A 72,089-nucleotide genomic window follows, 5' to 3' on the forward strand; every position below is an offset into this window, starting at 1 on the left:
GTATGTGGGAGGAGTTCGGGCCAATAGTTGTCCCTGGGTGCTTGCCTATGACATATCCGACTGTGCCAAATTCTGTAACGGAAACTTGGTGCCAGAGAAGTAAAATGTTAAAGTATGCGCGTTTTGGGGGTCTTTTCTGTTATACGGCCCCAAACTGATATTTTTCTTGTTTTGAAAACTGCACTAATCCGCTCGAATCTGATTGGCTAAAATTACTTTCAAGGTATTCTCCCACACCAAAGCTACAATTTTTCCGATTTAACGGTTTTTTGTAGCTTTGATGCATGAGTTTTCGATGTTTTTTCTCGGGACGATTTAACCCCCAAAAATCTTCTAAATTTCAACCAACAATTTTTGATGGGACTTGTCATACAGGTGGAAGGTACGCACAAAGGTGAAAGATGCATCGCGCTCAACATTAAAAGAATATTTCACCTGTGATTGATTTTCAAGGTGAAATATCCGCTGGTCTTTTCTTAATTCACGCCGCCTGTCTTACGGCGCCTGTAATATGGCGGCGCGACTTAAGAAGAGACTGACGGCGCGACTTGAAAAACCCTTGCGGCACGACTTAAAGAAAAGTCTGAAGGCGCGACTTAATAAAAAATCGGATGCGCGTCATATAAAGAAACTGGTGGCGCGACTTAGAAAGAGACTGTACGTCGTGTTTTAAACATGCGCCGGACCGCGAATTTTACTATACAATGGGTATGCGGCGCGATTTACAAAGTCTTTTCATGGATTCGACAAGGGATACAATTGGAACCTGATCTAAACTACATTTTATGATTGGATAAATTAAATGTTTTACCAATGTAAAGTATTTAATATTAACCAATCATGATCCATCTAACTAACAACCCACTTATTTGTAAGTGCTGAAGTTACTTGTAATTTCAGCACCAGAGAGATTTGAATTTAACTTAGAAATTAGTTGGACTCTCCCGAGCACTTCAGCAGCCGCAATAAACCAGTATACCCTAGATCTATTGAGCCTAGCAGAGACTAGTTAAACAACCTGAGACTAGATAGTATAAGAGTAAGATTAGGATCGGTATTAGACTAAGAAGTTGCACGAATCTATCCGGCCGAAAATAAGATAGCGTGACGAGCAGACGGTGTACCCTATCCGAAATTACTCTATGAGTTACACTTCGGTCCTAACTCATCTGGTGCGACCATAAGTCTCGAACAAGACCTTACTAGATTAGAATTAACCAAAATTAGATTAGAAATTAGACAAAAACATTTACAAAATGTTATACGACAATAATTTAATTGAAATGTCTCTCCGACTCAATAGATCAGAGCCAATATTCCGAACCATAATAGAACTACCCGGAATTGGAAGAAGACATCGAACCAAAGACGACATACGACAAAGTAGAAACTTGCCGTATAGTTATATGATAGTTCGGCAAAAGCCAGAACAAACTTTTATATTTCGAATACTACTTGCAATGAATTTAGATTTCCATTTGCAAACATAAAACCTTGAAGTTAATCTTCAAAATCATTTCAGGCGCTAAACAAAATTAATATTATACAATAACGATTGATAAAAAGATCTAAGATCGTTTTCCTAAAACTCTGCAGTATTATACAAAACATGTTTGAAAAATATTTATTGGAAAATAAAAATAAAAATTAGTAGCATGACAATAAATGGTTAGTAATCATAAATCATCTTGTTGTTCCAGCTTCATCACCTAAAACATAACAGCAATCATCAACTCACTAATATCATCAAAACACTAAATCTTTCCTTTACACACATCTAAAATTTTATTAAAACTTAAAGTCACTTAATTTTAAAACCAGATCATCAAGGCTTATCCTTGGATCTTAAATCATTTTCTACTTAATTAAATTTCAAATTTGATCATCAAGGCTTATCCTTGGATCAAACAGAACAACTTTGTTCTCCCCCACCCACTTAATTAGTGTCTAACGACCTCAAACGTCGATTCACTACCCAACCCTTTCTAAAGACCCAAGACTAATAGAAATTTTTAAACAAAACTAATCATTCAAATTAGGATAAACAGTGAAGAACTTCGGTTAATCATCCTTCACTTGACCCCCCCTCTTACCAGACCCAGGATAAATCTTAGACTTAGTAAGTTTAAAATAGTATCTAACGAACTACTCGCGTTCTAATTATACCTGAACCTTGTGGATCGATTTACTATTCTCCAACCCTTGAACACAATCACTACCCCTAAGTAAGATTGAGTAAGTTAACACCTTAGCTTATACTAGTCACGAGAAAGTAAAAATCATTCTTCGGAATCGATATACTTTTCTCTCCAACCCTGAACAAATAGACCCAGGTTAAGCTAACCAAAAAATCGTAAGAACTAACAGTTTAGGAAAATAGAAATCATTTAACAACCTTTTGCATCCGTCATCCTAAACCTTATGTCATTTAAAAACCTAGGAAATAAACAAACAATCATTTTACACAATTGTGAAATAGATAACAAAAAATACGACCTTGTAATCACACCTCATACACAAACAGTTGGATACATTCGAACAAAACGACAAACACTAAAGAGAAAAATAATAACTAAACAAACACAAATAACACAAGACGAATTCGAAAAATTAGCCAAACAGCTAATTAAATATTCATCAGTCTATGCAACATCAAAATTCGATGTTGGAAAAATCAGTTCATCACTACATCTCCCGTTAAAACCAGACGCAGTTTTCAAAAAACAGAGAGCAAGTAAAGTACCAATTCACTTACATGATAAAGTAAACAGATTACTCGATATTTTAGAACAGTACAATATTATATCACCAGTTAATAAAGAAGAACAACCAAAAGGCAACACATTCATCAACCCCGTTATCATTCTAGCTAAAGGAGAATCATTAAAAATCGTTCTCGACGCTAGATACCTTAATTCACTCATAGATGAATCAAAATGCAATTGGCCCATCGAACCAATACAAGTTATTTTAACAAAAATAAACGGCAAATACTTTACAACCGCCGATATGAATAGTGCATACAATCAAATGCCACTAGATGAACAATCACGACGTTTAACACAATTTGTTATCGGAAACCAACAATATGAATTCAACCGCTTATTCTATGGAATATCCATAGGACCAGCAGCATTTTCAGCTTTTATGAGCAAAATTTTTAGACCACTAATACTCAAGAAAAACGCAATCACCTATCTAGACGATGTTTTTATGCAATCACAAACAAAAGACGAAATGTTCAACGTTTTAGAAAAATATCACCAAATACTTCAGAACGAAAATCTGAAGGCCGCCCCCGATAAATCACACTTCTTTTTGACAAGAGTTAAATTCTTAGGACATAACATAGAAAGAAAAACAATCACTCCACTGAAATCACGCATTGACGCTATTCAAAAACTTCAACCACCAACAAATAAAAAGAAAATCCAAGAATTCCTTGGAATGTTAAACTTTTTAAGTAAATATGTTTATAAAATGCAATTATATCTACGACCATTTTATAACATTCTTAGACAACAAAATAACTTTGAATGGAATACAGAACATCAAGCACGATTCGAAGAAATAAAGAAACTTTTAACTGAACAAATTTCAAATACAATTCCAGACCCTGATCAACCATTTTATGCAATGTGCGATGCTTCGAACTTTGGCATCGGCGCAGCATTATTACAATCACATAATGGTACAAACAAAATGAACCTTATATCAGCAAACTCCCGATTATTCACTCAAGCAGAGCTACGACTCTCAACCCTAATGAGAGAATGTACAGCCATAATATATACACTGACAGAATATGAATTTCTGATACTTGGATCAAAACATCCCACAGTTTTATTCACAGACCACAAACCAATCATTTTTCTTTTTACACAAAAATCAAACCCAAACCACCGAGTTTACAGATTTCAATTAATTCTAATGAAGTTTCCAAACTTACATATAGTTTGGACTGCAGGAAAAAATCTTGCATTACCAGACACCTTAAGTCGAAATACACCACCTGAATTACTTACACGAAAAACAACAGTTGAAATACCCAAAAACATAAAATTCTACCTTGCAGAAAACGAAACATCACCTCGATTAGAATGCAAATATGCAGTAAAAACTGATATTGAACAATCACAAATAAATAATTTACAACATTTCCCACTTTATTTAGATTGTCAAAATAATCATTATGAAGTTGATCTACTCGGAACATCAACTTTCAAACCAATCCCATATTCTCAATGGATAAAAAGTAACACCCAACAAAAACGAACAAAACAACACCTACCTAAGAAAGACCATTTTCCACTAATCGAAAAAGAAGATTTAACTGATAAAATAAATTTATCAGGACCACAAACAAATGATTCAAAATACACAATAAATCAAGTTTTTGACCTCCATGACCCACTTGATACAATACCCTTATCTAAATTAGAAATCGAAAACATTTTCCTCCCCCCAACAGAAACAATTACAATTTCAACACTGAAACAATATCAAAATCTTGACCCAATAATTCGACAACTGAAATCATGGCACAAATATAAAACTAAACCTATCAAAGCAGATTCAACCATTCTAGGAAACAAAACACTCCTCCGATACTTTCGCAAATTTAACAACACAACAATTAACGAAAAAACAGACCTTTTAGAGTATAACCTAAATGAATCTACAGTTCCCTGTCTCCCTATAAGTATGATTCTTATAGCTTTTAATATTTCACATACACAAAATATTAAAGGACACTCTGGATCAGAAAAAACATATTCAAATTTTATACAAAATTTTTACTTCCCAAATGCACCAATTTGGATAAAAGTACTATGCAATGATTGTATAGTATGTCAACTAAATAAACCTTACCCAAATCAAAAACAAATAGCACAAAAACAAGATTTTAAAGGACAAAGTTTGTACTTTAATCATCGTATCTCATTTGATACTAAAGGACCAATTTCACCCTCATCAGAAGGAAACTCCTACATTATGGTAATTGTTGACGCATTTACACATTATGTAGCACTTAACCCAGTACCACATTGTAACGCTTATTACGCTTACACAACACTCTATGAACACTGGATAGCAAAATTCGGACTACCAGAAATTTTAGTTACAGACAACGGTACAGAATTCATAAATAATGAAATAATAACACTATGTCATTTATACAACATTAAACACAAACCACGTACATCTCATGCACCTTGGACAAACGGTTTAGTCGAAGGTATGAACCGTTCACTACAAGAATATCTTAGATGTATCATCAACGGAAATGATACAAAATATACCGAATGGTCAGCAGATGTAAAATTATTTCCCTTAGCATATAATTCACAAATCACGACAACTTTAGGAATGTCACCATATGAAATGGTTTTCAACCAAAAGCCACGCAAACCAATAATGTTTACAGCAAATTCCCATAAAAACGCACAAGGTTATTGTCAACCAACTAAAGACTCAATTTGTTATAACCTACCTTTACATACACACGATGAAGATCATTTTCATCACCCACAAATTCTTAAATTAGCCTCCGGTACACACACCGAATGGATTTTAAATAGAGATAAGAAACACAATGAAATTTACCAAAAAATAACGAAAAAGTTATTACAAAGACAGAACATAAATGAACAAATCAATTCACGTTTTACACCAGCTTCCGATTTAAAAATTGGAACATTTGTTTTAATACCTAATTTTAATACTCAAAAAGGAATTTCTAAAAAATTACAACCCCTCCGAAAAGGACCCTACCAAATAATTGCAAAACCCACTGATGTCACATATAAAATTACCGACTCAAACAAAAAAGAAATCGTTCAACATCGAAACAACCTATTACCTTATTACCCAAAAGAATACGCACTCCGCGAATTAACCCAATTATATTCTTTCACAGGATTAAAAATCATTCAAAATGAACCACATCTGAAAAACACAGAACAAAATGATAACCCCACCGAAAATCAAAACACAAAACCAACCGCCACCAAAAACAATACACAAAACCATAAAGAATCTCCAAAACAAAGAAAAAATAGAAAAATGACCGAACAAATAATACCCCAAGAAGAAATAGACAAATCAGAACATAGAAAAACAACAAGACTCCGAAATCAACCACGTAAAAACTACAAAATGTTCATCCCTCAATCTAAAATATTAAAGAAAGTAGAATTTAAAAAGTAATTTTAAGATTTTATACTTCACAATCTTGAAACCTCCGTAACAATTTTCATTTCATTTTTTCAAAATAACAACCTCACAAGTACGCAATAATTCTAGTTCAAAATAGACCAATAGGATTCATCCAATCCGCCACTTTCTCTAACTCAAACTAAGACCAATTAGACGAATAATCTAGAACTCCAGGCACATCTCTAACTATAACTTTACAACCTCCAGGTCAAAAATAAGCAAACCACTCCAACTTGACAGCTAAAATAAACATCACCATAATACCGTACCCCTCCCTTATCTAATAACCCAAAGATCAACAATATTTCCCCAACTCAGACCACGAATACCCCCAAAACAAATTTGATAACTTAGCCTAAAGTAACAAAATGAAGATTTTAATTAGCCTAAAGTATAAAAATCTCACCATACCCCGGATCATTTGACAAACAAAAATAAAGAAAAAGACGACCTCCCAGTCACCATGAAAATTGCCCCCAACAAATTTTTACAAAACTCAACCCACTTGTCAAAAAACTAATAAATAATTCGACCACACTAGAAAATCGCCTCAAACAGCAAAAAATATTCGACCAAGAGATCATTTCTTAAATGCTTTTCTCTCAAACAGTCGCTCAAATACTTATAAATTTTAAACATTTTTTTTCAATACTTGAAGCTTTTATAATATTTCTTTTTGATCTACTTGAATCTTTTCTAATAATCTTAATCATTTTTTGTAACATTTTTTTAATTTTCTACACAATACTCGAACTATTCCTCCAACTTTCCAAAACCCTTGAATATATCCACAGGTACGATTTTAACAACTTGTCTAAATGATACGAACAATTTTCAGTAGAACTGATATTTTTTTATTGTTTGTAATTTTCATAACATTTCTATCATCCCTCATTTTGACCATATGTAAATGCATAAAGAAAGCAATCATCACATTTGCCCTAGCAACAATTTTTCTAATTATTTTTTTGGAAGAATATTATAATAAACATAAACCTTCCCACTAAAAGTAACAATTCAAAAATCCATCAAAAATTGCTACCCAACAGTCACAGAATCAGTCTTCACCGACATCATCCCAAGATAACCAAACACCACCTTCAACTACTCAAAATCCTCCAACATCTACACGAATTTCTTTTCAAGACAATCCATACACTTTTGAAGAACGGCACGCTCGTTTATCTGAACCACTAGAACCAGTTCAACGACAAGCATCCCTAAGTGAACCAACATATAATCTTTACCCAACACTACCACAAGAACTAAGTAGAATACGAAACCTTAGTCAAAACCAAAACACAACAGAAATAGATAGACAAATTATACATCCTCGACGAAACAGAAATTTTCAAACTCCCCGAGTTCATTTTGATATACCTCAATCCCCATCACAAACCACTCCAGAAAACACCACTGGTATCACACCAGAAACTCCTACACTTTTTTCACAACGAAGCACTTCAAGTCTCCCCTCAGACTACTTAGGTTCAACACCAACATCTGAACAAATACGTGAAAATCCTTTTAACCCCCCAAACCAAACATCACGATTTCCATATTGGACTACACATTCATTTACACAAGGTGAACCAAATTTAGTCAATGACCCCATAGATATTTCTACGGATACAACAACATCCTCATCACTACCAGAAACATTATCACTACCATCAACACCATCAATAAGCCAATTTTCACCACTACCCTTTAACTTAAATTTTCCAAATAATCTCGACGCCAGATATCGAGAACAATCATCAATAAATATTCCTTTAAGATTAGATTGGAATACATTCACAGCACCTCCACCATTATTTGGACAACATCAAGAAAGTAACCGCCTTCATAACTGGGCACTTAATAGGTTACAATATCGCCAAGATATTCACAACGATATCCGTGATCACAATATTCAAATACTCCAACAAAACAGTTTACAATTAAAATTTGAAATCACAGTTAAGTTAAATAACATTACCCAACATCCCTACCCATTAAATCCACCTAACATAACAGCTCAATCACTACCACCACCGTTTATAACTACTGAAGTAATATATAAATACGACAGATACACCAAAAACACAATTGGTTACATTACATTTTATAACCCATACTCAGGATTATCATACACATGTATATTCTAAAATTATTAATTTTTCTCCAACTCCTTTTTCTAGTAACCTCAAATCAAAACATAAACCCTTCCCCTCGTACAGGACCACAAGATTTATTAGTAACACATTACGATTGCGAAGAAAATGAACAAAAAACACTACACAAATATGCAATAAATCAAGTATCACAATGTGAAACAGAACCACAAGCTATAGAAACCACAGATATAATAGCAACACTCTATTCAAAAGCCCGAGCAACAACAGTTACAGGTTATAAATTCACAGCAACATTTTCCGAAAAGAAAGTACATTGTTCACAAGTCTCGAACGGAAACAAAAACCGACTTGACCATGAATCATTCTATCAAAGTAATATAGAACGTCTTTTACATCTCAATCCCGACGATTGTAAAAATGAATTACTTAGACTAAACATCACACGAAATAAAAACTCCCAAAGAAAGTTAGTAAATTTTCAAGTTTTTTCAGACTCTGTACATCAATCACAACTTGAAAGACACCAAGGACATATAAAACTAGACGAAAAATACCCGTATAACGGCGCACACGGACGATTAACCTATGACCTACATGATAAACATTGGATACCACACATTGGTATAAATAACCCATCAAACTGCAAAGCAGACACGAAAAATAAAGGATACCAAGAAATAATGTTTTTCGATTGGAAAATACAACTCGAAAAAATACAACTCACACGAGATTTATCTGATAATACAATGATCTATCAAGGAATCCGACTACCTTGTAAAAATGATCAAGGATATTGCGACCCTACAACGAGAACACAAGCAACAATTGTTTGGTTCCCCGAAGATACATGTACAACATTTCAAGTAGCAAAAATACACGCTCGTATGATAAAATTTCACGAAAAATATTTTATACAATCAATTCCATATGAACAAGTCCATCCATCACGCAAACTAAGTTCCGATTTTAGAAACATAGATAATATAGAAAATAAATTGACACGTTTTCAAATATATCAAGAAACAGAACTTGCATGTAAATACAGGAATCCACTTCACAGAACACAATACTCTGAAATATTAGTTGAATACGAAAAAGGATTCGACATGACCACTGGAAAAGTGAAAATCGACCCATATGCCACAGGTCATCCTCTAAACGAAGGAACATCCTATATACCAGTTAATTTTGAAAAAAGCAACGGACAACCTGGTGGACATCTAAAACCTTATGACACCAGAAGCACACGCTTACAAGAATTATCACTAATGAATACTACATATTTCGGTAATATCCACTATGATATTCATTTGGATATGAAACTAGACTATACAATTAGCCGCATTTTTCAAGAAATGTCACTCTCCGAATTAGAAACACTACACCAACTATGCGAATTAGAACGAACACAAATATTACAATCACTTGCACTAGCAGTATTAAAAATACCCTACGCAGGATACCTATTATCTGGAAATAGATCAAATTTTTTAGACTACGAAGGAAACATCTTATGGTTTTATACTTGTACTAAAAAAGTATCACCACTATACGTTTTTGAAGATAAACGATGTTATAAAAGAATCCCTATCTTTTATAAGAATAAAGTACATTTCGTGGATACACTTTCACGAAGAACCTATTTCTGGGATACCGCAGTCCCATGTGGATCAGAAAATAGCCACAATGTAGTACAACTAAACCCTGATGAAAATAAATATTACCTTCTCACTCCATATCCCACATTAATGCAATCACTCAAAAAATTTTCACCAGAAAGCATTCGCGCTATTGCTCGAAACCCAAATATAGACTTACAATCAATAGGAATCTATTCAAAATCAGATATTCAACATCACATTAGAACACAACAATTCCAGGAATTATTAACACAAATGGACACAATACAAAGACAATCAATAGACCAAAATTTACGCAAACTTGCAGAAACCGCAGGATTTGCCGATATCTACACGCAAGACTATAGCGGATATTTTAAAGACATTAAAGATTATATATATCTAAACGGCGGAAAATACCGTCCCCAAGATATATCACCAATTAACATTTTTAGCTTTGTTACACTCAAGAATGAAATCCTTGATTTTCTAGGATGGCCCTACTACATCTTAGAAAAATTGACTATTTTATACGCAATGTTTAACTTTATTGGATTTCTTTTCTCACTCTTAAAAGGAATCTACAATACATGTGCTATACACACACAAGTAAACAGACAAGCAAGCGTAGCACGCATACTCTTTGCTGGATTTTTTGGAATTTTTTCGACATCTATAAACAAAATTCTTTTAGACGCACAAATAAAAGAATATAACACAAAAATAACAACACGACAAAATACATACGACGAAGAACATAACAATGTCGACACACAGCCAACGGCACCACAATTACCACCCCTACCAAATAACCATCCACTATCCCTAGTCCCACGAAATTTTCGAAATTTAGCCATCACACATAATCCAAATTTTAGACTCACCACATCGCAAAGTCCCGTCCAACATATAATAACACATCAATCACAAGATGATAATACTTATGAACAAATTATTGAACAACCCCATACCACCGCTTTTCAATCTCAAAATAATAATTTTTTTAGCCCACGATGAGCCGCCAACTTGGATCACTCCATCGATCAAATTCCCATCCAACCAACCTTCCTTCTTCAATCCCAATAATACCACTTTTTGCTTTTCCGCCACCCGATTTTCCACCTAGCAATGTAACATCAGGCATGAATTCCGACACTAACTCACAAATTTCAGTTTTATACTCCATTTCACAGCTAAATAATCCGAATATTGAAACCCCCGATGAATTTGCCGACTCAGAACCATCTCCATCCAATAATTTTCATAACCCTTCTCATTTTTCTCAACCTCCTTTTCAACCCATTTTGTCAAATAACCCTGACCCAATCACTCCCACACCCTCTTATGCTTCCCAAGTTACCCCAACCTATTCCTCATACCATTCTGACCAATCATCTCCAGACACCCCCCGAATCTCCCCAGAGCTAGACAATTTTATTACCCTCCAACAACAACCCTACCACCTTAACACCCCGACCATAAACCAAATCTCCTCCACTACAAATTCATCCAACCCCCCTACACCCTCTTCAAATTATACTGAATCATTAGCACCATCATCCACATCAACTGAATCCTCACTCAACACTAATAGAGCTTACCGCACTTTTAAAAGAAAGTTCCCCAACCATCCCTTCCCAGCAAAACCAGGAACAGCCCGTGAATACATCAACCACCCCCAACATACTAACACCAAAGAATTTTTAGCTATCACTTTACCCTCATTTCCACAATACACCTTAAACACCCCTCATGACGCTAACGAAACACGCAACTTTGTAGACGAATACGTTTTAATGCCCACTCTCTCTTGGACCTCATACTATCATTTCACTAACCCTCTTTGCTTACCTTTAACCAACACTTCCATCGATACAGACCGAAACAAAGATATGCTATATCGACTAACTACACCACTCACCGCTAGACAGTTTACTTACGTAGGATATAAAAAATAACTAAAAATACACACTGCACCTAGAGCTAATGAATATACACTAGAATACTACGATCACAACATCATCAGAGCTAACCAAGATCAATTCTTAGACGACGATCGCTTCGCTAATCCACAAATCACCGAGAAATTTTTCATCAAGACACCATATGTATTTACACTAAACATTTTCGACCGAAAGTTTGATCACATTATTTCAGAAGCACTAACAAACACACAAGCATACGAAAGTTTTAAAGAACGCTTCCAAATCTTTTCACTAACCTTTCATTTCCTTGCACCACACGAAAGAGATTTACACTGCTCACACGATATTATGTTGCGCACTAAACAAACACATACATACAGTTACTATCGTTTCATCCAAAATCACTTTGACCTCCACACACCCTCTAGACAACCACACCATCGTTTCCAATTCATCAATTCAAAATACACTTCACCGTATTTCCTAAATTTCACATATTGTATTAAAGACACTAACCTCCATGGTATTCTTCGTAATTATGACCCCATAACCCAAATGTATATTTTCTGCCCCATCACCAAGACCTTCAACGCCGAAGAATCCCGACCCTTCCTTATCCCGCACGAGTTTGTACAGCCTATAGAAATCCCAATTTTAGAATTCATCCACAACACTAAATTTAACCACAAATTATATAACTTAATCCAAAACACACCTTATGAGTTTGCAGTAGGCACTGAAGAATTAACCACTATTAAGGCACTTCAATTGCTTTGGCCACTGCTTCAAACTAAAAATATCATCCGCATTCTAGCTAAACTACTCACAACTTCAGAACTAATTCACGACATCTTCCCCCACGGTTTTTTCCCCGACGACTAACAGGTAAGTATGAATTAAGTAAATATTACTAACTAATTAAAATATTGAAAAAACTCACCATTCTTTATTCATGTTTTCTTTAGATTTTTAGCCTTCATCCTCGATCATCTGAAAAATTCACAAAAGAAAAATAAAAAATAGCAAACTTCTTCAAAACTGTTAAAAACCCTATTAAACTTGTGCACCAACAATTAAATAAATATAATACCAATGCAGTAAATTAATTTATAAAATTTTCCCCCAAAGCAGTAAATCTAATTATGATGAAAATTTGTATCTTAAAATTCCCCCATAACTAGCAGTAAATTTCCAAATTCTATGCAGTAAATTAATAAAATGCAATTGCAGTACTAACCTTTTGATATTTTCATTCATTCGCACAGAAATTCTATCCACACTCGCACAGCTCGCCCACGAAGAATTGTTTAAAATAATGAATTTCAGTTTCAAGTTTTCACACTCAACAACTCTAACATATAATAACATGTTTCAAACTTTCCTTTAACCCGGTTGGAAAGGAATCATATACTAAACAAAACTAACCAACGCAGCTTACTAAATACCACAAATCATAGAATAACAGCATGACTAAGAAAAGGAAACCAACGGTACCCAAACCGGATTAACCCAGTTTAAAACTGGATAATTTATTCTTTTGAAGACTATTACAAAGTCTTAGAAAGAAATAATAAAACACAAAAAAGTCAAAAGACAAACCCATACCACAAACAATTTGCTTTTTAGAAAAAGTACATAACCAACAAGACATAAGTAAAACCACAACAAACCCAACATAAAACGTTGTCACATAACAGGACCCCTCACAAACACCGCATGAAATTATACTCCCACACCTGGCCTAACCCACCAGGAAAGGACGTCCTGAGCATGCTCTATAGCCGGCCTAACCCACCGCGCTACATCCACGCTTTGTGACCACACCTTTATTTTTAATAAGAGCTACTCAAGGGTGAGTAACTCTTCAAAATAACCGAACTAAAACAAAAAGCTTTTGTGAAAACAACTAACTAAAATCATAATTAAAAAATACTAAACTAATAAAAGTTTTATAAAATGTAAAATCACATGATGCAATATATAGATCAGAATACAACACCAAGGACGAACATCAAAAGACAAGACGACCTCACTACACTCGAGAGAGAATGACCAACTACAATCGATATGCCGCTCACAATCACAACTCAAAGGATTTAGAGTACGACTTGACTTCGCAGAAAAGGACTTCATTGAACTAGACCAATGACCACCTCGATGTTCAAGTATACGTAGAGATCCGAGTAACCAGGCATCCCCTCCACGCACAATCTCCACGCCATTCCCAAGCTAGATCAAACACAAAAGAAGTTTTCTCCGAAAAACAGAAAAACCTGACATAGCCAACCATTCTGAAATCAGAATTGATGCTGTTGCAGAGACTCAGTCGTTGTCACAAGAAGAAGCGGAAGAAAATTATGATGTTCGCCAAATACCAACGTCCATCATCCATCCTTGAACTACAGAAGAACTGTTCTAAAAAACTCTGTAAAACCCGGATGGGTGGAACCTGATCTAAACTACATTTTATGATTGGATAAATTAAATGTTTTACCAATGTAAAGTATTTAATATTAACCAATCATGATCCATCTAACTAACAACCCACTTATTTGTAAGTGCTGAAGTTACTTGTAATTTCAGCACCAGAGAGATTTGAATTTAACTTAGAAATTAGTTGGACTCTCCCGAGCACTTCAGCAGCCGCAATAAACCAGTATACCCTAGATCTATTGAGCCTAGCAGAGACTAGTTAAACAACCTGAGACTAGATAGTATAAGAGTAAGATTAGGATCGGTATTAGACTAAGAAGTTGCACGAATCTATCCGGCCGAAAATAAGATAGCGTGACGAGCAGACGGTGTACCCTATCCGAAATTACTCTATGAGTTACACTTCGGTCCTAACTCACAATTTCGAAAAAACAATGACTACCCACGCAGTAAAATTGATGTTTACGTAGAAAAAATGGCAGTTGGTGGCAAAACTGTGTAAGAACCATTATCTCTTTGTAATTGCATTGCGTGCGTAGTATAGTTTTTTTTTAAATGGAAAAATGGAATGTTTTAAATAAAAATCATATATCATGCCTTGCAGTGCATTGGGAACATTCAGGGCTTTGCCTCAAATGTAGCAACTCATTTAGCTTCAGCGGCATATTTAACCCTCAAAATTTGACCATTTACTATCATAGGGCCCAGGCTATAGTCACGAACAAAAAGTAGCCCCCAAACTGCTTTATTGGGATTTTACTTTTATTATATTCGATTATATCCTTTAAAGAATTGACTACTATCATAGATTAATTATTGAGTTTAGTTAAGAAAACCATTTTATTCATTTATTATCGAATATATCAGGTTTCAAAACATTTATTATTTTTTTACAAACATCAGGCTGAAGTCTTCAAACACGTTTTTCGAAGTTTTGCAAAAAGTTGAATAAACTGTAAGTTTAGAAGTCGAAGATTTGCAAAACTTGCATCAATTGCAAATTGATGCAAGTTTTAAAAAAAACTTGAGAAAAATTTATACCTGGATTACAGCCCATTATAATCCGTTATAATGGTTTTTAAATGATTTCAATTTATTTGAAATTTTCAAAAAAACGCAGTGGTGAATTGAAAGTCCTAAAAACCGAATTATAATCCATAATTATGGAACATTTTTCGACTCTGTAATCCTTTATAATCAGTTTTTTTGATGAAATTCCTGTGCGAGATTTTTTAAAAATCATTCTGATTGAAAAAATTCGTTTACATCATAAGCCTTTAATTTTGAGTAAAAGCACGTTTGAAAGATAAAAAACAAGTTTGCAGCTGAGCTTAACAAAAACCAATTAAAAATGAGCTAATTTTTGTCTCATTTTGAAATTTTTGGCTAAAAACTTCTCGCAGTTCTGGGGATATTGGTTTATTAAATTACATTTTTAAAGTATTTCGTTTATTTTCAGAGGGGATTGTCCAATGGGTTATCTGAGTGTGAAAAGTTACCCGGGTCGACCAAAAATACTATTCATACAATTTTCATGCATGGAAAAACGCGCTTACTCATACACTTTTAAAGTAAATCCATAAGTAAACAAAATTGCATGAAATGTCTGATGTATGACTTCTCTAATATGGAAATTGTATGACCAGCATTTTTCCATTAATCAATTTTTTTCATATGTAATTTCTCAAAATTTTTGGGTTCTGTTCGTCGCCGAGCACAAGTGACAAACTCATTAGTTTACTCAAAGCTAAAGTCACCAAAAGTATGCCCGTCTTACCTTAACAATGCATCGGAAACGACCTGCTCTTCCACAACTGATAGCTTCAAACTTTTAAATTTTGGCAAAATTTTCTTAATATTATAATTTTTAAAAACTGAATTTTCTATTAACGAGGCATTGATCAAGGCATACATACACATGCCATATTAAAAAAATAGGTGTTTTGAGAAGTTTTGAAAAAAGTTTCCTGTGAAACGGAAAAAAAATTAAGATCAAGAAAAAATTAAATTCTGTGTACCAAAGATTTTGCATGAAAAATTTTTTTGTGAAATTCGTTTGGCGGTTGAAAAATTTTCTGCCGTCTCCCAAAGAAAATTGCAGTTGATTTTTTTTGGGGGGGGGGGGGGGTAGCACTTTCGAAACTGCTTGAAAAATGTAGCAATTTTAGCAAAATGTATAAAATTTGTTTGACTAGTATTTTCTCATTGACTCAGTTTATGGAATTGGTATTACAAGCTTTTTCGGCCTATGGAGGTCAACCCATGTTCACTGTTACTCTTTTATCAAAGTTTTACAGGCAACTAGACGTATTTTTCAGGAAATAAAAAAATGTTTTTTTTTCACTACTACTTGTTTTTTTTTGTTCAGAAAAAAGCCAAAACAAAAAAAATACGTTTAGTTGCCTTGCCCATGCCGATCCTGCAACTGTTCATTGTGTGGCATTTTCCTACTTGCAGAATATAAACCGATGCGGCCTGTCGGCGAACTGTGCCACTTCGAGGCAGCACAACCAGGCACTCACATTCACAAGGTAAACAAAACCAACAATCGATTCAATCAGCGGCTTGATTTTATTCCTCTTTTAGCGGTAGCAAAAAAAAGTGAACCCACTTTGTAAATCAAACCTCTGATAAAACTTCGCTGATTTTTCTGTTACATGGCCCAAAGTTTAAACTAAACTTTCCATATCCTCAAATTTGGACCGTAGTTGGGTTCTGTGAGATTGTAACCTTAAAAAAGCTTTATTCATGCTCAGAATTTGATAATTTTCTGCCATTTTCTTACCAAACACTTAAATCATTTTGTTTCAGAATGTGAGAAGACAGACCTGATGTTACGTTTTGCATCCCAACTCTCAAGGGGGAGATCTGCAAGCAAAAAGAAAAAAATGAAAAATCTTCAAATCACACGTCTCAAGGAGTAAAAAACAATTAGGTATTTTTCCTCAAAATCTCAAAAGTTAGTATTAGTAGCTAGATAGAAAAAAGTAGTTTGAACAAATGTGTGTCACTTCAACAAATCATAATTAATGAGCGAAAAAATTTGAAATTATTTTTCTACTTTTTTCACGGAAGCAAAAACTGAGTGACTGTCTGAAAACAGAGCTGTAAAACGTCAAAATTGATGTTTTATGCGTTTATAAAGCAAAATTTGAAAACTTCTGTACTCACTTTATTTTTTATTTTGGCTAAAACAAAATCTAACGGTTTACATTTTTTCCCGCTCCTCGATCATAAAACACACCATCATATTTTCTTCATTGTAACTGTGAGCAGCTTCTGATTTATGAAATTTATGAATGAACTTTTTCAGTAAGAGCGAATTGTGTTCGTATTTCAATTTAATAGGATATTTAAATTACTAAGATTCTTACTTTTCATCTGTTTTTCAAATGCAGAAAAAAAAGTAAAAATTATTAGTTTGATGCTTTTACGAAAAATGCTTGGGAAGTTGCTTTTACGAAAAATGTTCTGAGAAAAAATTTGATTACCGAGAAGAATAATTGAACCTGAGCAAAAAAATCCACAATGATAACAAAAAATAAACCTTGAACAATCAAATTACCGAAACTCTCAAAAAATCGCTCCAGAATTGAACATTTTTGCAAAATTTTTCTTGCACTCTAATTCAAATCAAAGTAGTTCTGATTGAATTGCAATGATCTAATAACTTCGCCCCAAAGCTATCTAACTCGAACAAAACGAGATGCACGGTTTGGCAGAGTTCAAATATTGTTTTAAGATAATGCACACAGCTGCATTTCACACTTTTTGGACATGATTGTTTTTTTTGCGTTCCTCTACATAATGCACTTTTATACGCGTAGTTTTCAAGCAACAGGGGATGACCACCGAGAAAACAAAAACCTTACAGAACTAATATCACTCTCTCAACTCCTCAATCATTCCGCATAACTCGAAAGTCGGTAGACTCTTTCCTTTACTGAAATCGGGCAAAAGTAAAGACGAACAAAAAAGCGACCGATCTATAGCTCCTTTATCCCCAGAAACAAAATTGATTGAAAGAATCCTGCTGGATGACTTCAACAATATCCCATTAGCAGATCACCAGCACGGATTTCGAAAAAACAGGTCAACAAATACTGCCTTACACTGCATAGCCACTGACATAAGAAACTAGCTAATCAACTTCGTCCTCCAGACGGCACACTCCTAGTTGATTTCGATCTTACTGTAGCTTTCGACAAAATGGATCACGGTATCTTGCTGCACGATCTTGAAAAGTCGTCTCTTCCAAACAACACAATAAGATGGATAACATCATATTTACAAAGCAGGGCAACTTATGTTGAATTTATAATTGAAAAATAAAAAATGCGACAAATTTAACACGGTGTATCTCAAGGAGGAGTCTTGTCGCCAATTCTATTCAATATTTACATGTCAACAATGCCCCTTCCATCTGCCATAAACATCAAAATAGCAACATATGCAAATCACATTTCTATCACCGAAATTGAACTAAAGAAATTGAACTACAGGTACAGCCCAGCCCTATCTAATTACTCTATACAATTGGCTTCAGAAATGCAATTTTAAATCATCTGCAGCGACTATCATAAGAACCTCGAACAAAGAAATGAAGAATCAAACTAAGGTGAATATTGAAAACAACCCACTACCCACCATTCAAAAACCTAGAATTCTAGGAGTCACCTTTGATATTTTCTTTATTATCACTGAGCACATTGCCTCAGAGATAAACAAAATCCAAACACGCAAAAACTTACTAAAAAAGCTCTCCGGTACAAGCTGGTATGCAGCAAAAAAAACTCTAAATATTACACAAAATGCCATTGGGCGTAGTGTTCTCAATTATGCAGCTCCTGTATGGACACCTTCAGTAAATGATTCTCGTTGGAAAGACCTTGAAACTCGAAAAAACACAGCACTTAGAATTGTAACAGGCTGCAAAAATGACCCCAAATGAACACCCTCATTGTGAAACTCAGATACTGCCAGCAAAAGATTACAATGAAACGTTAAGCAAACAATTTATAACTGGCTGCCATCAACAAGAACGGTCTTACTCACAGACTTCAGGTAGGAATCACTTTACAAAAAACACATATTTTTGAAACTATAGAATTCAATTACAAAACTCTTCAAAACAGTTATAAGTAATTGGGAAACTATTACAGCAGAATACAAAACTGCTTTTCTATTTGGTCAAAGCCAAGAGTTTCAAGTGCTCTTAATTGGTATCGAATAAATGTTAATACAGAAATTATCAAAAAACCATACAATTCGGAAAATATCAAACACCAAGTCTAAAAAAATAAGTGGTACAAAGTTAATTTGACCAATTAGATTCCCTTCACTAAATTTGGAAGATTTTGCGATGCATATGGTGTGCCAAGTAAAAACATCGCGTTACGCTTTCAGCATTATGAACAAAACTTTCAAAGCGCACAAAAACTAGTCCAATTATCAACAAATTCTGTTGATGAAAAAAGAAATGAACTTGAATTTACAAGCAGACCAAAAAATTCAAACGAATTCCATTTTCTATTTCGATTTATGCCATGCTGCCATGTTGCTTTGCACGCGCATCAAATCAAATTTAAATATTTTTGTCGTACGGGATCTTGAGTTATCCTCAACAAGCTCAAAATAAAATACTTTGTGCATGTTAACTCTTTCTATTGATCAAAACCTACTCAGCAAATGCTAATTATCGAGCTTATTTTGTTTGATAAAAAAACAATGTTACCTTCTTTCTAGGCTATGCCACGTTACCTTTTGAGTGGTTAGGGCACATCATTTAGTTGGTGAGTAAGCACTTTGGCATAGGTTCTGATACCGTTCTGATCGTAATGTTAGCATTCTGCATTTAGTTTAGGGGGTGCGGTCAATTCGATAGTACTGAGAACGTGCAAACTTGTTAATTTTTCGCTTGCTACGATTTGAAGTGAGAAATTTTGTTCAGGTCAAAAGGTTGAAATTAAACAGTTACTGTGAATGTCAATTATCGAAAATATAGCTTACAGATAGTTGAGTAGTAAATGAATTTTTAAACCTGCCTGCTATGCATCGAAGTCTTCCGAAGACACGCGATCGAACCATTGGTAAACTAAATTGACGAAAGAACTAAAAACCAAAGTAAATGAAAGACATATAAATACCGAGCTATGTTATTTAATTTTTCAGAAGCCTAGACAAATTAGATTAGAAACACCAAAAAACGAGACCTGAAAAACCTGAAAACAATTCTAAAAAATACAACACTATGACAATAAGAAATTTCGCAAAAACTTTCGAAAATCAATTCCACAATAATTCAAAAACTTATAACTTAAATTGATTAGTTCAAAAAAGATCGGAAAAATAGATCAGAAAAAAAACGAACGGGAAATAGATCAGAAAAAAAACGAATAAAACAAAAAAAAACAATAACTAGAACTAGACACTATTTACGAAAAACGACATGATTTTTAACAGCTAAGAAGCCAGAAAACGCCGATTTTTATTTCCAAAAAAAAAGAAAATCCGTTCAGACAAGAACAACAAATTGATAGAAAAAAATGGTTTACCAAAAAATCAAACAGAATAAAAACCATATATTAAAGAAAAAGATATGCCATCAAACTATTCTTTAGAAAGATGTAGTCCGAAAACAGCTCACAATTAACTCAACGTGAGAAAAGAAAAAAACTTTTCATTTGCGATCAAAAGAAAAAATGATAAAAGCATTAATCAATTTTAAACAAAATTATCGAAAAATATGACATCAATAAGTTCTGATTTGATAGCACTTCAAGTTGACTTTGCAATACGATGAACTCGACTGGCAATTTAAATTTAAATTATCAAAACTTATGAAATTAATTGATTCTTATTCGTTGGGATTTCAGGCTTGCTTGTTCCTGTTCAATTTTAAACTGTAACAGCTATTTTTCAAAACAAAATGGGCTAACATATTTTCAATTAATGAAGAAAAAATTAACAGAAAAATTAACTAAAAAATTGCGAAAATATAAACTCAATAACCTACACCAACAAAATATAAAAAAAACAGAACAAACAAAAGCATAAAAGGCTTAAAACAAAGTTCTTGTGCAAAATGAAAACAAAACAAAAAAATTTTATAACTTTTTTAATTTCACAAAAAATGAACCATTTTTGATTTTTATAAAATTTTCACTTTAATTAGGAAGGGTCTGGGAATGGGATTTAGATTTGTCCAAAAAATTTTTTTGCCAGACTTCAACCATTCTTATGAAAACCAACAAAAAGTAATTGAAAAAGAAAATAATTCGGAAAATGAGCCGACACTCAAGAGCCGATAAAAAACCGATTTTTTGGCACAAAAAATACATTAAAGGAACTCATAACAGGCACACAAGGCCCGTAACTAACTTGCAAATACTACATTTACCTCTGCAGTAAAATATGTGCGAATTCTGTGGACCAAGTTGTTTGCGAAAAAAAGTCCAGTACCCGGTTGCAATACCCTTGCTTATCGCAAGGGTAAAAAGAAATCAAAAGTCAAACCGCAAAAAATCAAATGCAAAAATCTTTCATGAAAAAACGAAAAAAAAACTTTCACGTCCTATGTAAGTGACAATCACTTCGTTCCTCAACATTTAACAAATTCGACTATTCCTCGCTTTTGCTGAACATCAGGCTGAAACTGCGCGTTTGAATGTCGTAGTGCGAAAAAAATACGCCGACAAAAGCCCATTTTTTGTAAGCCACGTAACCAAACCGTTGTCACTTTTTACTCCCTTTTGAAATAAATTAACTCTAGCCGATAGCACCGTTGTCTGCATAAATCAGTGAGCGAAAAACATCAACAAAAACAACCCTAAGCAGATCATTTCACAGAATTAAAGCATGAAGTTATGACTTCCTGTCACTTATTTATTTTTCATATGATTACAGTCTACAAAAATGTATATAAATATCTTTTTACCTGTGTAACTCGAAGACAAACACGCTCGTGCTGCTGACATGAGTTTTACGAAAGGTGTCAGAACTTTGCACTTCGTCATTATACAAATCGATAAACTTTACTGTGGAATCTGCTTAAATTACTAAACCGAGGGATAAAATCAAAACTCCTCATTCTGATTCTGCAGTTTAATCATGGAATCCGCATTTCGACTGAGGTGTCAATAAATTTCACTCCAGATTCCAGCAACATTTTTTTTGGAGTTTGCTGCATTTTTCGATGAGTCCAAAGCAATGATGAGTACATATTTGTCAAAAAAATCGCATAGCATGTGGATTCCATATAAGTTAATGCATATTACCAGACAAAATTAGTGCCTTGTGTTTAATCATATAATTTTTATTTCATCAAATTTTTGATTTCAAAGCTTTTACTATATTTACGAAACCCAGAGACAATGTCAATGGGATCTACTATCACATAACAGTCGAGTCTAATTTTTGCAGCAAAGCCGTTATTTTCAGGAAACGTATACGAAGCTCAAACTTTGAATATTAAAAATATGAAGCGAAATTTGGTGTAAGTCACTTCTTTTGGAGAATATGCCGCAGCCTTTCCTGGAATAAAATCGATTTTCAAGTAGTTGTGAGCATATTTCGATGTTTCTACATCTTGTTTCGTTTTTTTTGTTCCGACCATCCGATTGAAATAGGGTAGTAACTTTATATTCGAATTGTTTTAGCTTTATTTTTCTTTTTTGTTTTCCACGAAAAATCAGCTACCACAAATAATGATCGGGGTGAGTTGAGTGATATAATCATATTCAGACCGACATTTAAAAAAATCATTTTTCCAGTGTTGAGCACAACCGGGTTGAAATTATTGAACTTTAGTCCAACAGAGCGCGCAAAGCGAGCGAGCAGGCTTTGAATAGCTTAATTTAAGCCGTAAAAATTTAGTTTTAATCGAGTTAAATTATTTTTTGGAGTCTAGTTGGCGCCATTTTGGGAATCTAAAAGTTCAAAAGATTTCTGAAAAATTATTCAACATTTAATTATTTTTTGATTTTTTAATGATTTTTTCTTGTCATGTTTTTCGTCCATTTCCAGTTTTTCGTTCAGATATTTTTATCACCACGCTTGAAGCATCATATCTGAATAACTTTTTGAGACATCTCCAAGTCAATTTTTAATTTCAGAGACAAACTTTTGTTTTTTATTTCAGTCTCCGTCTATATATTAAGAACGAAGTATCTATTCATTTTTGAATGCAGTGTAGATTTAGGGGATTTCTTCTCTAGGTTCGTTCTCTCTTTCCTAACGAGACCGCAAAGTCGTCCCTTGGGCAGTGAAATCAACGGGGCGACCGAGAATCACTACTATCTACAATCCCGAAAGGGTTATTTTGGTGGCAATTATTCTGTATTGTATTGTTGCTTGCCCCCTCTGTGTATTCGCAAGAATTTCCAATCGCAAGAATTTCCAATGATAAATTAATTTAGATGATTATATGTCCAATTTCAGAAGGCTCTGAGTGGCCAGGATATTACCTAATAATCAAATCAAAAGGAAAGGGTCCGCGATTTGTCGGCCAAATTGCCATTAACTTCCAACTAACTCCACTAATACTTAACTGTTCTCTCTCTAGAGAACCTCTGATGAGAACCATCTATCTACTTTTCTGCTATAATTGTTCTCCTACTCTGAGAACCAACTACTCAATTCGCTAGCAAAATTGTTCTTCTCTTACTGAGAACCAACTACTCATAAAAGTAGCTAACAACTGTTCTCTTCTCTGACGAGAACCAACTACTCTTAATAGTAGCTAACAACTGTTCTCTTCTCTGGCTGAGAACCAACTACCCTTAATAGTAGCTAACAACTGTTCTCTTTTCTGACTGAGAACCAACTACTCTCAATAGCAGCTAACAACTGTTCTGACTCTTAAAGGCTCTCCGGTACCCTCCAATTCCTTATCTTTCTTAACACTTAGCTTTAGTTAAGTCACGCCATTCCCTATCAGTCCTGACATCCGCTTAAATCACCCATCCGCACATGTTTAAGGCTATATCCCTCCCCCTGTCAACTCTGCCACGTGCCAACTTCGGTTTCTTTTATCAATCTTTTCACGTATGCGGTAGGTGTCACAATTTGACCAAGCAAACAAATGTCATACGACTCTAACCAGCAAATTCCTGACCTCAGTGACTTCAGCACTCGAGTTCAACTCAACCTCCAAACCATGCTACATTTACTCAGTGACCCTCCCAAGGTCTTTATTTTAATTATCCCATTAACGTTCCGACCTCATAAGGGTAGGGGGAGGCTCTTTTTATGGGTAGCTAATTCATTCCAAGCATCTAAAATTTCGATCTGTACTCTATTCCAATCCCAACCTACTAGCTATCAGGTGAACGTAGTTCGTCTATTAGGGGTCAAATGGAACCACAAAAGTCACCTACCTCCAGGAAGCTAAGTAAACTCCCCGTCTGTTCGTACTATTTAGGAGACCTAATTCTCATGCTGCGGTCCTATTACTATCAATTTCCTCTGGGACTACTTTTCTTTAGTCTAGTTGAATTGCTATTAATAGATCATTCGCCAAGCTAAACTGAACCCAATGTTTACCAATTCCACTTTGAATTAACTCTACTACTCCAAGGTTGCAACGCAAAAGCTATATCTCTATCAGCTTCTGCTCTAGTTCCCAATATATAAGTTTTCCTCCCAGCTTTTAGCAAGGTGACCCATTCTCAATTCCAGGGGTTGGGCTGGGGAATACGCCACTTTCCGGTGTTAATCTTGTGGTTTCCCATGCAATTACGGGGTCAAAATGCCCAAAGGTCACCCAGGGTTAACAGGGGTCAAACTTCCATATTTAGGTTCAGAATCCCATGGGGGGTCCTAACTACCAAGTTCTATTCATATCCCATGAATACTTCACAAGTTATACCATTTCTAAGGTCTATTATAGCTTTTTCCGGAAAAAGATTATTAACACCGGAAGGAGTCGCCGGAGGGTTTTCACTCACAAGGCGTCTTTTTTCGGGGTTCGTATCTTATGTCGATTGCTGCAATAAAATCATTATGCCACCGTTCAGTATTTTGATGTATATTGCCTATTTCCGGTCTAAGGGAGTGTTTTCTCAAGTGCTAATAGCTTCCAATCCAACCGCCGGATTTGGTTCAAATTATAATACAAGATGTATCTTGCCACTACCTATCATCCCTCCAAGTGATCATTGGAGGCCGAGAAACGACTTCCGGAAGTTAGGGGTGGGTTTGTTTACTTAGGGCATAAAACTGGAAGCGGGGGTCTGAGGGGTTCCGAACTTAAGCTCCCCTTAACAAGGCCTACAACATAGTAAAACTTGAGCCCACTTCCGCCGCTAGTTTCCGAGTTCTGATAGGGCCATTTACACTTCCGGGGACCGTTATCAAATGCCCCCCAAGGGTCTGAGGGGTCCTGTTTTTTGTATGCCCGTCAAATCATCTCTAGTATCTCTCCTCTGAATTTCATTACATTAGCTTTCTTAGTTCCGATGGGGGGGTGGGGGGGGGGGGGGGGGGGGGGTTCGCCGATTTTGTCAAATTTTATTTTCTGGAACAGGAGGGACGATATCTTCGAAGAATGAATTAATTTGAACTCGACCCTTTGTTTGCTGTACTACTTAACTTAATGACGATTCAATCTTACGCTCAGGTTACTATGTAATACAGTAGAATCAGCAATTCTACACAGAGCATCGGTATTTTTCAGGTTGTATAGACATTCCAATTGAAAATGGTACTTAGCTGAAAATTGTCAGAAGGAAAAAACACCCGTTTTGTAGTCGCAAAATCAAGTACTTAATAAAAACGTTGTACTAAGTTGAGTGAATAGAGTATCACAAACTTTCACCCGAAGTCGAATTTGAATGAAAAAATTCGGAAGAGCTTGCGAGTCGAAAAATTGGTATGAATACTGTTCTCACTACGATTATTGATTGAAGAGCTACCGATCGAGCGCAAGCAAGGAAATAAAAATTAGAAAACTATCAAAGTTGAGACAAAATGTGTCATATCCAGATTATGCATAGTCAGTTTTTATGGAAATTTTGAAAACTACAGATAAGCAAATATTTAATTATAGTTCAAGAGTGAAAATATAAAAGACATAATCATTAAATCTAATATTTTCAGTAAAAGAATTAAATTGCGCATCAATACGATTAGAATCAGATAACTTTTCTCTGCTTTACTCTGACAGATATGAACAACATACATTTAATCAACAGTTCTGAACTGCTTCCGATAACCGATCCAACTTATATTTTTACACGAAGCAGGGTGAGCACTTCTTTTTGTTCAATATTCAGCAAGGTTCATTAAGTTTTTAAAATTCATCTTGTAGCTTCAGTAATTGCAAATAAGTTTCCAAAATTGGGGAAATTAGCACATTTCGGAAACTATTGGGCGAACTTTGGTTTTCTTCTTAACTTAAGTTATGTTTTCTTTCTTCAATCGATATGGGAGCACAGTTGTTGTTACTGATATTGTTGTTGCTGTTTATCATCGGTATATTTGCACTTCGATGACCCGCAACCCTCTCTCCATTGGGTTGACCATGTGCAGTCCCATTGGGTGCAGTGTTCCATTGTTCACAGTCTCCAGGTAGGTGTGAAGTCTTTTCAAACACTGAAACATACAAGCTAACATCTTAAGAGAAACTTAAGTGCTCGCTAACATTGTATAGCACCATAATTTTCAGACAAAAAGAGTCAGTAAAAATTAGGAGTATTAACGTTGTCTAAATGAGCCTCTTTTAATGAGTCTGCCAACTAACACAAACGTTTAACCCTTGAACGCAACAAGTCTACCGAATCTTTCAAGTCTCAAAGCCCTGTTAAGTAATTTCAAAAGCCCTGTTAAGTCAACTTAAAAATGAAACATGCAAAAACCTGAAATTTGATCGTTTTACCTCAATGACTTCTCTTCCCCTAACATTTTTTGCTTGGCTCTGGTGCAACCAGAATAAACTTAATAACGAAAAGAAGAATGCATAAACATTGCTATCCCGGACGATTGTTCCTTAGTTTACCCTCATGAACTAGACTATTGCCATTTCAAGGTGAACATTTTTGGCGCAGAAACGTCAGATGATGTTATATTTGGGTTTTTCAATATTTCGGATAATTTTGGCCGTGGATGTTTTGTCTGGTTTTTTTTATCTTTCGGACAATTTGGTCCGGGGACACACTTGCCAGAGACCAAATGTCCGGACACGTAAACGAGGGCAACCTGAATGATTAATTCATCGGCGAGTTTCGTTGATATGCGAGATGAGTGGATCCTACCTTGTCGTAATTGGATTCTAGACACAGGAATATGATGTATGCAGTTAGGCAGCCGAGACAGCCCTCGCAGTAGGTCCTCGCTCCCAATCTCTCCGCATCCGCAAATATGTCATTGACACCCTTCATGATTCGAGTGAACATCTCCACCGGAATCTGAACAGAAGCAATCAACTTCGAGTTAAATACAAGGAAACTTTTGTACCTATTATTACCTTAAAAATAATTTAAAATATATTGATAGGAATGTTTAAGAGCATCAATGGCCAAAAAGCGCAAGTATTTAATTTAAAAAAAAACTCGACGAGCGTAATTATTCTGGGTCAATCCGATCTATTTAAACAGAGACAGAATACTTCTCGAAATAACAATTTATTCCAGTACTAAAATATAGCGAGCAGACAGTTGGAAAAGAGTCAATGAACGCAAGTAAACAGTAAAAAAAAAACTGACTTTCGAATTTCAAAGAAATAGATGCCCTTAAAGCTCTTTGAATTTTTAGAAAAATTTATGATTGGTACGTTTTTTGATAAAATTAATCCAATTTGAGAAAACTGGATCAATAAGTATAATTTTTATTTCACTGGGAAATCTGAAAATCAAATTTCATTTTCGAAACTAAAAGTTGATCACGTTTTTCTCAGCCTTTACATTTTTGCTATTCGATAGTGGAATTTGCCTTCCTGTTAACACAAAGGAAATGAACTGAATTAAAAAGAATTGCACAATTGGCACATGAACCAGCAGCTCAGGAAATGGAACATATCTCATGTTTTAATTATAACTAAATGTGTTTAAGTTTTTCTTTATCACCTTTCCATTCAACTCTTCTGGCAACTTCTCTTGAAATTTCACAGCTGTTCCTTCGCTGAAATCCCTCTGAATAAACGTCCTCATAATAGCAGGAGGTGGTCCTCTATTGCCCCCATCATGGCCTCCAGCAGAACCCGGCTGGTGCTGAATTGACCCCTGCTGCATCACTGCCTGACGACCCCAAAAGTCTTGACTCCTCTGGGACAACTCAAAATCTAAAGTCTGTTGCCGGGTTGGGTCACCAATATTAGTCCCGTTAGTTGTATGGATATAGTTGGAAGAGGTCAGTAACCTTTGAGCTTGGTTGACCCCTTGCCTTGAGTTAGGAGACGAAGTTCGCCTTCGCTCCAACAAGGACTCGCTTTCTTCCCTGTCGTCACAGGGCACCGAACTAGAATGGTGATTAGATAAGCGCGAAATTTTGAAAGGTCGCTGATTCAATTTTGCAAACTGTAACTCGAGTGGAAATTAGAGACATGCAAAGTGTTCCTCTGATTATTCGTAATGATACCTCGCATCTACTTCTAAGCTAATGTTTTTCAACAAAATTGATGAGCATTTTGCTAATCTGAAAAATGCAACATGACGTTTACAAGGAGAGAACGCATACTTCTGATTTGATAGTGAACTCCCTGGAAACTTCTCAAACCATGATTAACTACATCCCTTGTGGTGCACTCAATCGTCTTCCCTCTAGTTTACAATTTGGCTAGTTTACAATTTGCCATAGTTAGATACAACAATATTATACTAAATTCGCAAAACTAACTTTAAACTATGAATTAGTTTAGTTTTCTCGTTCTCAAACTTTTTCAGCAGCAAAAATTGCCACTTTACATAACTTTAAACTATGAATTAGTTTAGTTTTCTCGTTCTCAAACTTTTTCAGCAGCAAAAATTGCCACTTTACATCCAGTTTTGATTACCGACTTCATGACAGAGTAAAGGGGCGCCTATAACAAAACAAGGTTACCAAAGTTATTTCATCGTTTCAGGTTAAAAAAACTGAAGAAAGGCACAAACTGATTCTGAATCATTTTCTTTGCTCACGTCCATGTGGTGTTGCTCCTCGTCTCTCATTTTTGACAATATCTAAAACAAAACAAACTTCGAAAAATGAGATGGATCCACATTAATATAAAATTAGGTAAACTAAACACAACACAATTGCCTAAAAGTTTTGTTTTAACTGAAACCATTAATAACTAAATAGTAAAACACAAAGCCAACTTACAGTTGGAAAAGAATAATGAACGCAAGGAAACATTTCGAAGAAAACAGATCGACTGACAATTTATGATTGACAATTTTTTCACACTGAGGCAATGCTGCGTTTTGCAAACACTTGCGAGAACACGACCAAAAAAGTTCTACCAAGTGAAATAAAAAAAGTAGAAATAAGTACTCGAATTAGCAAAACTCGACTACGCGTAGGATTCGAATCTGCGACCAACTGCAATCAAGAGATTCATCACGCAAGCTTTACAACCGACCAACACTAATCACGAATAAAGCAGCTACATATGCTAATAAATTGCCAATGTGATTCAGCAAAAAGGGCACCAAATACAAATAGACTAAATTTTGCAATAATAACTTGATATATAAAAAACTGAAGGCATACACACTAATTTTACATGTAACAAATTGCAAATCATAAAGCCACATTATGTATAAATAATGTATTTCAAAAAAATGTGGCAAAAGTGGCACCAATATTTGCGACTTAGATTGGAAAAAAAGGTTCGTACTAATACACCCGCTTCGCAAGTGTAATAAATATAACTCAATTTGAGAAAACTCGATTATTAGGTGAGATTTTGCGACCTTTACACTTTTGTTGTTCAAAGTGGAGTTTGCCTTCCTTTTAGCATGGGAAACGCACTACACTTTAAAAAATCACAAGTTCAACCTTCAAAAAATCAAAATTAAGCGTATCAAGTTTTAAGACTTTTTCCAGAATAAAAACAAACAAAAAAATTACCAAGAAATAAATACGAGACTTCACTACGTTGAATACTCTTGAAAACCGATTTTAAAACCAATTTTGAAAAATTGATATTATATATCAGACAAAACCAAGAGTATAGAAAGAAAACAATTATCTACTCACAACACTTTTATCTCTCGAACTCAACGAAATCAAAGCCCTGAATGTTGCGACTGACTTGTGAATTAAAAACTTCAAATTTGAATTTCAAAGACAAGATATTGCCTAACGAGCTCTTTAAATTTCGAGAAAATTTTAAATGACGCTTTTTTTGATAAATTTGAGAAAACTGGATTAAAAGTAATTTTTTTTCTTCCACTACGAAATCTGAAAACGAAAAACCACTTTCAAAAAAACGAAAAACCACTTTCAAAACCGCTTTCGTATCTGGAGAGTATAATTCTCCTTGCTTTTAGTAAATGATTTTGAATTGAACTTAAAAAAAATCGAAACTCATACTGTAAAAGATCAAATTTGACCTGAACAATGCACTTCTTCTTCAATGGAAAAAATCAACACGAATTTTAGTGTCTTCAGTACGTTCTTTGACAATTTAAAACCATCCCACGCACATACACTCAGTTTTCGACACAGAATAACACCAGTACTTCATATTCAAAACAACTCAGGGCCAAAAGTGTAAGTTACCTGAGCAACGTCCTCATAGCTGTCTTGGTTTTCCTCCTGCTTTTCGAGAAGCTCTCTAATTTGTCTGAAACAGGCCAAACAACTCTTAGTTCAGCACAGGGTGAATTAAAGCAACAAATCTATCTTTTCAAGTGGGGAGCGTCCAAAACTTTAGTTGGTAAATTTTCGAAAGAATTTGCGGTACAACTTCAGAATACATACCTTTTGCCCTCTCAACTATAAAAAAAATTCTGGAGACGTTTGAACACTTTATCAAACTCCCATTGGAAAATTCTTGCTCCTACTTAATATTAATGATGAATTTGAAGATACAGAAGTTAATCGTACTCATTGTAGTGATCTACGATAGCTTCTTCCACCGCATCTGTACATGCCATTGCAACCTTCTCTCCCATCAGTCCAGAAGCATAGCCTAAAATACAAACAAACTTCCTTTTCAGAATATTATCAGCGCATGATTTAGGTGAAAAATAACGGCCAATACAAAAACTAGGCTGTCTGGTTCATGTTTTTTGGTCAAATTATTTCTTGACGCAGCTTTATTTTTGTAACGCTAGGCAGATGGCTTCAATCAGATTCACAACAAACTATTGCATTTAGTTTACTCTCAAATATACTTTACTCAATTCTACCAATAGTTAAGACAGATGAGCCATAAGCGATGTAAACAATAACAATAATCAACCTAGTGTGTATCCGGCACACTGCCAGAGTGGCTGGAGTAGACTGGGTCTGGTCCTCTCTCTCGGCATCATCTCCTCCAGAGTGGCCAAGTGCTCCTTCTCGTGACTCCACATATCCTGCAACACAACACTATAGAACAACAAACAGTAACAAACACCTACTCGCCAAAGAGAGTTGCAGAAAAGTAACTAAAATGATTCACTTGTATTGCTTCAGGAAAAAAATCAGAAATTTATCATCGATATAAATAAGAGTGAATATTTAAACAAAATTATGAAAAGCACTACAACAAATGAGAGACTAATAAAGATGGCCAAATGGAAATGGACAAAAAAACGGAAACCAAAAGATACTTAAAAAACATCATCATATCCTACTAGACCATCTTGATCAAAGAAATGGTGGAAGATTGGACTAATGCCGCCAACCTTGTCAGCAACGGGAAAGACTTGAAAAAGAAAATTGATAAAATACGGGAGAAAATGATTGGGTGCGAAACTTACCTTACATGTAAAGGGTAACACTAGGTGAAAAAATACCACCGGGGTGTAAAGGTAAAAGATAACGCGATCTGAGCCGTCGATGGGAGGGATGTCAGAAGATATGCAAAATTAAAACCGGGCTAGTCCAAAACGAAAGAGTCCATAGAACAACAAATAAAGCATTTCATTACCAAAATGCCAAAAAAAGGTTACCGGAAAACACAACATGACGAACAACTGCAAAGAGTGTATGGTAATCCAAGGGAAATGGGTGCATGATGCATGAGCTCAGACCCAAAGAACATGGCAGGACACAAAAGAATAGTTTGGAAACGCAAACAGACAACGAAAGCAACGACATCAAAAACCGAAAACGGACAATAAACAGATTCACAGGAAAGAAAAAATTCAAAAAAATAGAAATTGGTAAGAGCGGTAAACAGCAAAAACTTTACAAGAAACCAAGATAAATGCCAACAGGAGCACCAGTTCTAAGAGGAAACGACGTAACGCGAACGACTGAACGAAGAAATTAATGAAATTCGATAAACACGGGCGAAGATGTGCTTGGCCAACAGTAGCGAGAAAACGAAAACAAAAAGCAACTCTATAAAGTGAACTAAGAAAAAGTAGAAATAAGCCTCTAATTAATAACATTTTCTCGCATCTACGCCGCAGGCCCTTGCAAGTTTGCTGCTAACACTAGCCATCAATGATGCAATTATAGATGCTAACAAGAACGCTCGTATATCAGGGCGAAGCCCTGAATGTTCCGATTGCCCTTAATCCATATCGAACAGATTTTTGATATAAGAAAATATTGAAAAATTATAAATTATGGACACTATCAAAGATCAAAAGTGAAACTGAGGCGAAGCTTCGCTTCACAAACACTATTTTTATTGCATTTTATAGAGCTGCTTTTTGTCGTGATCTCGCTATTGTTTGCGAAGCGAAGCTTCGCCTCTGTTTCACTTTTGATCTTTGATAGTGTCCAAAATTTATAATTTTTCAATATTTTCTTATCCCAAAAATCTGTTCGATATGGATTAAGAGGCAGTCAGAACATTCAGGGCTTTGCCCTGATATATGAGCAGTCTTGTTAGCATCTATAGTTGCAGCCTCGAATTAATAAAAAATCGGCTAACTTTGAGATTTGAACCAGCGACCTAGAGATTAAGGGTCTCACACAGTTATAATTCAGCCACAGAAGCTTAATGATTAATAGGCACAAAACAATAGCCACAAACAAAGCAGAGAACAGATGCTATGCAATTTCCAATGCTACAGGAAAAAAATTTAAATGAGTGAACACTTTTAATGAACACAGTTAGGTTAGAAAAAATGGAGGTTCGTAAGAAAACACTAAGCTGATTGCAAGTGTAAAATCTTGTGTCGTACGAAATTAATACGTCCGACTAGTTAGTCTCAATTCAATTTGGAACGATTTTGTTGTGCGGAATAATTTGCCACGCAAAAATAATTCGCGTTACGCTTTCAGGGTTATGAATAAAATGTTCAAAGAGAAAATAAATTAGTCCGGAGCACGACCGAATTGGCAATTTTCAAACTCTCAAAATTTTGCAAAAAACGCTCGGATGCAAAAATTTTTTTAAATTTGATTTCAGGGAGATTTCTTCAATGGGGCCTATAATTTTTTGTTGTTGTTGAAAACTGTTGTTTCGATCGCGGAAAATTTACTGAAAAAAAACACATCAAGCATAAAAATTCAGTTTTCTTCGAAAGTCCGTACAAAAAAATGCTAATGCTATGCAGCAGAAATGCCACCAAATACCAATAAAACTCGTGCTAAGTGCAGCTTTGATTCTCTGATCAGTACATGAGTAGATTCACGTCCTTCCGTCTTTCCCAGAGTCACTTAGCGATAGTCAAACACTAGCCACAAATAAAGCAGAGATGTTACAGCTTGTGATTATAGCAAAAATGCTACCAAATTAGCACTTTTATTTCCGAATTAGATTGGAAAACAAATTAGAGTCATATCAATACACTACAGTTGTTAGTGTAATAAGAGTGAAAAATGAAACAATATTAACACTAGCACTGCAACTTAGAAGGACAGATAACGAGGTCAGCTGCACTGCTTCAATACCAACACTAAAATCAAATTCATTTTTCTAAAACTAAAATTTAAATTACAGAATACGAAATATTTAATTTAATATCAGCCCATTAACCACCACGGACAGGATCAATTTGCGTGTCAATAGCATATCATCGTTTATGCTGACCAATTCTCTCAAGGATAGAAACATTCAAGGAAAGATGTCTGCCATTTTACATATCAACATTGCAAATTGCAGTTATCCGAAAACACATTGCCAAAAGACAGGGAACAAGAAAACCGGAAGTTGATTGAAAACTTTTGAACAGCTTATAAATTTCAAAAAATATATATACAAGTTGAAACTTTGAATTCCAAATGATGTTTTTGATTGCCGCTTTTCTCGTAAAGTTATCCCATTTAGAGAAAACAGGATCAATAGGTAACTTTTTTTTTATTCCGCGGGGAATTCAGAAAATTAAAGTCCAATTTTGAAAATAGAAGTCATTCACGTATTCCGTGACCTTTTTATTTTTGCTGTTCGACTGTGGCGTTTGCCTTGCCTTTAACAAAGGAAAATAAGTAAACTTAAAACGAAATCATAAGACAAATCGCAAAAAAAAATCAAATTTGAGCATGAACAAAACTTTCTGAAAAAAATCTTATGAAGAATTATGACAGTGTGTTCCAGCTAGCTCAAGCATTTGGCTTGCTTCAAATTTATTTACTTAATTCCGACTGACCGTTGAACGATTGTAAATTTGAAAATCTGGACAAAAAAAGAAATTAACAAAATCATCAAGACAATATATAAGCGAAAATTACTTCGTTCTATTAATTTTTTAGAAAAAAATCCAGACAAACTTTGTTTTCGTCATAAAAACAAACTTTGGTTGGTCAATAACTATATTAAGCTGGACGACATGACTAGTAGCACGCAAATTTCGGATCTCTTGAACCAGCTTTCATATGTCTGATGTACTAACCAAATATTTCTGACGACACTTACTTCAATAGTTTTAGCAGCTGGCGACGATGAGCCGAGAGCCTTCAACTGGCCTTTGTAAATATAATTTGCACCAAGTTCGCCTGCGTGATCAACCCTAAGAATCTGGTCTAAAATTTTACGTCTTTTTCTTCTCTGTTCACTTTTTTCCATGGTCAACTTTTCTGTCGTGGCTGCTGCAGAACTCGAGAGGAGTACTTGTGGTGTTCTTCCCGAGCGAACAAATCGAGTGCACAGCTTGCAACCCGAGCTAATCTGAAAGCAAAGAAAGCTCTCATTTATCAACTAAGTAAATGTTATATCCAATATCAAGCATATTAGCAATAAAAAAAATCAGTTATAAAAAATAGGATTAAGCACTCAACTGAAAGCTGTTAATCATCACCACAAACGGAAATTTCCCCTTCGCGTGTGAGCATCATAGAAGTTCAATTGAATCAAAACCTAAGATTTCGTTGTCACACTTACATTCATTGTTATTAGTCCAAAAGTTCCTTCCTTTCTTCACAGCAGATCTCTCTTTCTTCTCTCTTATCCTTCGCTTGTTCGCCTTCAACTTCGCTATCGCCGTTTTGCGCTTCTCGTCTGCACTAACGGGCGGTGGTTTATACAAACTCCACTCGATAATTGATCCTAATTTCTTCACACAGTCTTTTAGGTTCTCGTGTTGGGTCCTGGAAACAGAAACAGTACAGTACACAACCAGAGTATTGTGCCGCTTAAAGCGAAAGCGTTAATGAAAGAGGCCGATCAAAGGGTATAAGCGAAAGCGATCGCGGATTTTCCAAAGCAATCACAAAAGAGGAAAAGTGGTGGTACTAGTTAACTTGTTTGGTCCCGTGACAAAATTAGTTTATATGATTTGTCCCGCCTATTGCTTAAAAACAAAAGCCAGAATAGAACTGGATTCGAAACCCTACCATGGGTTTGGTAGCCACTCTCGTATCTACTATACTAGGTACGCCTGCCTTTGAGCTGGTTTAGGCCTCTATTATTACGTCTGTATTGCAGACGTAATAATAGTCAGATTCGAACCTAGGACCTTTGACGTCCCAGGTGAATTCGTAACCTCCAGACCAAGTGTGCCGGAGACGCAGAGAAATTTGAATATGTGATGAACTGAACCTAAATTTACCATATCTAATTTTTACCATTCTGTGAACAAAGTTAGTAACGGAAAAAAGTCTAGTGCCCAATTGCAATAACTCTGCTTATTGCAATTGTAATGAAAGAATCAAAGACACTTCCATTTACAATAAAATTAGCTTACATCACAAGAAATTTAAGAAGTGTGGAAACTAAGCCGAAAAAACATTAGCAGACAACTGATAGGACGATTTCTTTGATACTATAAAAACTTTGGGTTTAAAAAACGGGTTTAAAAATATAGACTTAAATACGAAGTAATCGATTCGAGCTATAATAAAAAAAACAGACGTACCATTTGCTGTGCAAGTACGACAGAATATTTCGTCCACAGTTATTATGGCAAAAAGGACCGAAAAACATGTGAGATGACAAATAAACAAACTCTAGTACGCGGTTACAAAATATGCAAATAATCATTCATTGTTCAAACTAAGATGCTGAACAGTAGAAAAAATACAGACCAATTTTTCGCGATACAAGAACCAGCTATCTCCGAATCACGACTGATAAGGCTTCAATGGGCTGTCTCATTTGACCTCCTGCTAGCTCTTAGAGATTTCAAAAAATGACTTGAAAAAAATTCACCCTTCTCCTGCCGCTTTGCCCCTTTTGTGAGGTCGAAATAAAAAGATATCAAAATGACTGAAGTCACTACCTGTAAACTTGTGAGGTCAAAAAGAACTCTCCCTCCTTGTTGACGTTGTATGGGAATTTGACTGGTAGATTGACCTTTGCCTCTTGCGGCAACCAATCGGCTGAATCGATGGTGAAGCGAACTTCAGTCTTGGTATTGACCTTGTCTACGTTCTGACCTCCTGGTCCCGAGCTTCGCGAGTATGATATCTTCAATTTGTCTGCAAAAAAGTATCAATTGTGCAAAATTCAGAAACACGTGGTATTAATAATCCATTCTCCTGTACGTTGATGTTAAGCTTACTGGTTCAACAACCAATATAATGAAAAAAATACGATCAAATACCACCTTTTAAAAAAGTTAAGCATGAGTTTGCATAAATCTGATCTCAATAAACGTCACGTATGTTAAAAACAAAAAAAAACAAGGCATGACATAGGCTCGAAAGGAGTGTTCAGTTTTCACAGGTGATTGTAAGATTGACACAGTTTGCAATGAACTTATCAAGTAATCGAAAGTCAATTTGAGAAAATTTCAAGCGTGAACACATTTCAGGATTTTTCAAAAAAAGAAATTTATCAATCTCTTCACTTCGTACATTGACGTTTAATAAGGAAAACAGTTCACTAATTAATTAGTGTAAATGCGGTAGCCCAGTGGTGGGCCTAGGGAAGACGCTGATACTCTCCGTGTTGAAAATATTCCTATTTGGCAACGCATCCAACATTCAGTTTTTTTAACGACCACACAATTCCCTTGGTCCAACAGAGTGGATAAATCTCAAATTTCAAAAAAAAACGAATTCTTGCAACTGATTTTTGGAATTGCATGCAAAGCCAACGATGTTGCAATCTCGCATTTGATTTCATAGTAACACGGCGTTAAAAAATACTTAATGTCTGGACAAAGAAAAGTTTTTTTTTTTCAAACGAATCCTGTTAACGAAAAAAAATAATGTCCTGTCCTGACCTCCGCAATAAACAAAACTTTCCGCTTTAAGTGGCCGGCAATGTCAAAAAAATAGAGACTCACTCAGTGGAATCTGGAAACCATCATCACTTGAGAGCTTCCTATAGATACTAACGAGACTTCGTAATCGAAGGGAGCTCAGACTTCCAGACGAAAACAGGACTTTAACACACAATCTCCTTGTGCATTGCATAAAACCTGAAACAGTTACTCACATGAGATTTAGTAGGCATTCAAAAACGATTTCGCTATTCAGAATTAGATTTCGCACTGTTTTAATTCAGAACTAAGGAAAACGTAGAATCTATGATGACTTCAATTTAACAACGACAAAAACAATCACTTGCTTTACATATTATTCCAATGTCCAGAGAATTGGCCGAAATGCTCCATCTGTTTCGACCGAATCGACCAATTTTGCGTACGTATCGACTTTCTCGACCAAAAAAGTGCTTGACGATGCTCAACCCGTCCCAAAGTCAGATATGCTTTGACCATCTCGATCAAAAAGTGTGCGACTTAGTTCGCCCAAGTGAAATACGTTTTGACTGTCTCGGCCGAACTCGAGTATTTTTCGACTTTCAATTAACATATTTACTTCCAATTTGCTCCAAATGTTAGAAAAGTTTAATTTAAGTTATTTTCATAAAAGTTCCGTGGGACAACAGTGCTTGGTATGTTTCGACGGTGATCGACCAAATTAGGGCAAATGGTTTATGACATATTTATCTTCTACCTTTGCATTATTGACTCATTTTATATGTTAGCCAGATTTTTGACTGAGGCGAAGCTGCGAATTCGCCAACAAAAGCGAGAAAACGGCAAACAAGCTTTGAAAGCTCTAAAAGGGTCAACACAAAAAAAAATTGAAAAAACTAGCTAAAAATAGGATATATGCTGGAATCTAACCCAGGTCTCGAGATTAAGAGTCACACGTCCTAGCATGTGCACCATGATCGCTCAACAAAAGTTAAGCACAAGGGGCCAGCTACAGCTGGAGGCATGCGGTAGATAATCTTTTCAAATATACTGATGCAAAAAATACACCGTAGTTTTCAAAATAAGTCAGAACTGCCAAGCCCAGAGCTGATTCCTATCAGGAAAGGTAAAAACATCTCCGTCCGATGGATTTCTTAACTTCAGAACCCACACAAAAAAAAATCAGAAAGTTCGAAAAATGGTCAGATATTTCTTAAGTCCATAGTGGGTTCCTTGTCACAATCGGAAAAATTTCCTTGTACAGGGGATACCACTAGAGCTTATTCTTTCGACTGAGCCCTTAGCCCGAGAAATACAAAGTTTCCAAAAAACTCACATTTCAAAACATGGACTGTTTCTAAATCTAACATTGCTTTTCTGCAAAAGTAAGTCTTAGCCTCAACGCAGAGAAAAATACTAGCACCTTCTTTTCGATTGAACATTTTATCTCAGATTTCGCAGGGATGTTTTCGACAAATGCCTCCGAAACACGGTCGAAATAAAAAATGATAATAATTAATTTTCTACATTAGAACCTAGCCGCTGATACAGAAAAAGTGCCCACCACCTTCTTTTAGCATTCAACCCTCAACCTCGGATGAGTTTTTGAGGAAAGTCCATAAGTTTCTAGAAAACAGGCAAAATTTCAAAAACTACATCGTTTAAGGCGCTAAAATTTTTTCTTAAAAAATAGGGAGACACCGCTTGGACACAGAAAATTCCCAAAACCTGTTATTTGGATCAAACATTTAGCCTCACATTTGAGAAAAATACTAGCACCTTCTTTTCGATTGAACATTTTATCTCAGATTTCGCAGGGATGTTTTCGACAAATGCCTCCGAAACACGGTCGAAATAAAAAATGATAATAATTTAATTTTCTACATTAGAACATTAGAACCTCGCCGCTGATACAGAAAAAGTGCCCACCACCTTCTTTTAGCATTCAACCCTCAACCTCGGATGAGTTTTTGAGGAAAGTCGATAAGTTTCTAGAAAACAGGCAAAATTTCAAAAACTACATCTTTTAAGGCGTTAAAATGTTTTCTTGAAAAATAGGGAGACACCGCTTGGACACGGAAAATTCCCAAAACCTGTTATTTGGATCAAACATTTAGCCTCAGATTTGTTCGGGTAGTTTTTGAGAAAAGACAGCAAAATTGTTAAAATTTCCAAATGGGACTATTTCTATTGCCATAACATTTTTTTCTACAAACTAAGGCGCAGCCTTTGGTGCAGGGAGGATGCCTCACACCAGTTTTTCTATTGATTCTCAGATTTGGCAGGGTAGTTTACAAGAAAAAGAAGAAAAGTAGAAACCCTTCAGGCACACGAGAGCAGTCGGTATTTCCACAGGAACCTTTTTTAAAAAACGGTTGAGTAGTTCTCGAGAAAAGTGCAACTTTTCCAAAGCATCTCGATAATTCGTTACAAACCAAATCACATAAATTTTTACGGGTATTTCTATCTAACATGAACCAGCCACTAAAAAAAACAAATATATAAAACTATGCAGCAAAATTTTACCAGATAGTGCTGCAAGTGCCATCACAGAAATGAGCATTGTATTTGCGACTTAAGTTGGAAAAAAATAGAGTCCGTAAAAGGACACTGCGCTACGCTTGTGTAAATATTCGATCAAAAAATATTTACACAACATGATGTGAGATGACAATGACCCATTGCGCAGAGATCGCCCAAGGACTTTAAGGAGCGGTCAAATTTTTTCAGGTCCAAAAAACGTAAGAAAGTTGTTCACGGAAAAAAAAATTCTAGATCCCCAATAACCAGTACAATTGCTCTCGCGTGAGAAAGTTGTTTGCGGTAAATAAATTCTAGCTCACCAATAACAAGTACAATTGCTCTTGCGAATACAATGACTAATCAAACGAATATCAATTTACATACACAGGCGAAGCGGAGCTTTCATTACTTGCGATACAACATAACAAAACAGAAGTAGCGAAAACTCTTCAAATAATGAAAAAAAGCAAAGTCTACCAACCTCGGAAAGGATTTGAGCAATAATATTTAGATGCACAATCTGCAACGCCTAGAATTACCCTGAGAGCAACTCACACCATATACAAAATCTTAGAAAATTTTTGAAAAAAATCATAAACGTCATATCTCGCTAACTAAAAGAATTTGAGCAGTCAGATAATGAGGCAAGGTTTTCAACCCCTGACAGAATCATTACAGCACCCAACTACAGGATTGACGATTTCAATTTTTTGTGGAATTTTTTACATGTAAGATTTATGAAAAATTTAGAAAAAATCACAAGAATCTTTGTATCACGTAAACTTAAAAAATTTGGGTACTCATATTTGAAGGCCCGAGTTGCAAACCCTAGGGTAACCCTGACAGGTAAACCCTAGGGTAACCTTTTGGGTTTCTAACTTCAAACTTGACGAAAAAAATAATAACAAGTACAATTGCTTTCGCGAATACAATGACTAATCAAACGAATATCAATTTACATACAGAGGCGAAGTGGAGCTTTCATTACTTGCGATACAACTCGACATAACAAAATAGTGGTAGCAAAAAAATTTCAAATAATGAAGAAAGCAGTCTACCAAACTCTTCGTATGTCTCGATAGAAGTCCATTCTAGGCAAACAGACCCAGCAAAACATTTCAATAAAAAACACACAGGCGAAGTTGCACTTCGCATACTCGCAAAAATATGACCGATAACGCTACTGGGAAACACTGAATGAGTGAAACTTTGAGTCTACAAAAAATCTTGAGTGACGCACGCAAATTATGAGTCTCAATACTTGCTAAGTGACGCAAGCCACTTATGACGCATTAGCAGTACCAGTCAATTTGAAAGAAAAAAAAATTTACCAAATAATAAGCCTCAAAATATAGAGCGGACGCATTTTAGCTAGTATACGAAAAAGCTAATTAAAAACATCCGAACATGCCCAGTTTCGAACCCTCTTATTTAGTTGTTGGACTCCTTCCCTACCTCTACGCTACAGATCCATGATACCTTGTAGCTAAAAAGCTATTTGTAATCTAACAGTCTCTGTTAATATCCGTAGCATTGGCTGTACTTAATAGTTGGTTATTGATCGAAATGAACACATTCTGTCTCAACATTATTTGCGTCGCAACAATCTTTGCGACTTAGGTTGAAAAAAAAGAGAAATCATACTATAACACAAGCTTTGCTTGTGTAAATAAAAATGGAAAAAAACTTATGAATCGCAATCACAGCCGACAATCTTTGAGCAGACATCAGTTGCAGTTGAGCCGAAAAAAAATTGATTTTGTAAAAAGTTTCCAATTACCCCTGAAACTATAATGAATAACAATTGATCCTGTAATGAAAATTGCTTACAGCAAAAAACCGTGATGTGGCAACTAAGATAATAAAAATTGAGCAGACAAACGAAAGTCCGACAGGTCAATTTTTACCGGAAAAATCATCTCAAGCATACTGAAAAAACAAGGTTCGGCTGGGACTCGAACTTCAGACCTTGAAATATAAAGACAAACATGTTACCGCTAGGCCAAAAGGGGACGAACTAAGAAGAAAGTTGAAAAAATTCAAAAATGAAGCAAGTGAAAAAAGCAATTAAAATTTTAATGAGAAGATGCTTGAGGGGAAAAAGTCTAGTTCCCGAGTTTAACAACTTAAAATCGAGTGGAATTAACTGACAACTAGCGTGTAACGCACCTCCGGTGCTTCAAAAAGATTATTGGACGATAAAACTGCTTCTATATAAAATATAAGAAAACAAACAACGAAAGGAATTCAACCGTAAAAAGAGACGGGCGCATCCAACAATGCTTTTCATTTGAAAAATTTTACGAAAAAAAATTTCAACTGAAATATTTTTAAACTAAAAAGGTCAAATCTCTGAAACTATTAAGTTTCAACTAATGTGTTTCAGAAGGCTGACAGCATACAACTAAATTCACCATTTTTAACAATTTCAATGGCAAAATCACTGAATTCATGAATGAGACTCTTGTTAAAATTAGTTCTTTTTTGCTTTTTAGAAGACTTTTTTCTTAGTTTAACTGTTATTTTCTTTAGGAAACGAAAGAAAAATTTCAACAACTTGAACAATTCGAGCAAAAAAACTGGGGTGTAGGGCAAATTTGCAACTGCTGGTAGTAACCTGACTTCACCCCATCAATGCGTCGACAATTTTAAACTTGAAAAATCATGAAAAACGAATCATAATTCAAATCCAGGAGAAAAAAAATGCTTTGAGCAGTTATCTTCGGAGTCCATATAAAAACTTCCTGAGAGTCCCTCGAGAGCACCCTATTCTAATTTTGAGAATTTCAAACATTAAATTTTTTTTAAGATTAGGTTTTTGAAAAACTTTGAAAAATCATTAAAAAAAGACATATCTCGTAAACAAAGATTAAATAGGCAATCAAAACTTGAAGGCAAGATTTACAACCTCTGAAATTACCATGAGATAAACCCATTATAGGGTTGGGATGTGAAGATTTCCCTTTCAAACCAAGTTTTTTGAAGATTTTATAAGAGTTATTGAAAAAACGTCGCATCTTGGAAACCAAAATGATTTCATTAGTCACATTTGGATGGAAGACTTGCAATGCTTGAGAAAAACCTGACAGAACCTGACAATATAGAGTTGAGGCTATCAAGTTATAAGAAAAACTTGAACTTTTTTTTTAAAAAAAAACGTCATATCTTGGAAAGTAAAAGGATCTGAGCAGTCATACTTGAGGCAAAAAAAACCGCTGAGAGTACCCTGGCAGCATGCAAATACTGGGTTAATGTATTCAAATTTTGTCAAATTTGAAAATAATTTCATTGAAAAATGTTTTTTGAAAAAACTTTTTTGAGAAAATCATATAAAAACGTCAAATCTCGGAAACTAAAAGGATTTGAGCAGTCATATTTTGAGGAAAGATTTAAAGCCCCCGAGATTGCCCTGATAGCGCCCAATTTCAGTGTTGAGAATTTCAACTTTTGTCAAACTTTAACATAACTTTTTTGATTTTTTTAAATCTTAAAAAGACGTCAAATCTCGGAAACTAAAAGAAATTTGAGCAATAATATTTGAATGCACAATCTGCAACGCCTAGAATTAACCTGAGAGCAACACACACCATAGAGTTGAGAATTTCAGTTTTTATATAAAAGTTCTTAGAATAATTTTGAGAACAAAATCATAAAAAAACGTCATATCTCGCAAACTAAAAGAATTTGAGCAGTCAGATAATGAGGCAAGGTTTTCAACCCCTGAGAGAATCATTACAGCACCCAACTACAGGATTGACGATTTCAATTTTTTGTGGAATTTTTTACATGTAAGATTTATGAAAAATTTAGAAAAAATCACAAGAATCTTTGTATCACGTAAACTTAAAAAATTTGGGTACTCATATTTGAAGGCCCGAGTTGCAAACCCTAGGGTAATCCTGACAGGTAAACCCTAGGGTAACCTTTTGGGTTTCTAACTTCAAACTTGACGAAAAAAATAATAACAAGTACAATTGCTTTCGCGAATACAATGACTAATCAAACGAATATCAATTTACATACAGAGGCGTAGTGGAGCTTTCATTACTAGCGATACAACTCGACATAACAAAATAGTGGTAGCAAAAAAATTTCAAATAATGAAGAAAGCAGTCTACCAAACTCTTCGTATGTCTCGATAGAAGTCCATTCTAGGCAAACAGACCCAGCAAAACATTGGTCTGTGAAATGACCTAACAATGACCACGTTTATAGAACAAAAAATGAGACTTATAATTATGGCCCGTGAGATAGCTGCCTTTAATTGTAAATTAGAGTATAACAACAAGTGTAAGATATGATTGGCTTTTCGGCGATTAAGCGCACATTTTGGCGCCCATAAAGGAGGACATCAGTTCCCTATTAATCCGAGTTGTTCTAAATCATCCGATATTCAACAGACTCCTATTGAGAGTAAAAGCCCTAAAATCGAACAGAGCTAGAGTCAGATGGGAATCGATGAATTCTTTTGACCAGAACGGAGCCTTATCCCGAGCATGTGCTTATCTGACTCCCTCCGAAACTCATCCGAAAAAGTAAATTATTTCATCTTAGACAAGGATTTTTGTTTACAAGACGTTGGTTGCAAACAAAATACGACAAAGCACACAACCAGGTCAGGATAACAGCAAAGAATCATTCCTATGCGAAGAGCGCCGGTGACTATATTTCCCATCAGAACTAAAGTTGCAAACGCCCAAGCCAGAGTCAGATGCAGATGAATGACCGACAGCAGAAGTTCTGGTCCAGTGTGCGAATTGAATTTAGCTCAGATGTTCTGTCATTACGAGGCCAAACTGTGCACTGGATAGGCGCACAATTTTGTGTCTGTATGTTCAAAGAAAATTAAAGAACAAAAGAAGAACAAAGGGAGCGTCCTTGTTGCCGAATCCGCTTACAATTCACTAAATGCACAGTTTGACCGCGTAATGATTGGTGATCATCCTTTAGCATTTCCTTCCAGTGAAAATTCAATTAAAAAAAAAATTTAACGTTCTTAACTTTCACAAGCCGACGAAAGTTTCTAAGACATTTGGTAAATTTTCCTCATTTCTTTGGTACATAAATTCTAAAACATTCTCTGAAAACAACCTAACTATCAAGAGTGAAACTATGACACCCGAAAAGCATTTGCGTCAGAAATGCTTCATACTAAGTATTAAGCATAAGTATAACAGACTGCTCCGACTGAATGTTCTGACTTACCATCAATTAGTCTCGAATAGTTTCTGGTATATGAAATATTGACAAAAAACAAACTTTAGGCTGATCAAAGTGTTAAAACTAGGGTCGTTTATGGAATTAATAAGACCAATTAGCTTGCCTCAATTCAGTTTGGATCGATTATGAGTGCGGATAATTTGCCACGAATAAATAATTCCCGTATTGAAACAAACTATTATTCCAGCCAGCAAAGCCTTACTTTAGTCTAGTGCAAGCAAAGTTGCTTGGCAGTCCCAAGATTTTCGGATCGATTCCATATGAAATCAATTTTTATAAAATCGATCTGAATAAAAAACTACCCTGGGAATACATATTCAATACCAAGCAATCATAACGGCTCTAATCCTTTGAATGATATTGATGTTTTCCAGCAACCAGCAAAGGGATCAATTGAGCAATCTTCCCTCTATTGCCCCTCTATTTTTTCTGCCTCAAATAAAAAAAAGCTGTTTAGAATAATTAACGTAATGCTGAGAACAGTTTGCCGTATTCACGTACAAATTTATAGCACCAACCATGGAAACTTGCTTTCGTCGAGGCAGGGGTTGCCCAAACAAGAAATACCCTTCAGCCGGTCAATGCACTGCGTTCTATGAACACAACAACCATCTGCTTGCTTTCGATGACGTTTTTTGTAGCGTTTTACCGAGTTTGCTTAGGGGGACATAGTAGCTCAACTGGTCATTACAGGCAGAAGGCTGCGCAATTGATCTCATCAAAAGGCCTTTTCGATTGAATTTTTCGTTATTCAGAATCCCCTGACATAAAACATCGTTTACAATTAATTTGAATTTTATCTGATCGAGAAAAATACTGCAAAATTAAATACAGAGACGAACCGCAACTTCGCGCTACTTGCGATATAACAAACATAGTATGAAAAACTAACCGCCAGTAAATGAGACAAAAACCGAATGAGACATATCGCTTAGGGCTCGGATGAAACTCATTTTGAGGAATGACAAAAAATACAAAGTCCAACGGGAAAAATTATGGATAAAATTACTAAGCTGTAACTCAGCAGACACTATTCGAATAGGTGCTTGTACAGAATCAGAGTTTACAAATCTAGAACTAAAATAAAAATCAAATTTCGACACAGGCGAAGATGCCCTTCGAAAAAACCAGCTGGGAAAATGCAGAAGAGCTCTAAACAGGCAAAGCAAAGTGAAATAAGAAAAAGATTTGAAAAAGACTTTGAAAAAACCTTTAGACTAAGAGTATCATGTTCTCACATCTGCGCTACGACTGCTTGTAATTTTACTATCACTTGCTACCAATACAGCAGCTACACTTTATATCAAACTGCCAATGTTATGCAGCAAAAATTCGATCGAAAAAATTAAACTAATTAAATATTCCGGATTTGAATAACCGACCTGTTCATTAGGAGTCTCAGATCCTCCAATTTGCGCCATTGTCGCTTGGAAGTAAACTAGTGGCCCAACTAATGCTCGATCAACCTGTTCGAATATTTTTGATCATATATTGTACCGTTACGGAAATGCGTAAATTTCAATATTCAAAAAAGTGGGTTTTCCGCTAAAACCTAGTGTTTCTCTGCTTGAGTAGGGGATTAACTGCTTATTCAAAGGAGAAAAAAATTACTCACTCTTTTAATTGAAGTCTTTGTCTCAGATTTGGCTGGGAGTTAGTGAAAAAAAAGTGAAAAAAATTCCAAAAATCCACCAAAAATTCAAAAATTTTACTTTTCTTAAACCCATAAACTTTTCTCTACTAAAGCATGGGAATACACTCTGCTTCCGCATTTTAATTTTTAGATTGAATTTTATCGAGAATAGTGACGAAATAGCTTAAAAAACGGTAAACATTTGAAAAGGAATTTTTTCCAAGTCCATATCAGCTTTTCTACAAAAAAAACAGCGTAAAACAGATAACGCAGGAAAAATCTAAGCACCATGTTAACTTTAATGAACTATCAAACTAAGAATCAGCAGGTTTGTTTTTGAAAAAATATATCTTTCCAAAAACGGGCAAAATTTCAAAAACTGGACATTTTCTAAGGCCATAACTTTTTTCTCAGAACGCAAGACATAGCTGTTTGGTCAGGTAAGAATCGCAAAACAGATTTCCTTCTTTCGGTTAAACCCTTAATCTCCGATGTGGCAGGGTAGTTTTTGAGAAAAGTCAAAAAGTGTTAAAAATTAACAAATATGTAGAAAAAATGGGCTTGTTTGAGGTCATATGGTTTTTTTTACCGAATTTAGTAAGAACCCGCGTAAGAAGGGGAGATTCCCATAGTTTTTTTGATTGAAACCTTCATCTCAGATAGGTTCATTAAGTCTTTGAGAAAATGAAAAAAAAAATTCAAAACAAATAGGCCAAAAATCCCCTTACTGAAAACTTCCGAAAGCTATAAAAAAGAGGTTAAATGAAAAGAGACTAGCAAAATATGCAGGCACAAGAGACGGTTTTTCCATTGGTACCATTTTTTTTGTGAAAATCGTTTTAGTAGTTTCTGAGAAAAATTGAAATTTCTGCGATAAGTGCAAAAATTGAAAAAATTTTTTTTTTACATGTGCCATTAAATTGATTATGCCTAAATATGCTTAATACAGAGGCGAAGCTGCGCTTCGCAAACATTGCGAGAACACGATTAAAAAAGCAGCTCTATCAATTGAAATAAGAAAAAAAATAGAAATAAGGCTCGAATTAGTAAAACTTCGGCTTGGTGTCGGATTTGAAACTGCCACCTAGCAAAGTTGAGTCTCACGCACTAACCACTCAGCCACGGATGCTTAAAATCCCCAAGAACTAGCCACCAATAACGCAGCTACATAAGCTAATAAATTGCCAATTTGATGCAGCAAAAGTAGCATCAAATACAAAAAGACACAATTTTGCATGTAATAAGTTGGAAAGCATTAAGCCAGCCAAATCATGTATAAATTTCTGAAACCGAGCTTTTTTATCATTATACTGGTGTTTGAAAAAAATGACTTTTCCCAGTTCATTTGATGAATTAAAAATGAATTAGCTGTGTTAACTTTTAACTAATTAAATGTCAAAGCTCATACGATATTATACTGCTACCGCAGCATACCAATGCAAAAGTTCCACCAAAAATAATTTGCGAATTAGTTTGGAAAAAAAGAAAGTTCGTACTAATACACTTTGCTTCGCAAGTGTAAATGTGATTAAATCGAAATTTACCAAATAGGCCACCAAATGAGCACTTTTATTTGCGACTTAGGATTTAAAAAAAAATTTTCCGTAATAATACACAACGCTTCGCTTGTGTAAATCGAGGGGCATTTGAAATGCAAATCTACTTAAACTATGTCTGTTAGTTGGCAAGTCCGGTCCGCCGAGGAGGATCATGCGTGTATCCAGTGAGCAACGTTGTTCTAGTAATTCTAGGAAAAAAATTCTAGTATCTGCTTGCAATACACTTAATATCGCAAGTGAAACAATCATGTATAAATAGATTCAAAATATTCCAAAACAAACATTAAACTAAACAGCCACAGGCGTGAGTGAATAGAACTGATCTTCTAAGAGCGCATCATTATCGCCTGGAGAGGACTTTGATGACATATTGGACTGACAGTCAAGAGAGAAATCAACTTTAGTGGTTGACAGCCTCTCTTTCTGTATTAAATCAACAGCTTCAGCTTCATTCGCAGCTTCTACTGAAGACGCATTGGCACTATCTTCATCATCATCTTCGACATAATACATCTTCGTCATCATGTTCATTTTGAAAGCTACAAATATCGATCCAATGAGGAATACCAGCGTCGTCACTGAGATAACTAAACAGCTGTAATTGAATCCGAAGTTCTCAAAAACAGGCCCTGCTAGCACAGTTGATCCCGCGAAAGCACCGATTGCGAACAGATTGTTGCACCATGTTGCGACCATAAGCTTTGTCTGCTTGAGATTTTCGAAGCTGTAGTACTGGGCTATTTTTTCATATATGAGATATGAGGGCACAAAAGCGCCAGCTGAAAAGCACCCGGCCATGACGAATGATACCGATATAAACCAGATAGTCTGGAGTTGTGGAAATACTTCCGGCAAGTAGAGCACTCCAAACACAACCGAGAACCCAAACGCCGTCAGCAGTGTGATATGCATTCCGTAGCCCCTGGAAAAAAAACACGTAAAAAATACAGTGAGCACACTTTTAAAAATACAAAAGTTAAGTATTTGCTTATTGAAAAAAGATTTGCATCTCAACAAAACTTGCGAAGCGGTAACGAAGCCGACAATTTTTGAGCAACACCCGCTGAACCAAAAAAAAATGGCTCAACGGGTGTTTCGAAAGGGCATTCAGAAGTTTCAAAAAAGTCGGGCTACGGGAACTAAGCCGACAAAACGAAACAGACGGACGATAAGCCGAAAATCTCTAGTTAGCAAAAAAACAGGTACCGAGTTTTTCTTGTTAAGCAGGTGTGTTATCTCTAAATTTTTGAAATTTGAATTTATTACGAAGCAAGCTTCAATCGCAAGGGTAATAAAATACCCATGAAATATGGATAAGTTTTTGGACATAACTTGTCAACTCCAGCCGTATCTAACCTGTCTATTGCCACTCCATACAGCGGAACCATTCCCACATTCGACAACGAAAAAGTGAGAAACATAAGGCCGATTTGAATCTCGTCCAGTTTGAAGACCCTGTCTAGATAAAGCGGCAAACAAACGTCGAAAAACACCATCTGACCAGCGACAATGATTCCCAACATGCTGATAAGGACCAGGTTTGGTTTGATGATAAACTTAATGTAGGCCCACGGGTCAAAACTAGAACTGTTCGTGCTCGCTGGCTCCTCTAGCTGGCAATGATTTTCATTAGACGAATCCGATTTTATTGATGCTTCGGATTCCACTGATGATATCGATGACAAATGTGAGCGTTTTTTGGTTTCCACGTGATTTTGAGAGCGATGATGTTGACGAGATGTTAAGCATGCAGCAGTATTCTTGCTGAAGCTCATGTGAGGTGGGTTTGCGAGGAACACAGTTGACATTAGGCCACAGAAAACAACGAGTAGTCCCGCGACTAAGGGAGGCAAGAACATTCCGAAGTATTTGTAGAGTAAACTGCCAGCTGGAGGTCCTACGAGGCCTCCCAAGCTAAAACGTGGATTGATTTCACATAAAAAAATATCAAATTCAATTTAGAAAAAACGTGTTCATTTTTGATCTTTTCTAAGCGTCATTTCATTCTCAAATGTTCAAAACTGCCTGAGTACATAATTCATTATTCGCTTAAAAATTCTCAAAAACTTGCTAATGTTAAAACAGAAACTGTGAAACTCTTTGGCCTCAGACAAAAATCAATCGCTTTTAGAGTGATTAATGGAATTCGTTATTCAAGTTAGCAACACATTGGCAAAAAGTAAAACGAAATTTTTAGCATTGATTTAACTCAGTCCATCTCAAAAACCTTTTCTCTAAGTCTGCCATAAATATCACTCAAAACAAATCCGCAAAGCAGGTAGAATGATAATGAGTAGAAAGCAGTTCCCCCGACAAGGGCAGCAAAATTTAAACCGAAGCCAAATACAATAAAGCGGCGAAAAAACAACGAATTCTCAAAAAAGTTACTTTATTCTATTTCAAACATCAGGTAGCAAAGAATACGCTTCACTTTAGCACTAAAAGACCTAAAAAACAAGATCTTCTGCAAAAACCATCCAGAATTAATATTGAAACTCGAGTAATTTCAAGCAAGCGCTAATCATAAAAATACAAAAAAAAAACGAACAGAATATTTGCAAAAAAGCGCAGCCGGGACTTAGCCATAGCAACAAAGCGAATTTATTTAGATAAAGATAACAATTCGTTATCTTTATCTAAATTCTTTATCCTTATCTAAAATAAGTTTTGGAAACAATTCAATGATTTTGCAACACTCGTTTTTTTGGAACTGTTTTTTTTTTATTTTACCTGAGAAATGCTTCAACCAGAGACGTAATGGTTCCTGCATTTTCAAGAGATAGTGATGTGATGATAGGAATCAGAGTAGCCAATGCCATTGCATTGCCAACTCCAACCAAAATTTCCAAAAAAATGGATACAGTGAAGAATGTAGACCTTTCATGGATCCACTGCAGAGAGGCGGTTGCACAAGAACTAACACCCAGTATAAACATACCTAAAACCACACAAAATAACAACCGCTATCAAATACCAAAACGATAACACATAAGCCACGTAATTTGCCATGGTTTCACTTCTTCTGTCAGAGATTTATAATTTGCCTTAATTCTTGCACACAGGCGAAGCAGAGCTTTCCACAACTTGACAGCAAGTTAATAAAGTGTTTGAAGAAACGCAGGAAAACCTTAAAATAGGTAAGAAATCATTTACCAATGAGCGCAACTTAAATAATTAAATTTATGAAAGCCCAAGGCTAACAAATTGGGCGACTCATATATGACGAAAAACAATTAGTACAAAAGAATTAGAAACAAACGCACAATCGGAAAAAAAAACTAATTTTGAATCTTTCAAAACTTTGTTACTCTTGCGATGCAACAAAAACACTGCGTTACAAGAAAATGAATAGAAAACGAGAAAGAAAGCCTCTTTTCTGAAAAATTAAGTTGAAAAAAATTTGATTACTAGGCGGCAACTAGGCAAACAAATCCGGTTAACACCTGTTGAGCGGAAAAAAGGGCTGTCGTAATAAATATTTAGATAAAATATTTTAAACTTCAAAAATTGGTCTCAACCCATACTCTTAGAGATCTCTACTGAAATAAGGTATTAGTTGTATATGTACGGGAGAAACTATATTCCGTTCTTTAAAGAGAACTCATTATCAGATTTGTCTGAGTATTTTTCAAGAATTAGGGAAACTTCCAAAGAAAAACATTAAAAATTCAGGAAAATTGACTTTTCCTAAACCATACTTGCTGTTCTACAAAAAATTGCGTGCAACCATTTATGCAGGGGAGATCCTTACATCATTTTCTTCCAATTGAATCATTAACTTCAAAAATGTCGGAGCAGTATTTGAGAAAAGAAAATACGTTTTCAAAACCGATCGAAGTTTTAATAATTTACTTTTCCTAAGTCATTAGTTTTTCTGCAAAAAATATGGCGTGCCTGCTTCTACAGGGAAATTCTCTTAGGCTGTTTTTCTATTTGAACCTATAATCGCGGAGCCACTTATACAGGGAAGATCCGATAACCAGTTTTTTTTCGATTGAACCTCAGATTTGGCAGGGTAGTTTTAGAAAAACGAAGTTTTAAGTATCGCAAAAACTGTAATATTCAGAAAACCGACTTTTCCTAAAAACATTTAAATTTTCGTACATAAACTAGGGAGTCGCAGCTTCTGCACGAAAAGTTTCACGAACTTTTCCTTTGAATCAATTCTCAATCGTGGATTTGGCAGGGTAGTTTTTGAAAAAAAGCCAAAAAAATTCCAAAAAACTGTCCATTAAATAAACAGTTGACTTTACCTTTCCAAAATCGATAGCATTTTTTTCTAAATAAAAATGGCGTACCAGCGTATGCAGTGAAGACGTCCGAAACTTATTGTTTCATATAAACCATCGGGTAGTTTTGAGAACAGTCAAGAAGTTTCAAAAAACTGTAGAAGTTCAAAAGTTTGTCTTATCCGAAAACCTATAGCTTTTTCTACTTAAATTGGGGGTGCAGCCGCTTAGAAAGGGAGAATTGCCGCAACCTGTTTTCTCGATTGATTCCTCAAACCCCGATTTGGGAGCGAGTTTTTGAAAAAAAGGGAAATTCAAAAAATGACCAAAAAGTCAAAAAAATTGCCTTTTCTGAGGACAAAACAGAAGAGATTCCGCTACCTATTCTTTTCACTAGCAACTTTATTTCAGATTTGGCGTGGTAATCTTTTGGGAAAAAATGCAAGAAAATGAGTCAAACATTCCCCCCGCTGAAACTTTTGAGCTACGAAATCAGCAGACACAAAAAGTAATAGCCCAAAAAAGAGACTAGGAAAATAAGCAGACACAAAGTATTGAAAAAATGCATCAATTATACTAAATTTAGCTAACAGAGTATTACCTGCGAAAAAAGTGTAATTGCTTACACTGACCTAATTAGTGTGTCTGCCTTTACGGAAGTATCTGTCATGGTACATATTTCTAGAGACCTGCCTGTCATAGCTTGCATGAATAACAAACTATAGTCAAGAAAATTAATAAAGAAAATTTCAGCTCACCCGAAGTACAATAAAGCTTTTCTTTCCCCGGTCGTATTGTAAACATAATAACAAACGAAAATACAAAATTTGACACTTCCATTATACAAAAAGATAAACCAATTTCTAAAGTGGTTAAACCTCTTTTACTCGCTTGCAAAGAAAAATATGGCGAAGTAATAGTCTCTTCGATTCCCAGTAAAAAGTAGAATGCAAGGCCGCATGCAATTCCCAGAAAATTGAAAGTACGATTGTTTTCTTCAATGTTATTCTGTCGCTGAGAAGCTGGATTTGCTACGGCTTGTTCAGTCGGCATTCCAAAACTGATCGTACGTAACAAAGTAGACGATCGGTATCTTGTTTCCTGCAGTAAAATTTAAGTGAATTAATCAAAGAAGAGCATTTTGAAATTGGATTAAAACCTTTGCTCAATGGATTAAGAGAAAATAAACAGCAGATGCAATCAATATTTCAATACACAAAGAACTTGATGAATCGAGAAACAGTCTAATAGCTGAACTTGCATACTAAGATTTAAAGAACAGTTCAAATATTCGTCTGCCATCGAGTTTATAAACGCCAAAACTTCTGAAATGCAAGATATTACAATGTATAAGTTTTTACTCTTCGTAACACTTCGATTGAAACTAGCGATTGGTAAAGAACTCAGAGTGCACTTAGATTTTTAAGAATCTGGACTTCAATTTGCAAATATTTTAAGTGGTATAATTGAAAAAGGTTTTAAATTACAGCAGTTAACTGAACATACTTAAACGCAAACTCCTGCCTAAAATTAAAACACAAACTTAACGGTTGCTTGCTTTCAAAAACTTCAAAAAGCCTGCAAACCTTATTTAAAAATATTTATTTAGAATGTAGACAAAACTTATCATAGGCTGAGAGCTTTTTTTAAAAAATATTTACTGTAAATAACAAAAATGGACATTCGCACATTCGCAATAATACTGTTTTCAACGTATAATTTGGGCAATGTTTATCCAGAAATTGAACAAAATGTTCATGTAAACCGAGAGCAAATAATCTGAGCTATCAATCAAGAAACTGCCAATAGTCGTTTCAACAACTTGTCAATTTTTTTTTGTTCTGTACTGCCGGTTTTCACATTCTGCTTAATCTCTCTCAGGGACCTGTTATGGCAACAATAGTTTTGGAAAATTTCCATATTTTTCATTCAATTTTTGTTGATACCTCTCGCATCGCATGAATAATTCACACCGACGGGAGCACATGCAGCAGAAAATGGAAGTTAGCGTTTTCAGAAGCGTAGAAAATATGGAAAACTCCTAGAAAACAAATACTGAAACTTTCATAATTGGTTGTCCTATTTTTCTGATTTTTTAGAACAAATTCTGTGTACTGTTTTCCTAAAATAGTTTTAGAGATACACAACTAAACTTGCGTTTATTTTTGTCCACTAAGGTCTAACTTGTTTGCAAGCAACTACCAGTTTTTTTCTAGTCTGATGAGGCCAATACTTCATCTGAGGATATATTTTTTATAAATATTGTTCCCAACTGTCACTGACCTCATGATATACTTCAACTGCGCATCCTTTTTATAATCTTGAATATCCTTCGCTTTGACAATTTTCAGATTTTGACAAAAAAAATAGGGTCCGGCAATTAAGACGACAGCTGTAGAGACGACAACCGTTTTTGATGGTACTTTATGAAAAAAAGGTGGGAGTCAATTAAAAAGGACCCTTCCTTCATGCGACGGTAAAAGCACAGGTTGGATATGGCCGTACCAACGTTATATAAAACATCGGCAAAATTTTATGAATAAAAAAGTCGCTTTTAATGCATCCAAGAATTGTAAAATAAAATCTACCCTTCTCGATTATAGCAGAGATAAAATTGTCTATGTTTTTCGCACCCCCAGAGTCAGAGGATTGCACTCCTCAGAAGTGCAAGACTTATTTTTGTTCTGATAAAATTTATTGTGTCCGAGTATGATTCGTACCAATTTTCGCTTAGTTTTTTTTGCTATTTTCCTGACGGTTTTTGTAGAGCCTGGTGCTGCTCCTCCGGTACACGCAAAAATTTGTGGAACGAAGCTGCTGTGTTCCACATCCAGAATTTTTTGTAAGAGGTTTGGATGCTGAGCTGAAGTCAGAGATTATAGACCAAACAGCCAACACTCATAAGCTACTGACACTAGAGGTTTTGCATATTTGGAAGAAGAGGCCGAAGATCAACACACGTGATGAATTCCGGAGCCGGGATTTAACACTAAAATTTTAATCTATGTATAACATGGCTAAAAGTTAAAAAACTGGCATGTCAGAATCAAAAATATTCCCAAATCGAAATTTTATAACTGTGACATTCGACCAGAATGGCCAAAATGCAATTTATGCAGGATTCGAATTTTGAGCAGTAAGCCTTCCGAGCTGTTGATTTCGAAGGATTAGCCACGTTATTGGAACGTTTAGCCAAACGGTGAGGGCTAGAATATTCTAGTATTTTAAATTTTCAAAAATTCGAATGATGACGTCACATTTCTGAGAAATGCTGAAACGGCCATTTTAACAAAAAAGCGAGTGAAAAACAGAACAACTTTATCTGTGATTGCGAACAGAACGAAAATCGAGATTAAAGAAAAACGACAACGAACTACAATAGCAGAGAGCGTTCCAAGTTGCAACTATTGTGCTGCTACAATAGTTGCAAGGCCGTTGCCAACAACGGTGAAGGGTGAGAACCAGCCTTCCGGATTGGTGTGAAATTGAACTTAAGGAGCTTGATTCACTGGATTTAAGAATCCGGAAGGGTTTCGGGACTGGAACTTTTAGCCTTTTATATAAACTTTTAGCTTCTTGTCATGTCCTGAATTGAATTTAATTAACAACTGGATTCATTTTGATAAGGATGAGAAGCTAGGAGTCGGGGGAAAGGGTTGATCCATCTTCGATGGAGATGATGATTTTTATCTACTGAACAAAAGCAATAGTAATATGATAAGTAGTAGCCCTGTTTTTAGGAGTGACCTCGTGGTCTGGGGATACAGAGACCCAGCCATGAGCTCACTATTTTTGCATGTAATTCAGTTAATTTGAGCGTTCTGGTCGAAGCCGGAGAGCAGTAACGTTTTTGTCGACCCGATGTAAGAAAGACCACCGAAAAGTACTGGCTTGGTAGAGACGGTGAAAAACATGCAAAGCTCTGTTTAGACGCTAGCCAGTCGTCTTAAGACTTAGTTTTGTTATCCGTCGATATGTATCTTCCGGGCGAATGTTACATGTATGTTTTTATGGCGCTCCTGGGTGTTATTCTTTTTTAACATCATGACCGGCAGAACCGTTAACGAGCACTCCGCGCCGAGCGGATGCTCACATTAACGCCCTTATTAGGCCTAAACCGCCGGGGCGGAAGGGTAGTTCGGAACGCGGAGGCCTTCCGAATTGCCGTGAATAGTTTTTTAACCTAGTTAAGACCGAAAATTCACGAACCAGGAAGGGTGGGGGGAATCATTAACCCCTCATCCCCTGAGTGGTTTGTGACCAAAATCACTTAAAGATATAACCAAAACCAAACAAAAAGTAGTATAGTACCCAAGAAAAACAAAAAACATAAAAAATAACCGAAAAAACCAAAAACAGTAAAAAAGTAAAAAATCAGTAGAAATCATCCCCCCAGACAAGATGTGATTCAACCCCCCCGTTTGTTGTTGATAGATATATTGTTATTACAGGCATTTATATCAGTCAGGATCGTTACGATCAGTTTTGTAGCCCGTTTGTGAGGCTTGTACTGTAGGGTTATTTGAGCATTTAAGCACGTTAATGATAAATTGCGCTCAATCCGGAAGGGTCAGCTAATTTGCGCTCAATTCGGAAGGGTCTTGGGTGAAGACCGATCCGGCAAGCAGTTCAAGGAGCAACAAGAAGGGGCTCAACGACAACAACAATCGACTGTTGGGTATCGTTAACAAGTTTTGTATCCCTTTTGGTACAAAAAGTAAGATAGTAATCTGTGGGGGGCTCGACAGTGCTGCACTGTAGTGACCCTTCACCGAACTGCGAATATCCGAGTTAAGCACCTTAATTCGGATAATAAACAAACCCGGAGGGGTATAGTATTACTAATATTATTATTTATATAGCCTATATTAATAGTCTTATATCGGTTTTCAGTGAAAAACAACGAAAACAGACCGGTTTTTAGGGTCAAAATAGCGATATTTTGATCCCCCCACAAGTTGCGATTTTTGATATATCGATATTTTTTGAAACGGAAAAAAGCGCTAAGTTAGTGTGTTACATCGTAACTGCACTACTGTAATAAGTAGAACCGGTTAACTTTAGTTCGGAAGTGGTTGGAACTAGTTTGGTACCAAAAACCAAATTTTCCCATTTTTTGATAGTAAGAAGCACTATAAAATCAGAAAATTTTTTGAAATCTTTGAGTTAGGACAGTAAAAATAGTTGTTCGGACAACGTCCACTAGTGAATCTACGAGTTTTAAAACCCGCTACCCGAGAGCCTTCCGGGTTGCAGAGAAATCGAACATAACGTGTTTGATTTGGTGGATTCATCAATCCGGAGGGGTCCAGGTAGCATAGTTTTTCGCAAATTTTTTCTACAAAAGCGTTTTAGATCGGGTCTTTTACATTGAACTAGAAGAGTATAGGCCTTCTGAGCTCAGATCAATAATTTTTAGGTCGAAAGGACCAGATTTGCGGAAAAAGTTAGGCGGAACCTATAAGAGAGAAAATTTTTGAGTTTGGAAAAAAGACGTTTTGGTTAATAACTTTGGAACTACAGAGCATATCGAGTCAATCTTGGTACCATTAGATCAGAAATTAGCTAAACTTACTAGTAGGAAAGAGAATTACTCGAAAAAGCGAGCGAGAAAATTTTTTGAGATTGTTTTTAGCAAATTACACAAATCCGGAGGGGTACACCCTTCACGTTTTATAAATTTTTCTGAAAAACCCTTATTACCCTACCAAAAGTTGATAGCGATTGAACTAAGTAACTTAGGACAGTTCTAGACAAAAAGGGAGGGCTGAAGGCACAAGACAACCATAATAGAGTCGAAATTAGGCAAGTGATAAGACCCTTCACCGTTAGTGTGAATTGTCAAATAAGTGCCTTAACTTCAATCCGGAGGGGTCTAGGAAAGGAACCTATACCCTTCCCAGTTAATTCAAACAGCATAAAAGCAACGCAGAACGTATCCGGAGGGGTATAAGCTGAAATTAAGAAAACTACAAAAAGCTACTTTGACAGAGCTAAGGGTCCCAATCCGGAGGGGTCTATATTCTGACAGTCCGGAAGGGTCCTATTTGTGCCAATCCGGAGGGGTCTATATTCTGACAGTCCGGAAGGGTCCTATTTGTGCCAATCCGGAGGGGTATCATTTTATTAAGGACTTAGGTTAACGAAAGAAAGACTAAAAAGCGAGAGGTATTAGGTTATTAATACACAGGCTAGGTATCAGTGACTGCACTGGTAACTTGCCTCTCAAAAAGAACCAGACTAATACAAAACAGGTCCGAACTCGGATATTCGCGACACTAAGTCTAAATTAAAAAGAGCGTGACTCATTGGTGTGGATTGAAACATAATACGTTTTTGGGAAAAGTGACTGCCCTGAGGATTTTAGTAGGTCTAGCTCGGGCAGTCCGAAGGCAGATAGGTAATACAGTACTCGGTGGGTGCAATAGACGCCCACTTGAGAAAATTACTGCCTTCAAAGTTTTTTCTGTTTGGTGCAGCACCAAGCAGGGAAAGCTTTTTCTTTAAAAGACAGGTTCGACTATTGTACTGCGACCGACTAAGAGTACAAGACACATACGTTTTTTTTATATATACATTCATATTGTGTCAATATATATTTTTTGTTTTTGATTTTAAATCAACCTAAACTGTGCTTGATTGGGTAGTGACTACACTATCTTTTAAATTGACTGATAACATCATATTGTGCTAGTTTCCAGATCTTTGGACCGATAATCGGCTAGTGTGAATAAATTTTATACAAACTGTACTCTGACAACATACAGTGATTCGTGGTCACTATTTAATAGAATCTGGTGAAATTTATTGTGTTGTGTCATTATTATTGTTAATAAAACTATAAGGTCTCTAGCAATTGAGTCAAGAGTAGGCATAGGAAAGTGACAAATAAAGAATGAGTTTAGACAAGTCAAGGATACCAAAACGAGGTAATAGCTCTAGGAAATTCATACCTGAAAAGCAAAGAAAAACGATGACCGATCCTTTTGTGGATTGGATCAAGCGAACCCGGTCCGATAAAGAGGGGACGGTTTCAGGCAGAATGGTTGAAACGAGAAGTCAAAAGACCTCAGAAGAGCGAAGAGAACTGTTAGAAGTGGAGGTCAATACGGACCATACCATGAACGACAACCAGGGAGTAAATGGACTGGAAGGGAGAGGCAGAAGGCTGGCGAGTGAATCTACTCCGGTAGAACAAGGCCATGATTTTGCCACTTCCACCGGGACTTTGGATCGAGAGGAGATGTCGGAACTGTCCGACATCTCAACTGAAGTAACGGCAACTAGAAGATCTCCGACAGACAACACTATGATGGCAAGCGGAACTGGAAAACAAACAACCTCATCATCGTTCTCAGGAAGAATGAAGAACACCTTCGGAAACATCTTTCCATTCAGCATGGGAGGAGGAGCAGGAAACGATGGGGAGTCCCAGGAGGAAGAGGATGAAGAGGAGCAAGGGGACTTTGGATCTCAAGTCAGTCTCAATAGTTCGATCCAGGAGAGTGAGGCACACGTCGGAAGAGAGACTGGAACCATGGATAAATTTGGTGTAGTGACAACGATAAGCAAAGAGGCAAACACACCGGGCCAGTCGAAGGACTTCGCGATTAGGACAAGTTCGGAGCCACAACCTGAAGAGAGTAGAACCAGAGGGCTTGGCAACGCGTTAGCGGATCCTGAAATAGATAATGATAAAACGTCAAGACAGAGAGTCAAGGCCCGGATCTCTACCAGCACGAAGCTACCTGGGACTGTCAGAGTTACACCACCACTAGTGACGCCACTCATGGATAACGGGGCAGCACTAGAGGAAGCCTTAAACAACATAGTGGGCAGTTTAGGAGAACAAAATGAACAGATGTCGATAAGGATGAGTGAACTGGAAAGAGCAGTTCACATTGAAAGAGAGTCTGCGGGAAGAAATAAACCGCAACAGACAAGAAGTTGGCAGAAGCGAAAAACGCTTGAAAGAAAGAACGGACGAACATATGACGAGGAACTTGTCGCGAATGACAAGAGAGGCGGAACAGAGGGAGTTACGCTTAAGAGCCGACATGGAGAAGTTAAGAATACAGCAAGAGCAGTCTCTTGGGTCTCTTGACATAAAGATAGACGCGATGATGGAGAGGCGAACTCAGGCTATCATGGATAGGTTGGACGGGCTACTAAGCAGCAAGAGTGGACCAAAAGAAGGAGAGCCGAACTCGGGAGGTCCCAGCAGGGAACCGAGGGTGAACTTCAATGAACATCAAAGGAGGAAGACGTATGGATCCACTAGAGGCAGGGGCAGTTCATCAGGCTATGCCACAAGGGGTAATACAGCATGGGGCCCGAACAGTAGAGCGAGTTCAACGGGGAACAGACAAACCTCGAACGAACGACCAACGCAAAGCACACATTCGACTGGGAGAAGCGATTCTGGCAACATGGGGCATACAAGCCCGAGGAGGAGTCACATGGGCCAAGCGGGAAACGCTCATGGTGATTCGGATTGCAGGGATGCACCGCACACAGAGCCTTCGACAAGGTGTGAGGACACTCAAGCGGGACACTCAAGGGATGCTACGGCAATGGCCACAGCATTTGAACCCCTGAACACGTCTTTGGAGACATTCCTGACGCGGTTATCTAGAACCAATGAACGCAGTGAAAAGTCCAGAAGAGTCTTTAAGAAGCCAAGATGCTACAAGGACGAATCTGATGGCTGTATTGATACCTGGATAGAGGTAATGAAGCTGCATTTCGAGGAAGAGGACTTGTCGGAGAGACAGGAATGCAGCGCGCTCACCAGCAACTTAGAAGGGACAGCCCTGAACTGTGTCATGGCTAAGAAACAGTATCAACGTGACACTGCTGAGAAAATCTTCGAAATCTTGTTAAACCGTTTCGGATCAGGGGTGCAGGGGCACCAGGCGATGATGCGCTTCGAGAAACGGAGGCAACGAGAAGATGAAACAATAGACAAGTTTCTCGATGATTTGGAAATGCTGAGAAGACGCAGCCAACCGGATGAGTCAAACCGAAGGATGAACCTGGCCGTAGCCTCAAAATTCATCGATGGTGTGAAAAATGATGAACTTCGTACGATGCTAGCAACGCATTACACACCACTATCAACTAATGCGCCAACACCGGAGGAGTTGAGGCTCAAATCAAAAGAGTATCTTTTGTTGAAACCTCCTTCGAGATCTGGATATTACAAGAACAATTATGGCAATTTTAACAACGGACCAGCAAACCAAGGGAACAATTGGTACAAACCGAGGGATGATATGGACAAGAGACGTTCTTGTGCTAATTGCAGTTCAACAGACCATCATGTGTCAGCATGCCCAGCTTACAAACAAGGCATGAAAGCAATAGGCTTTAGCCTCGAGGACGAAGATGCGTCAGAGTTGGATCATGAGGATTTCATGAGAGGAGTAATTGCGAAATTTGGCCCGAGGTGTTTCTTTTGTAACTTGGAAGGTCATTTTAAATCAGATTGTCCGCAATTCTGGGATGCAGTGGCAGACATCAATCATCCAAGGCATGAAGAAGCTTTGTCAGGAGTGAAAGCAAGCAAGGCTCGACTTTTGAGCGAAGCAGAGGCACGCAGGAAGGACAAACCTCAAGAGCTGGCGGCAAAGAAAATGCAAGCAGTAACAGAAGAAGCACGTGAACCGGAACCAGCAACTGCGGCCGATGACTTCAAGATCGATTATAAGGCAGCCGCAAAGGATGCTCTAAATAGAGTACAGCAGGAATTGGTGACGAAAGAGATCGAACAAAAAGTGAAACTTGAACTGGAAAATGAAAAGCTTCAGGAGCAACTGAATACCTTCGAGGCAATGGAGTTCGAGGAGACGAAAACACCAAGCAGTTTAGATATGAAACTTAAAGTGATCTCCGGTAAGAGGTTCGGCATGGCGCCGCAGGGAAAGAAGATACAGTCGATAATCTCAGTGGCTGGACACCAGGTAATAAGAAATTTGAGTGAATCATCAGAGTTCACTTTAATGCATTTGGACACATATGCAGATTATCTGAGGCAGGTGGAGCCACGCACTGAGTCGAGAGCTGTGCGAGCACTACTAACGACGGGTGGCCCTCGCATGAAGAAACTTCATGGACGCCACTTGGAGGTCTATGGGCCGTATCAAATAATGCTGAACGTGGATGGAATCAGCATCTACACCAGGACTTACATAACAACAGATGATGACCAAATGGGGCAGATCTATTTGGGTGAAGAGGAACTCAAAGTCCGCAGGATAGGCCATGACGCTATGATGGAACAAGACGCGGTACATATTGGATATGAAGCAGATGTGACAGCACACCTGCTTGACACCAACGGAACAAAAATCGGAGTCACAGGGCTTCTGGACACAGGCGCGGTGGTGAGTGTGATGCCGATAAAAACCTGGGAGAGAATGGGCTTCACGCGGGAAGATTTGATTCCTACGAATCTCCGACTAGCCGCTGCAAATCGAGGAGCTATCTACGTAGCCGGAAGAACACCGGTGACGGTCCTTCACATGGGAGGACGGAACCTTTGGATGAGCTTCCTGGTGGTAGAGAATCTGGACGACGCCGACCAATTCATCTTGGGCAGAGATTTTGTCAGGAATTTTGACGTGATGATTGACTTGAACAACGGTCTAATACGGATTAGAAACCCGGACCGAAAGTATGTTAAGAGACCAATTAATAGGATAATAACAGATGAAAATAAGGTACCAGTTTTTTTGGATAGAAAAGTAAAGTTACAACCAGGACAAGCTGTAGTAGCAATTTTTAGAATGAGAAATTTAAATTCGTTAAGTGATAGCAAACAGGTTTGCTTAGTACCGAATCCAAATAGTCAGAGTTCGGTGATTTTAGGCCGGAGCTTCTCAGTAACGCGAAACGGACTGTGTGTCAGTGTGTTGTTGAACACACTGGACACCACGGTTTCAATCCAGCGTGGAAAGAAGCTTGGCTACGCCTTGCCGATGAGGACCGATTATGGGGAGACAGAAAACTCGAAGAAATATAGTGTGAAAGACTGTCCTTATCATGCAAATAAAGATAAAATCTTAAAGAGAATTAATGAATTAAAATCTATTCATAAATTGTTTTCAATGAAATCCGAAACGGACGACGGCTTATCAAGCTGCTCGAATTTTCCGGAACGCCCCTCGTCATATGAACTAGATTCTGACAAACCGGTTTTGCCAGAAATAGAACATTTAAAAGGAAAAATAGGTGAGGGAGATTTTGAAAAATTGCGGGACCTCCTAGATCGGAACGCCGAAGTATTTTCAAAACATAAGGCGGACATCGGTTGCTGTAATTTCGTCGAACACGAAATCGAACTAGAAGAGGGCGCCGTTCCCCATAGGGAAGGCGCAAGGCGAATGACGCCACATAAATCGGAAGCGTGCCGAGCGGAAATAGAAATGTTGCTTGAATACGACATGATAGAACCCTCGAAATCACCATGGGCTTGCGGAGTAGTAATGGCGAAAAAGAAAGGGGGGCAGCTTAGATTTTGTTGCGACTTTCGTTACTTGAACGCGGTAACGATTAAAGATGCGTACCCGATACCGCGAATAGACGAGAGCCTATCTAAACTTGGTGATGCAAAGTTCTTCACCACATTGGACTTAGGTTCTGCCTTCTGGCAGGTTCCTTTGCGGAAAAAGGATAGGGAAAAAACCGGTTTCGCGTGCGAATTGGGGTTGTACCAGTGGAAGAGGATGCCCTTCGGCTTGTGCAATGCAACAGCAACCTTTCAAAGGCTGATGGCTCAGGCTTTGACAGGAGTGACCAAAAAGTACGGGAATCTCTTGATGTGCTACGTGGATGACGTAGTCATAGCGACACCGACCCTGGAGGATCACATTGACCGGCTCGATGAGGTCTTCGGATGTATGAAAAGAGCAGGCTTGAAATGCAAACCATCGAAATGTGAAATCCTTAGGGATTCGATCAAGTACCTGGGAAGAATGGTGGACCGGCATGGTGTGAGGCCAGATCCAGAAGCAGTAGAGGCTGTGCTGACATGGAAAGCTCCTAGAACGGACACACAGCTCATGAGCTTCCTAGGGTTTGCCAATTACTACCGTGAATTCATTAAAGGATATGCGGACAAGGTGTATCCGATGCAGAAGCTGATGCGCAATAAAGGGAAGAAGTTCGAATGGAACGATGAAGCACAAGTTGCTTTCGAGAACATAAAGCGGGAACTGTGCGAAGCGCCAGTGCTGGGCATGCCTACAGAAAAGGGCATGTATGTTCTCGACACAGACGCATCGGTGGTGGCCATCTCAGGAATCTTGCATCAAGAGCAAGAATGGAACGGAAGAACGGTTCTCCGTCCCATTGCATACGGCAGCAAGGTCTTGAGTGACACAGAGATGAAATATGGCGCACCGAAAGCAGAAATGTTTGCAGTAGTCACCTTCGTGGAAAAGTACCGTGCATACTTGGGGAGCGCTCCCTTCAAGTTACGCGTGGACAACAGAGCGTTATCCTGGTTGAAGACCTACTCGATGGATCAGAGTTATATTGGTAGATGGATAGTAAGATTGGATGGCTACCACATGATAATCGAACATAGGATGCGTGACAAACACCAGAATGCTGACAGCCTCAGTAAGAAAACTGAATTCTATGAAAGATTGGAGCAGAAGCAGGCCAATCAGGCGGAAGTAAAGGAGGGATTCTCGTTTCTGGACAGAGAAACTTATGAAGCGCTTCCCTTAACGAGATGGTTGGATAAGTCTGGACATCCAATTCCAGGGCATCCTGAGTTACCTGTAGAGAAAGCAGCTGAGATAAAGATCCTGTCCAAGGAGGATCCGGTCCCCTTAGATTTGTTGCTGCGCTCGAACCTGGTCCAGCAAGAACTCTCTCGCATGAATATAAACAGCCTCTCATTATTGGATAAAACGGTGCAAGTCACACCACAAGTAATGCGGATGCTGGGTGGATTGTTAGAAAGAGAAGTGAACAGAGATGACCCCGAGTGGACAGCAGCAGTGGTATCGCTAACAGTCAGTGAGAAGGTGAAGATCATGCCGTCCAGACAACAGCACGAAGAGAACAAGAGGGATTGTAGGACAATAGTTCAGCAACTAGTATCCTCAATACCCCAAGAGATTTTAACCAGTACTTCTTACGGACGGAAAGAACAGGGGAGCAGCAAGCGAAAGAAAACCGTCACCTTTGTAGACCGGGAAAAAGAGGGTGAAGAGGTAGAACAAAATCTGCTGCAAGACTATTTGTCCGGGGAGAAGGATGAGGAGAAAAACCAGCGATCACAAGATCAACACCCGGGACAAGGAAATTTGTCCGGGGAGTCTGAGATAAACGAGAAAATTCCTGATGAGAAACAGGACCTAGAGAACAAAGTTTTGTCCGGGGAGTTCAGATGGATGCGAAGGAAATACGGACATGATCTGGAGGAGCGTGCAGTCTCCAGCACAACACCTTCAACGGATGATAAGTCGGAAAGCTCGAGAATGAACACCTATTCAGACAGGGATTCGACCTCGGGATCAGAACTGTCAGAACTGGCGATACACACGCTACTAGTGGAAACTCGGGCGAGAAACCTGGACAGAGAGGTGTACCAGGATCCTGACAGTGATCGCTACCTAATACCAAGCGAAAGAGTCTTTGACAACGCAGCGGATGACTTAGAAACGATAGCGGTATCGAAACGTTCGATAAGCCTGTTGCCGCAGAAAGAGGTAGTCAGGACTGATCTTCAGCCGTTTCAGCAAGAAACACAACCGTTGGCGAAGATTTGGTGCGTTAAGATGGAAGAAGACACACATCAGCCCAACGAGCTGAACAGTCAGATGAGAGTCATGAAGACGTACTTGAAGGCGAGATACAGACTCTCGGACCTTCTAAGGGCGCAGAGAAATGATCGCATGACAAGCAACCTAAAAAGGTGGATAGAAAACGGTGCACCTGACAAAGGTGACCTGGAAGAAGACAGCTATAGGATCCTGAGACAATACTTCATGCAGAAGGAGGGGAGATTATATCTGAACAAGGACGGGATCGTGGCTTGCAGGAGAAGAGAAGAAGACAAGGTCTTATACAAATATAACGCGATAGTGTTGCCGCAACTCTATCAGACAGAACTATTATTCAGGTCGCATGATCAGATGGGCCATCAAGGGATCGACAAAGTGTATCAGAGGATCCTGAAGCGCTTTGAGTGGCCTGGGATGAAAAAGGCATGCGAGAAATGGGTGACAGCATGTCTGTCATGCCAACAGGTCAAGGATCCTAGGAAGTTGCGATTTCCTTTACAATCAATTGAGTCGTCTGAATTCAACGAGGTGGTGCAGATAGATCACCAGAAGATATGCATGACAGACAGCGGTTACAACCAAGTCTTGGTCATGATAGATCACTTCACGAAGTATGCAGAGGCCGTGCCCTGCATCACTGCCTCGGCGGAAGAGACATGCGACCACCTGATCAATACGTGGATAGCAAGACACGGATGTCCAATGACGTTTCAATCGGACAATGGAACGGCTTTCGTAGGCGAGCTTACGAAAGAGCTTATGAGACGGTCACAAGTCGCTCATGCTCACTCCACGACATACCACCCTCAGACGAATGGCTTAGTGGAAAGACAGAATAGGACGTTAGTGTCGATGCTGAGGGTATATTGTTCCAGGTACATGACCGATTGGGACAGATACCTTCCACAGGTGATGGGAGCTTATAATAGCACGCAACACTCCACCACTGGAGTCAGTGCACACATGATGCTGACGGGACACGAGAAGTCTTTACCCTTGACATTCTTCTACCCAGAGTATGAGGGAAAGAAAACGTCCCCACAGGTCTACGTGAGGGATGTGATCAAACGCCAACAGGAGTTGAACGATTTGTGTAGACGAAACACTCAGCAGGCACAAGCAAGGCAGAGGAAAAGATTCGACAAGAAAGCAGCTGGTGCAAAGGCCTACTCGGTGGGAGACTACGTATGGGTATTTCAGAACGTTATACCACCGAAAGGAACAAAGAAGCTTCTAAAAAAGTCGAGGGGACCGTTCATGATTACGGAGGTGCACCAGGAGGGACGTTTTTATAGACTGAGTACTGGCCGAGCCGCCCACTACGAGAACATCAAGCCACACAATCCATCGACAGAAGACTGGTGTATACCTGCAGACATGGAAGAAGGGGATTATCTAATGATGGATCCTGCTTGTGAGGTCAATGAAAAGGGCACCAGGGAGAAGAACGATGGAAACGAGGTCGTAGAGGAAGGTACGGATACACCATTGGACCTGGATCCAAACGAACAGATCGAAGCGGAAGATGAAACCTTACCCTACGCAGAAGAGGATTGGCGGGATCCCGAACAGACAGAGGTTCCCAAGAACTTGGAACCAGATCTTCCGTTCACGATTCAGACTCGTCAGAAGGACGGGACGAGACAAAGAAAGAAATACAATCCTTACGGTGACGACTTTGTAGTGGATAGGATAGATCTGAAGAAAGTAGTGGAGGAAGTAGTGGGTTTAGAAGAAATAACTGTGTCACAAGACATTGACATAGTCGATGATCATAACGATGAGTGGGTTGACGACTGGTCAAAACCCGAGGTAGAGTTCGACGATGAGCAACAGCAGTCAAATGAACAAGACCTGACAAACCTGCGTGTCTTAGAGTGGCTGAACGAAATGACATCAGACCCTAAAAAGACCAGCGTTACAATTCAAGACGTAGATCGCGAAAGCGCGAAATACATTAAGACCGAACGAGATGATCCTTCCTGGGCTGCCCAGGAAGGACAACTTCTCATTCCAGCTTCTAATGTTGACTTAATACCCGGTATGCGATCGACGGGGACGCCGATGGATATTTTTGTCCGGGGAGTGGGGGTAGGACTTACCCACACTGAAAACTTGATAATAAAAAAATTGAGAATAGCAAGAGAAACAGGAAACTTAGAAGCAGAAACAGGCGAAGAACCTAAGAAACCTGACATAGGCAGGGTAGTTGAGTCATATTTTAACTTACCAAATGAATATTCAAGTAACATAGTACTAACAGATAGTGATTTCATACTCACAAACAGAACATGTGCGATAGCAATCACCGCAGACATGAGTTTTAGGACGGCGCTAGCGGCAGATTTTAAGAGGGAATACAAAAATGTGGAATTCCTTTGGAAGCAAAGACCAGGGATAGGGGGCGTAGCAGCCTTAACCCCGGTGGTGTCGCAGATACCAGGAAAGTACTTATGCTTCTTGGTAACGAGGGCGACGGAGAAGCAGCACGTGGACCCAGAAAACCTAGTCTTGTCTTTGACGAGGCTGAGGGACTTCCTTGTGGAAATGGACGTGAAGGAGCTCTTGCTTCCAGTGTACGATCCAAATAGAGGAAGACTGCATCCTCGGGAATTGTACGCGCTTGTACACGTGATATTCTCTGATACGAACATACAAGTGTATCTACATAAGAAATATTACTTAAGTATAGGCTGAGTGATGAGCGAGAGGGTGTTAGGCCAAAGACCAAGTTGCATGTAATATGTGATATGTGTGTTATATTATGTTATGTTATGTTATTTGTTAGGTTATTAAGATCATGGGTAAGTAGGGGTTAGTGACCATGAACAACTAAATGACGATTTTGGGAATAGATCCAAAAGTTTGGACTGTCCAATCTTAGGTCGAATTCCAAAATTTTAGAAACCAATTGATTTTAATAAATTTTAGGATAAATATCTTTTTATCTGAACTGTCTTTAAGCAAATTTTAACGATATATATTAAGGTGAAACTGACAGGTGTGACAGTCGTGATTCCTTTTCTAGATCCTGATTGATCATTTAATTGCTCACTATTGTCAAAACTTGAAATCGAAATCAAAACAAACTTGGAAAGAACAGTATGGACAATTTCAACCTGGATGAATTGATGGACCTGGCAGAGGCATATGTAGGACCGATGGTAGATGCGATCTATCGTCGGCTGATCGAACGAGACTTCGCTCTGGAGGACCCAGAGGTGGTCATGTTGCTGACCGCCCTGATTAACATCTTGGGGCACGACAACCGTGGGGACCGCCCCACGGAAGTCCTGTTGATGGCAGCATATGGAGAAAGAGGAGTACTAGACCGCCCGAACATGAGAGTGATGAGGTGGAGAAACGGGGCTCTCTCAGGGAGTGACTTGGCGAATGAGCCTGGGTTGGGAAGTTCTAGGACTTACCAACCAGGTGAGATGCCAATGCCCTCCAAGCCCAAACCTGGGCTGACGAGAATGCATCGGGAGATGAACAGCGAGGCGACCTCGTCTGGTTCACCACTGAGAGCAGCTGTGCCACCAAAAGGGGCGAAAGTAACACAGAAGGTTCAGACGAACCAAACCATACAAGATCTGGACGAGATGAACGATCAGTTGAGAAGTACGAAGAAGGAATTAGACGATATGACAAAGACCATGCTGGCGATGGAGGAAGACCGGGACATGTGGAGAAAGTTGTTTGAAGACTGCAACAAAAAGCAGGATCAAGAGATCGAACGCTTAAGGCAGGAATACAAAGAGCGATCGGAGCAGGTGGCGTTGACGACGTCCATTGAGAAAATGATACCTGCAAGGGATATTCCTCGTGGGCAGTCCCCGATGGAGCTCTTGACACCTCGAGAAATGAGTCAAACAACGGAGACACGACCTCCAATGGAGACAAATCGAGTAACAATCCCGGATCCTAGCGACACCTTGGGTGACCCCGTCGTAGAACAGACAGTGAGAAAACTGAATGAGACAGCTGGACGATTGGTCGCTAACAAGAATGCACCAGGTTCCGGGGTGACTGCACCCTATGGAACGATTGACGATACGGGCAGAGTACAACTCTCCCAGACAGTAATCAGACAAGGGATGAGTAACGTGACACCACTCATGGGGAACTCGAGAATCCCAGAGAGGAAAGTAAGGAAGATGCCAGCGAAGAAAGTGTCTCGTGTAATAGACGTGCAGAAGAATAATCAATTGAAGTATAATTTCACGGGAGTTCCGGAGACAGATCCGAGAGCCTGCTTCAATCGAGCTACCTGGAGCCCGGCTGTGAACCTGCAGCAACCACCACTCGGGACATCTCACCTGATATTGGGAGACAGCTTAGTCAGAGTGCTGTCGAATTTGAGGACCTCATGGGTCACCACGGTGATGGCCTTTGGAGGCGCGACGATTGCCCAATTATATCGCATGGTGGAGCTGATGAATCCAGGGAAGATACCCAATGTGATGATCTTAGTTGGGACGAATGATATCTCCAGAGGATCAGATGAGCAGGAAGCACTGTGGGAATCAATGATGGTGTGTTTGTTTACTACTCTCTGGCAGAAGTTCAGTTGCGCGGTACTGACCGTTTGCACGGTGCCAATGAACGCAAGAAGCCTGACAGCATCAGGAAGAAGGCACAACGAGGGAGTCATGAGATGGAACAACATCTTGAGAAACCTAGCAAATCGAAATGCCGGAAGAATGATCCTCATGGACATTGAACATGAATTGAGAGCCATGGATCAAGCCAGACTGACCACAGATGGCATCCACTTCGACAGTGTCGAAGGACAAGCTTGGTTGAATCGAGTCTTCCAAGAACGGTTGGATGAGCTGGAAGCAGAACTCTTTGACACAGGAGTGCTGAAGGAAGAGGGAACGGTGAGTGATACGGTGATCACCACCTTTGTGCCTCCTAACCTGGAAACACGCTTGGGTACGGTTCCAGCCGTCACAACTTACCGGCAACAAAGCTCCAGTGAACCAGGTCGAAGAACAGACGTACAAGATCGGTTGGGAGAAGCACCGATGAGGAGGACAATTCATCCTAGGAAAAGGATAGGACCTGTCAACCAACCAATCGAGGAAGTAGCAGGCACATCCAGATCGGACACTAGATCGGAGACGACGAGTACCAGTCGA

General features: G+C 37.6%; 3 protein-coding genes across 3 annotated transcripts; all 3 read right to left on the reverse strand.

Annotated features, from left to right (window-relative positions):
• Positions 1-26,334: 26,334 nt before the first annotated feature.
• LOC134845447 (golgin subfamily A member 7-like) lies at positions 26,335-28,964 on the reverse strand. The gene is made up of 3 exons (XM_063862331.1): positions 28,377-28,964; positions 27,567-27,719; positions 26,335-26,907 (listed from the first exon to the last, which is right to left on the reverse strand). Exons 1-3 carry the CDS (start codon positions 28,539-28,541, stop codon positions 26,782-26,784), a joined length of 444 nt encoding a protein of 147 aa, XP_063718401.1. The 5' UTR covers positions 28,542-28,964; the 3' UTR covers positions 26,335-26,781.
• Positions 28,965-29,016: 52 nt separating this feature from the next.
• Positions 29,017-35,836, reverse strand: LOC134845445 (5-demethoxyubiquinone hydroxylase, mitochondrial-like). Its single transcript, XM_063862329.1, has 7 exons — positions 35,720-35,836; positions 35,255-35,506; positions 31,700-31,814; positions 31,342-31,426; positions 31,015-31,078; positions 29,400-29,468; positions 29,017-29,329 (listed from the first exon to the last, which is right to left on the reverse strand). The coding sequence occupies exons 1-7, from the start codon at positions 35,723-35,725 to the stop codon at positions 29,252-29,254; spliced, it is 669 nt and encodes a 222-aa protein (XP_063718399.1). The 5' UTR covers positions 35,726-35,836; the 3' UTR covers positions 29,017-29,251.
• A 13,143-nt stretch (positions 35,837-48,979) lies between these two features.
• Positions 48,980-54,467, reverse strand: LOC134846128 (MFS-type transporter SLC18B1-like). The gene is made up of 4 exons (XM_063863350.1): positions 53,905-54,467; positions 51,648-51,855; positions 50,274-50,831; positions 48,980-49,839 (listed from the first exon to the last, which is right to left on the reverse strand). Exons 1-4 carry the CDS (start codon positions 54,197-54,199, stop codon positions 49,206-49,208), a joined length of 1,695 nt encoding a protein of 564 aa, XP_063719420.1. The 5' UTR covers positions 54,200-54,467; the 3' UTR covers positions 48,980-49,205.
• Positions 54,468-72,089: the final 17,622 nt, after the last annotated feature.

The sequence above is a fragment of the Symsagittifera roscoffensis genome, chromosome 5, assembly GCF_963678635.1.
Source record: "Symsagittifera roscoffensis chromosome 5, txSymRosc1.1, whole genome shotgun sequence".
NCBI lineage: Eukaryota > Metazoa > Xenacoelomorpha > Acoela > Convolutidae > Symsagittifera > Symsagittifera roscoffensis.

What these genes read in the sequence shown, in the direction of transcription:
- LOC134846128 (XM_063863350.1), bottom strand. Translation starts at nt 54,199, where the DNA reads ATGCCGACTGAACAAGCCGTAGCAAATCCAGCTTCTCAGCGACAGAAT. An exon ending in AAAGCTTTATTGTACTTCGG is followed by an intron (nt 51,856 to 53,904) that starts GTGAGCTGAAAT and finishes GTGTGGTTTTAG; the next exon opens with GTATGTTTATACTGGGTGTT. An exon ending in CTGGTTGAAGCATTTCTCAG is followed by an intron (nt 50,832 to 51,647) that starts GTAAAATAAAAA and finishes TCCACGTTTTAG; the next exon opens with CTTGGGAGGCCTCGTAGGAC.
- LOC134845445 (XM_063862329.1), bottom strand. An exon ending in CAGCTGCTAAAACTATTGAA is followed by an intron (nt 31,815 to 35,254) that starts GTAAGTGTCGTC and finishes GTTGTGTTGCAG; the next exon opens with GATATGTGGAGTCACGAGAA. An exon ending in ATCGTAGATCACTACAATGA is followed by an intron (nt 31,079 to 31,341) that starts GTACGATTAACT and finishes GGCCTGTTTCAG; the next exon opens with ACAAATTAGAGAGCTTCTCG.
- LOC134845447 (XM_063862331.1), bottom strand. Translation starts at nt 28,541, where the DNA reads ATGCAGCAGGGGTCAATTCAGCACCAGCCGGGTTCTGCTGGAGGCCAT. An exon ending in CAGAAGAGTTGAATGGAAAG is followed by an intron (nt 27,720 to 28,376) that starts GTGATAAAGAAA and finishes GCTTCTGTTCAG; the next exon opens with ATTCCGGTGGAGATGTTCAC. An exon ending in TAGAATCCAATTACGACAAG is followed by an intron (nt 26,908 to 27,566) that starts GTAGGATCCACT and finishes TGTATGTTTCAG; the next exon opens with TGTTTGAAAAGACTTCACAC.